We start from the raw sequence: 67,418 nt of genomic DNA on the forward strand, positions 1-67,418 counted from the left end.
GGGACATCTGGAAGAGAAGACCTTGCGGGACCAGGCCTGGGGGGCTGGCACTGACCTGGCGGCATTTGCATGAATTCTCCATAGACCACCCATTCTAATGAAAGTGGTCTGACTCAGACACCAGAAAACCTTGTTGTTCCAATCTTTCACAAAACATTTTCTATTATCACTTTTACAGAAAAAAAAGTTCTGCTGACATGTGAATCAGATTCTACTTATTAGTAAATAACCCATTTGATACTCCAAAGTTTAAAATTTCAACCAGTGACCCAGAAATATGAAGGACGTCCTACCACAGGGCCTTTGCTTCCTGCAGCAGCAAATGTGAGGGGAGCCCAGGTTCCGCAGACAGAGTCCCAGGAATCAGAATTAGCAGACATCTCTGAAATCATCTTTATTCTGCTTGCAAGGATACAGTTACATAGTTACTATTTCACTTGTTCCCATTTCAGTGTTGCAGAGCCTGCCACATTAAACAATGCCTTCACTAGCAAACTGCGATATAAGAACAATATAAAACACAAACGCTAAACTAAGATAGCCCCCTTTACAGCATTCGGATTAGTGCATTAAAACACTGATTTAAAAAGGCAAGTGAGTTTATGGGCAGACATCTGATTCTTATTCTAATGAAGGATGATAAAAAATGGCACTCTAAATAAACTGTAAGTGTCAAAATTAAGCCCCAAACCTGTGACTGTGGGAACGTGACTTTGTGATGATGACCCAAAGATACACATCTAATCAGTATTCTGCAGAACACAAAGCCAGACAGTATGAAGGTTGTTCGGTGCAGTAAAGAAACTGGAATTTTTAGCCTCTACACAGAATAGATATTGGTATGGATTTTTCAGGTACTTCCTCCAAGTTACAGCAAACATTACAGTTACTATGCTTTGCTTAGTACACATCGGATTAAACAGACCACATGTAAAAACAATCTATCCTTACTGTCCTTACGATGCAATCCATAGCAAAGGTATATATACACATTGGGAAATGGTTCACAGACCTTATTCAGAGAAGACAAAAGTAATCCAATAATGAAAGATCAATAACGTTCCCCATGGCTGGGGACCACAGGGGGTAAAACGTCCCACAAACATTTATGTTAAGGTTTTGTTAGGGAGAATAATTGCTGGACAAGTCAGATTTAAACCTGAATTTTTAAAAATAAGATAGCACAAACTGGGTTCATGTTACACAGTGACAAAGGTGTAAGCAGAGTACACCTACCAATCGAGTAATCCCCCAAACTCAGTCAGACAATATAAATAAATTATAACCGAAAGTCATATACAATGTGAGCAAAACCTGACAGCCACTGAACTAAAAAGACGGAACTCATACCAGCGACGGTATTTAGAAAAACCTTCATATTAGAAAACACCAGATCGAATCCAAAAGAAGCTCCTTCCCAGTGAGAATGACAAAGTACGGGACCATCCTTTACACCACAGCCTTAAAATAACAATAGTAATAGAAAGTGATCACGAGGATCGGCCTACACAACCCAGACAACGTCATGCAGCGGTCCGCTCCTTCACGACTCAGCCTTTCAGTCCCCATACGATGAGACAGATGATCACAATTCCGACAACGAGGATAAAAATGATGATGCAAAGCGTTTTCCTGGATTTGCGCTGCAGAAGCAAGAACAAGATTCAGTGACAGACTCAGTGATTCCACAACAGCTGAAGGTAACTCAGTTCACTCTAGTGATAGTTGGGAGCCCTTGTATTCGGGGCTGTGAATTTTCTTCTTAAAACCCTTGACAAAACACATATTGTTTTTCTTTTAAAGAAATATTTTTCTTGAGTGAATGTTATAATTCAAGGAGTAATTTTTTTTTTTTTTTTAATTGAGGTAGTTTTCCTGGTTGAACTTAAGAAAGAAAAAACTGAGCCTGGAGAGATGGCTTAATGGTTGAGAGTACTGACTGCGCTTCCAGAGGACACAGGTTCAATTCCCAGAACCCACATGACAGTGCACAACTATCTAATAACTCACACATGTGGTACACAGGTATATGCAGGCAAAATACCAACACACATTGTCAGGACACTGTCCAGGAATTCTGAGTGCTTGTGAGAAAATGCCAAGAAAACAAGACAAGAGTTGTATGACCTTAGTTTCTTCAAAACACATGGAATTTTTCTTGGAGTGTGTTTTCATGTTCCTCCCAGGTACAGCATATAAGAATGAGTTTCCTTTAGATTATTCATTACAACAGGCTATTGTTATTTATTCAGATGCCTCTATGGAAAAACATGTTTTTTGCCATGTGCAGTTTGTCCTTGTGATTGGACACTTTGCTCAGGCGGTGACTCTTCTTAATCCTCAAGTTTGAACTGTTTGATGCTCTGAATAAGTTGGCTATTGCATGAGACTTTAGTCCATGCCACTTTTAGGCTCCATTCTTTTAGGTTTAATCACCGTTAGAGCAGTAAAACACACATAAAATAAAGAAATAAAATTTACCCCAAAATAAATAATAAGTAAAGAAGTAAATAAACAGAGAGAGAGAGAGAGAGAGAGAGAGAGAGAGAGGGAGAGAGGGAGGGAGGGAGGGAGGGAGGGAGGAAGGAAGGAAGGAAGGAAGGAAGGAAGGAAGGAAGGAGAAACCGTGTCAGGCACACACTGGTACAGTGGCAAAGCATTTGCTTGGTATGCCAGGCCCTGGGTTAGGCCCCCTGTTCTCTCTCAAACCCCAATAACACAAAAGAAGAAAGAAAGAAAGAAAGAAGAGGTACTGGTTTGAGTAGTAGACTGATAATATCCAGGCATGAGGGTAAAGGACAGCCCCCAAAGCAGCAGTGTTATATGGTGTCAGCTACACAGTGGTCTGCCTGGAGAAAAAAACATGGTACTAACTCAGGTTTTCAGGTTAGAGAAGAAAGTAAAAGCAATTGAAAATACCTAAGAAGTCACAATATGATAGTTACAAGGTCCAAGAAAGGGGTAATTATGCAGAACAACAAAAATCGATGTGTTAAGAGGGGATTCAAACGATGTGCTATGATGGTGTTCAGAGGTTCAGAACAGTCTGGCCTCATTCTTACTAAAAAAGGTCTACATACTGTACAATTGTTAATAGTTCACAGCCTTAATATCTGTATAGTATCTGAAACATGATCTGTAGTTCACGGATACATATGGACAATATTAAGGAGATTCTCTTGAGAAATAAATTTATATCTACTGAAAGTCTTTGCTGCATGCTGACACAGTATGTGATGATTGATGACACCCCCAGCTAATATAGTTCCCAGAGACTTTGAAGAGACCTTTCCAGTCCAAGGACCTTTGTCACCTCAGTCTGGAGGACCACTGACAGGAAAGAAAAGTGGTGGGTCGGGCAGTGGTGGCATATGCCTTTCACCCCAGCATTTGGGATGCAGAGGTAGTTGGATCTCTTGAGTTTGAGGTCAGCCTGGTCTACACAGTGAGTTCTAGGACAGCCAGGGCTACACAGAGAGACTGTCTTGAAAAATCAAAAATAAAAAAGTAACAAGGAAGAATGGGAAACAAGGGGGAAGGTGACCCAAGAGGTCGCTCCATGTGTTGGGCTGTCACTGTCACATTAGAGACGATCATGGGAGATAGAGGGCACAGCTTATAGATGGCATGAGAAAAACCAGAATGTTCAATGCATGGATTTTGTTTTTCTTCAGTGGGAGAATTGACACTGTTTGCCATCCAGAAGGATGTGAATGGATATGTTAATACCTGGTGATCTTTGCTATTCTGTAAAGCCAGCCCTCATGGAAACCACCAGAATTCTGGGCATTGTTTGTCAGTCAATAGAACTCATCTTTATGCGTATTACAAACCCCTAATCCCTAGGCCCAGACTCCTGAGCTCTGCTTCTTAGTCAATAGACCTCATTCTGTTTTTGTTTGTTTGTTTGTTTGGTTTGGTTTGCTTTGTTTTGGTTTTTCCAGACAGGGTTTCTCTGTGCAGTTTTGGTGTCTGTCCTGGATCTCGCTCTGTAGACCAGGCTGGCCTCGAACTCACAGAGATCCGCCTGCCTCTGCCTCCCAAACTCTGGGATTAAAGGTGTGCACCACCGCATCCCGGCCTTAGAACTCATTCTTATGTGAAAGTCACAGGTGCTTGGCTAAAGAGATGCACTTTGACATAGCCATGCCTAAAGCTTTGCTGTGGTAATTCTCAGGTGGATACTTTCCCCCAAAGTTTCACTGTGTTTAAGTATGTGAAAAACAAATTGCTTAGCATCAGACTCCAGAAGTTTTTCATGCAGCACCGGCTAAGTTGTGCTGACCCAAGTTCCATTTTGACCTTACCCAGACTGTTTCCCTGCCATCTGTGTCGCTTGCAGGGACCCCCACAATGGGAAGAGCTCGGAGGAGTGGTCTCTTGCAAGCCTCATGATTTCCTATCTCTGCGGATCAATGTGAGAACACGCATGCCCAAACCGACTTTAAATTGATTGGCATAGTTTTGATCCTCCCCTTCCACAGAATTCTACAGGCAGCACAGGCAGCCCCTTCAAGTATAAGTCAAAACTCTAAGTTGTAAGAAAATGCAGTACAGGTAACATTACCTGATAATCCGCTGCTCTTGAGAGCTGCTGGTTTGCCTGTTGGACATGCACCTCTGCACTTTCTACGTTGGCTTCTATGCTGTCTTTAAAATAAAATGCACATACACAGAAGAGAGTCGTTAAACGTGAACTGACGTGCTAACAATAAATCACCAAGATTAATTCAGCAGACATTTAAGGAAAAGGCGTAATCCAATCAATATGCAAATGCATAAACAAATGACCTTAACCATCTTCTCTAGTTCTACTGGACACAATAAAAGTACTGTCATTTTGCAAATACCAGAACAGCACCAGCACAAGCTGCTGTCAGTTTATAGCCTCAATGCTTACACTATCTCTTTTTTGTTGTTGTTGGAGCTGAGGACCGAACCCAGGGCCTTGCGCTTGCTAGGCAAGCACTGTACCACTGAGCTAAATCCCCAACCCCTATACTATCTGAAGACCAATGTATAAAACAGATCAGCCCTCTTCTCCCCAGGCCCAAAGACTTTGGTCATCACATAGGAAAAAGGCTTCCTCAGTTTCTCAAAGAACACTCTCCTCAGGACCAAGGAAGTGCCCAAATACTGGAGTTCAGGCCTTTGTACGCTTATTTCATCGAATTGTCCTGTTAGTTCCTAGTGTTCCTCAGCTTTGTGTTTGTTTCTGCAAATGCAACCCACCTCAAATCATTCACATAAACCCAAGGCTCTGCCTACTTTGCCTGGTACAGTGGCCAACTTCACAGTACAAATCTGATAACTTTAATTTATTCTGTTTTCATTAACCTAACTGCAGTCAAGTGTAGTCCCCACCCAGGACCCACAGGCCTTCAGGGTGGCACCCTCCTTTCCACTCTGTTGTAACCTGGAGGTGGAGCAGACAATGATCTGCAGGACTGGGGACTCTCAGTTTTAAAGGCCACATTGGTGCCACATTCTTCTAGCCCTCCTTGGTAGCAGACGTTCAAAGACCTCATAGCTTCTTCCGTTCTTGAATACCGTGACCCCTGACTTAGTGATGTTTTCAATTCTTCTCTTAGTGTCACAGCTGGTGACTGCGTTATTCAGCGGTAGACTCTTCTGACTAATACCCTGGTCTCTCTACAAATCGACCACTTCCTCTGTGTATGTGTGCACATGTCCAGTGTGGACATACTTGTGCACATGGGTGTGGAGGCCAGAGGTTGACTTCAGGTATCTTCCTCAGATGTCTTTCTCACTACTTTTTGAGACTGAGCCTCTCACTGTATCTAGAGCTCATTAATTCAGCAAGACTAAATGGCCAGTGAGCCCCAGGGATGTTCTTGTTTCTCCCTGTTTAGTTCTAGGATTAGGACAAGGGTAGCCTGTGCCCACACTATGCTCAATCTTTTTATGTAGGTGCTAGGGATCTGAAATAAGGTCCTCACGGCTTGTGTACCCACCTATTTTACTAACTGATCCATCTCTACCACTAGTGTGTGTGTGTGTGTGTGTGTGTGTGTGTGTGTGTGTGTGTGTACACATGCACAAGCTGTATGTGTGCATGTGTATTTGGGTACATGCATCTGTGTATACAGAGGCCAAGAAGGACGTCAGGTGTCCTGCTCTATTGGTCTGCAGCTTACTCCTTTGAGAGAGGACTTCTCAGTGAGCCTGAAGTGTGCAGGGAGCAAACCTCAGAGATCCTGCCTTTGCACTTCAGAGTTCTAGAGCTAGGAACATCTGTCGCCATACCCAGCTTTCTTTTCTGTGGACTCTGATCTCAGATCCCCATGCTGGCACATGAACTCTCCCTCCAGCTCCCACACTTATTTTTAAATGACCTTGTCTATTACCCCACCCACCCGTTTCCATGGTTACATCCCAATCTGAAAGCTTTAATGCCAGGGGTCTCAGTCCCCTAGCATCTAAATGAGCTACATGAATCTATTAAAAAACGATTCGGTAGTTGATAGCACAAGTGACCAGGCAAATAGCTATTTCCCATAAGACAGACAGTACACACAATGACAAACACCAAGAGACCCCCAGTCTCAGTGTGACAGCAGTAGATTTGAGTAAGAATGAAACTGTAACCCTGGAGCAGGCTAGGAGGCCCCACGGGGCCTTACAGCAGCTGGAGGCCCTCGATAAATTCCATCCTTGGGATTGCAAACAGAGGCCAGGGCAGCAAACTGCAGAGATTAAGCCTTTGATTTCAGAGAGCCCAGAGACAGTAAGGAAGTGGTTTCTTGCTTGAGAAGCGGCTGCAGGGGAACTGCAGGTCACTTGCTCCCACTTCGAAGTCCACAGCAGCAGGACTTACCAATCACATCTCCTTGTTCATGAATCATCATCCCCAAGTCTTTAAATATTTCATTAATGTCCATAATATCAGCCTAAGACAAAAAGTGTACATTATTATGCATTATTAGGAATTTGGTCCCCACTCCCACAAATGAGGAAATTCAAAAGAAAAGGAAAGGAATAAATTTACCCGCACTCAGACATATACAAGTATGCATGCAGAAGTAATATATTAATCTTGGGAACATTAGAAAATATACCACTATAAGCAATCCTAACCATCCTCAGGATGCCACTAGTTGTCCAAAGTAAGTCTGTGACACTCACTGCATCAAGTGAGGAGGATGAAAATTGAGGACCTATAACACGGAAGGCCATGGGTTACTAGGTCCAAAACTGGTAAGTTTTCTTGTCACAGGCAATATTTGCTTAGAAGAATATGAGTATTCTTATATTTCAATAAGAAATTCACCCATCAATTTGACAATTTCAATGAATAAAACATTAGTTATAAATGTAAAGCCCTACATTAATAAATTTGAATACCCAACAGACTATAGTGAAATTATAAATGTCATTGGTGGGTAAACAAACTATAAATTTATTGGCTAGAGAAATTATAGCTTTACTTTTCTTCAGTATATACCTATTTATTTTTCCCAATTAAAGATACTCTTTATTTGTGTAAGGAAGTTTGCACACCTATAGTGACTTTAGTTTCTCTTTTTATGAGGACAGAATGTGAAAATTAACAGTTATCACAGTGCCTTGGCACATGGAAGATGCTCAGTGAACTGTAGCCACTGGAAGCCATTATTAGCCCACTTCTTAGGGGCCAGATCACTTCTAACAAGAAGGACAACTTAAGACATCCTTCATCTCTGTGTTACAGTAGACACCCTAAAAGGAAACATAGTTTTTGTTTTAATGTTACTGTAAAAGACTTACTTGTGGAGGGATGGTGGGTATGCTGAAGGGTGTTAGTTCCCCAGATTCCCCAGACAGACGTTTATTTCTAGAATGGTATTTTCTCAACACTAAGGAGAATTGTGAGTGATTTAACAGTGTGGAAGGAATATGGCTTCTCACTCTAGCACCAACAGCATCATTTCTTAAACCGGAGTTATTCCAAATTCTATACTAGAAATTTCACCAAACTGACAGATATTCTTAGAGTTTTCTTCCCCGGCATTATTCAGGTCTGTGAACATGCTCAAAGAACAGAGTAGCAGTGGGGCACAGCTGTAAGGCTTACTTCCAGCTGCCGGATTGAAGACTCTCTCTCATGAATAAGGCGGAGGTCATCCTCTGTAATTTCTTCATCTTGGACCTGGACTTGAGGCTGTATTTGACTATAAAAACAAATACATAAAGAGGACTTATTATCCACTAAATGGGACATTTTGATCCTCAAGACCAGAATATTGTTCACTTAAAAAAGTTTAAAAAGTCAGGCATGGTGGTACATGCCTGTAATCCTGTAAGCTAGACAAGCTGAGACAGAAACATCTAGAATTTAAGGCCAATCCTGGCTACACAATGAATCCCAGGCTAGCCTGGACAACACAGTGAGATCTTGTCTCCAAAGAAATCTCAAAAAATAAATAAAAACTTCTAAGTATAAAAAGATATTTTACCCAAATTTTACCTCATTTTCATTACACTCATGGTTTCATCATATATGTAATACTTAAGTATTACAAAGTATACTTGGTAACTTCACATTAGAATATTTTATTCTTAAAATTAAGTAAATAAGTTTATTTGGGTGATCTAGTTACAAATTACATAATAAATACTTTATAAATATTTAATATTTCCCAAATTTACTATCTATTTATAAATAATAAGCCACTTATGTTTACAATATAATAAAAGCTCTCTTTCTGTTTCATGAACTATAATATATAATACTTGAAAAATTATCTTTTGATTTATAATTTTTTTTAACTTCTTACCTTTCCCAGGAAACAAGATTCTTTTCTTTTGAGCTGTCTTCAGGAAAACCACCCTGAATAATTTAGAAGATAGAAAGAAAGCAAGAATGAGGAAAAGTAAACAACACTCATAGTTCCCTTGAAGATGGCCTAACTGTCTGTATTTTGGGTGAGTTCATGTGTGTGCATACATGTGAGTATGTGCATACATATGGGTGTGTTCATGTGCAATTGGAGCAGGGAAGGATAAATTCTGCTTAAGTAATGACAAAATAATATCTGAAACTGACGAGGAAGGAATTCGCTATTTACAAAGACCACATAATAAGTATAATTTAGCTAATACTTTATGTCATTATGAAACCTCTATATTAAAGAGTGAGACATCAAGTAATGGTGGATCCCGTGAGAATTTAAAACTAGATTAACTCAAAAAGTTTCCAGGCTCATATTCATTCTCCGAATCCCTTGGCACATGCCCTGAGTTCATCATTGTACCCTGGCACACACCCAAGCACCAAGCCGCAAACCAACTTGCCATGAAAAGACCACCCGGACTTGACCTCTAACCTTTGACAAAACAGGTTTTTCTATTTTTATGTAGTGTGTACAATGCTATTTGCTCCATGAGGAGTAACTACAACAATATACAACATTATTCGTCTTAAAACCTGAGGAGACATCCCTGAAAACAGTCACAGATTGAAGAGTGACACAGACATCTACAGCTTCGCACCTCAGGATGATGCAAATGCCATGCCTTGACCACATCACTCTTCATACTCACCGATACCCTGGAGCTGGCTCTCACTCGGGCAACAAACTCTTTCTCCCTCTCAGCAGCTTGCCGCTGGGCCTTCTGAAAGTTTGTCAGCGATGTTGTGAATTCCGCCACTAATCTGTCCTTCTGTATCTTTCTCTGGCGCTAGAGGGAAGGGAGAGAAACAGGGCTGCTGGGTCAAACTGAGAAGCTCCCTGGGATCTGCACCAGTTGCTATGTATTTGATCCTGAAACTGTCACTCAGTCTCCAGTTACAGAGACAGTCTGATGGACTCACAGGCACCCTTCAAATGGGCTCAAACACTTGCACTTTTGTCTTGAGGAGAAAGGCCTGCCTACAGGACTTCTCACTTTAGACTTTCGTAGTGGCTGATAAATGGGTCAAGGCCTTAATTTTAGGTAATTCCCCCTTTTAGGCAAATAAAATCTATACATACATTTATAAAAAATAACTTGCCATAAGTAAGCAAGGAGCTAACTGTGCCCCCAGGTATGCTGGGTGTGTATGGGGGCGGGGGGAGGACAGCCCCGCAAATCCAGGAAGCAATTACACAGGAGGCATTTTCTCAGTATGCACTTAATTATGGGTCAGGCAACTACATGGAAATAATTTCTGCTTTATGAAAGCACATGATACTACCTGAACAACTAAATACAGTTTTGTGTTCTTGTAACTAATCTCAAATACAATTTCTTTGGTCACCTGGACTTCCTTTGTAGCATCACAGTTCAAAGATCCGACCACGCATTTAATTTCTTTTACATTCAGTACATCAAAACACACATCTGACAGCCGGGTTACCTGCTCACTGGGGGTGGTAGGCAGTGATCCAAACTCCTTAATGTACTTATCTGTTTCTTTCGCAAGCTGGTTAGTGTACTGCTGCTTCTGCTGCCTAAAGTGAAAAGAAAAAACAAAAGGAGAAACAGAAGGCAAAACCACATCATAGCCAAAGAACTCCGGCACCTTGTGTCAGCCCTAGTCAAAGGCTGTAGAAGAACTAGTTCTTTTGTCTGGGTATTCATAGTTTCAAACTATCAACTGTGAAAGTACTCATTGATTACTCAACTGGCTGTCAACTTCTTCTGCCAAACCAAGTCTTTAGGTTCTATTTTTTTTATAAATATTAAGAACTATGGCATAGAAAGGACTTCATTCACCCAGAATAAGCACACTTAGAGAAAGAAATATGAATTATTATTACCTACAAGTAAAAATCATTAGCTATCAATGAAATTGACTCCTGTGAGAAGGGCATGGAGTCAGGACAGTGCTGGCTGTCTGGTCCTTTATATCTGAGAGGCTGACAATGTGTACAGCTCTTCTCTGTGTCTCCCCTGGGAGGGCATCTGAGGAAGAAGGACTATTTGTTCTTGTCCAGTTCCCAGGTGTGAGGTACATCTTGTAAGTCTTATTTCTTTATGTGAACACTTATGTTCCACAAACACAAAGATGGAGGAGAGTCGGTGACAGTACAAATTTACCAGTAGTTAAACTTGATGGAGAAGATCTAACAGGCCTTCCTTATTAACAGACCTGAATACAACAAAAGGGGTAAATTACACCTATACCTGCATTTTCCTAGATAACTTATAAAGAAAAAAGTACGAATTGTAATGAAAAATTTGATACCCAACAATACAGTCTTGCATTAAAGGGATGCTTAGGCATGATACCAGGGCCTCTCTTGTACATCCCTTCTGTTACACGTGGACTGCCAGTGAGGTTCACAAGGAAAGGATGCTCAGATGTAGAGGCCGGCATAGAGCTAGTGAGGAAGAATAATGGCCAGCTCCTAGCTCTAGAAACCAAATGCCCATACTTGGACCTGCTTCTCTAAGTCTCTGGAACAGGAGAGTCAAAGTTCTCAAAAGGCAAGCTGCACAATCACATCTATAGATTCAGAATTCCCGCTGTTAACTTCACAACAATAATGTGACTATTTAGTATGTACTTCCATTGCATTGCATTTCAATGAGTGATGGTGTCTTAGCTATGAGTCACCCCCAACGTCCATTCTATTGTAGAAAATAAAACATAAACTACGGAAAACTACAAATACTTCAAATGGTACTTTTTAAAAAACATGAGTTTCTATTATATATCTTTTTATATCGTCTTTGTACTTTTGTTCTAGCTAATTGTTGTATGGAGATAATGCTGTGTGTACATGTCTGTATGTTTGTATGTGTATGTATGTGTCTGTGTATTTGTATATCTGTATGTGTATGTGTGTGTATTACTCTGTGTGTGTGTGTGTGTGTGTGTGTGTGTGTGTGTGTGTGTGTGTGTATCAGTTGTAATCTGTAGCTATTAAAGTACTGAGGACTTAAGAGGTTCTGGCAGATATTGGGCATATCACCAAGGCTCTGAAAGAGAGATTTTCCTTACTAGAAATGGTTCTATATATGAACATCACATTTTACAAAGTTCAGATGAGAAAAGATGAAGAATACTATAAAATCTATAAAACACATAAAGCACTATTATTATTCCTACTGCCATATTTACTGAAACATATGTAACTTCTGTGTGTGTGTGTGTGTGTGTGTGTGTGTGTGTGTGTGTGTGTGTGTGTAAGTTTTGAGACAGAGTCTCACTGTGTAGCCCAGGCTGGTCTGGAACTTACTCTGTAGCCCAGGCTGGTCTAGAACTTACTCTGTAGCCCAGGCTGGTCTAGAACTTACTCTGTAGCCCAGGCTGGTCTAGAACTTACTCTGTAGCCCAGGCTGGTCTAGAACTTACTCTGTAGCCCAGGCTGGTCTGGAACTTACTCTGTAGCCCAGGCTGGTCTAGAACTTACTCTGTAGCCAAGGCTGGTTTTGAATTCTCAGCAATCCTCCTATCTTATTAATTTTCCATCATTTTCTCCAGTAGAAAGCCACCACAAAAGCAGATTCTCTTTTTTCTGTCTTAAAACAAAAAACAAGCAACAACAAAACCAACCTGGACAGTGGGGGGTGCACACCTTTAATCCCAGCACTTTGGAGGCAGAAGCAGGTGGATCTCTGTGAGTTCAAGGTCAGCCTGGTCTACAGAGTGAGTTCCAGGACAACCAGGATAGTTACATAGAGAAACCCTGTCTCATAAGATAAACAAAACAAAACAAAACAAACCCCAAGAAACAAAACTTACAGCTGTTGCCTCAATTCTGGTGAATCTTGAGGGGTTCCAAGTTGATTCAGAGTTTTTTGTATTTCCACGGCTGTCATAATAAGGAATTAATGAATAATTGTTAGAAAAGGTGCAGCCACAGAAAATGTTACATTAGAAGCAATAAGGTAATTAAATGAGGAAAGAAAGAAAAACAAAGGCATAATGGTAGATAATAATAACTGAAAAAGAGAAAAAGTAAATGGATTATTCTGTCTAATCAGTAGCAGCAACAGACTGATTTTCCAAGAGAAAACTGGGTGGGGACATTGACGTGTGAATCTGTGCTCATGACCCAAAATGGTAATCTCTTTCCTGTGCTACAGAGACTGAACCAAGAGTAGTACATGTAAGTTTTACTTGAATCTGCCAGCATAAAAGTTATGGGACAATAACTATGACAATGGCATATTTTACTATAACATAAAGTGAGCATTGCAGCTTTAAATGAGAAGTGTATAACACAATTAGAAATGTGATTTTCAGTCATCTGTGTAACAATCACACAGGTAAGGGTAAACTAAAGAATGCTAAAAAACCACAAGCAGCCTCAGCCATCCCGGAGAGATGATATTTAAGAGATAACCCTTCCACTGATAAATGTATTGTTTCAAACAAAAGCTCAAAGTCAGCATCAACACGGGATGAAAAGGCATTAGGAATCACGTGGGAGGATGTGGTGAGAGAGACACAAGTGTGTATTCACATCCAGAATCTTTATACGAGGATGAAATCGGACCAATTTAGACCATGGGATAATCTACAAGACAGCTGGTTGGTCTGGACTTGTAAAACCATCAATAATTCAGGGATTCTGTGTGTAACAGAAACTATCACAGCCCAGTACTGCGTGACCCAAGGACCTACGTTTCCAGACACTTGTGGTCACCAAACACTGTTCCTTGTCTTACTCCAGAGAAGATTAAAGCTATGGACACTCCTGGGAGTATGCCAGGTAAAAACACATTTTATAAAGGAGAATCCAGAAAAGTAAGAAATTCAGGGAAAGTGAGAGAAAGTTCCAAGACAGGGGAGAGTTTCCAAGAGAGGAAAAGGCCTTTGAACTTCCTTGTCTAGTCTTTACATGGCTATAGCAGCAACTGGACAAAGGCTGAGGTAACTGTTAAGCTTGGTTACTTCTCTAGACTATCAACAGCCAAGACAATAGAGGGCCCACCCACTAAGTTAAGGGATGTTGAAGCCTCATCCTCTGCCCATTTTTGACTTAGGCTTTGTTAGCTGGTGACATTGACTGGCTATAAGCTGTTAGTCCTGGCCAGTGTCACCATTATTAACCTTGCAGGTGTCTTTGATCACACATTTACATAATCAACTTGTAGCTTTACCGTGGCAGAGGCCTAACTCTATCCCAGCCACCAAGATATAGCTTCAGTCCTCCTTGGCTACCTTCTAATAGTTCTTTGTCTATGGATGGCCTGCACTGGTCTCATAGGTAGAAGTCTATTGTTCAAAGCCATCCTTACTCACCATTTTGTCTGCCATATACAGCTGCATTAGGATCAAGGACATGTAAAAGGACAATAGTGCTTTCCATGTGTTCCCCCAAAGTGTTCATGGGGCCAGCTGGCTGCCTTAACTGACCTAGAGCCCTGTTTGGACTATCTGCCTCCTTTCCTATGCATTCTCTCTACCTTTGTATACAAGGTGTGTTGTATACAGGTTACACTTAGACTCTGGTCCACCATCTGAGCAATGCTGTCATTTGATCCACTAGGGACTGCACTGGGCACAGGAACAGAGAGAGAGGGGGTGGAGGATATTGACTCAACCTCATTTTACAAAGACACAGATAGCCACAGAGACTAACTGATGTACAAGAAACTGCTTTTGCTACAGGAGCTGGGATTAAAATAGTGCTTTCCTGGCTTTCACATTATGTTTTTCAGTGTGATAGAAATACTGAAAGGGGTCATTTCCTGGTCTGAGTGTCTGGTCAACACAAAGGAGTCAAAAGTCAACTGTCCCTAACTTGAACAAGCAACGGTAAGAGGCCGAGCTGAGACTGCATGGACCCAGCACCCAACATGAGGTCCATTCACCACCAGGGATGGCAAGGCCCACTCTGGCCTGCTTTTGTTTCCTGTGGTGCCATGAACTAACAGAATGCTAGGGTCATCGTTTTTTGACACCACTATCACTACCTTCCTGTACCAAGGTCATCAAACGCCTTGATAGACTCAGGATCTGGTTTTGTACAGTTTTCCAAGCTAAAATGGCTATTAAATATAAAGAGTAAACACAGACAACAAAATGTATAGGAAATTGCACATTGCCTGCAAAAGTCTAAAATATTTGCTATTTGATGCTTTAATAGAAAAGCTGACATCCCTGTTCTGATTTATTAAATTATTAAATATTAACTAAATTCTGTATTCACAAGCTCCGCTCAGCCCTGAATGCACTAAGAACTAATTATGTTACTAAGTCTATCTGGCATAAATACTTAACAATGTTGCAAACTTTCCACAGAGGATGCTTGGGCATCAAGCTGAACCCCTATAATTTTCAGAAAGTTTGTGTTACTAGTGCTTGGGAGTCACAGGCTTGAGCAGACTATTCTTATCTGTTACATTGTTAATTTAGAAGCTGGATTACAGTTATTCTGCATTGCTGATGGACTTCTTTGTAGAAGACTCTATTACCATGGTGTTATTTTGTGACCCCATGGCTTCCACAGATGTCTTTCTCTTGGAGAGTGATGAGGATAATTGGCTAATAGGATTCCTTTGGCCCAACTCAGCCGATCATGCAACACGAAGATACCTGAGGGAAAATATGCCTTCAGGGAAAAGGCAAGACACTGCTAGGCTGATGGCAAGCAGGCTAGTGATCTGGAAAAAACAATGCTCCTCCCCATCTCTTGATGGTTCCATTTCAGTTTATGGTCTAGGTGGTTTTGGAATTTACAGGACAGTGGTATTTCATTTCAATTGGAATAGACTCAATTAAAGATAAACATGCTGCATAAATATTAAGGAATACTTTTCAAATTACAAAAGGAATTGTAGAAATTCCTAATTTACTACATAAGAGGACAATGTAAATCAAGACTTCTATGAGAATAGAAATACATAAATCACTTTTGCCACTGTCTGCCATTTTGTACTGTTTGTACTATTGCTCACTTCCAGGGAGGGGGCATTATGGAATATACAACATTTTTCAATAACCTAACAGCATCTCCAGCACATCCACCCAAAAGTGCTTTATTATTTCATCAAAAACAAGCAGCTCCCATTGTTGCTTCTTGTTGAGTACATGTGGATGTGCTGCCCTCCAGTGGACAAGGATATAAAAATACTTTATAATAAAGCTCTGAAGAGGTGCAGCCTGGGGGATGTGGAGGTCTTGCAAATATTTGACAAGGGAGTTGGGGACCACAGAGCCTGCTGTAACCCACACAGAGCACCTGCAAATAACCTCCAAACAGCCAAGGGCAGAATGTACCACCACCGTCTTCTAGCACAGAATCCAGAATGACAGAATTGTGACATGTCAGAAACAAAATGGTTGGTGAAACCCTGTGTGACCCTGACGATCTGATTCGGTCTTATACTCCACAGAGGATGGACAAGTCTTCACCTACCAGGAAAGGCCACCAGCAAGGGCACCTGAGTCAGCTTGGCTTGGAAATTTGATTCCACTTCCTGCTGCTGACTCTGGGCATTTACCTCATCACTCCAGCCACAGCTGCTTGGCACCCTCCTGCACTGAAACCACCCAATTGCAAGTTGTCATTAACTAAAAACAACATGGAGAAGCAGCTTGTCCTGGAGACAGTGAGAGCCAGCACATGGACACTAACAGAAGCAAGTGGTTGGTCAGTTTCTCCCATGAGTCAGAAGTGAACAGTAAGAGTATCCTTATTAGCCGTTGTGACTCATACTTTGAGGAGAATTCAGTAGCATTCATGTCTTGGTTAGTTTTAATGTCAACTTGACAAACACTAGAGTCATTTGGGAAGAGGGACTCTTAATTGAGAAACTGCCTCCTTGAGATCAGCCTAAAGGCAAGCATGGAGCACGTTTTTAAAAAGCAGTGTTTAATGTGAGAGGCCCCAGCCCATTGTGGGTGGTGCCATCCCTGGGCCGGTGGTCCTGGGTTCTATACAAAAGCAGTCTGAGCAAGCCATGAGGAGCAAGCCATAAGCAGCACCCCTCCATGGCCTCTGCATCAGCTCCTGCCTCCAAGTTCCTACCTGGTTTGAGTTCCTACCTTGGCTTTTTTTCAATGGACTGTGATTCAGGATATGTAAGTCAAATATATACCCTTTCTTCCCCAGTTGCTTCTGGTCATGGTGTTTCATCATAGTAATAGTCACCTTAACTACAATAATCTACAATATACTGCTGGAATTAGAGGTAATGATAAAGACATCAGCAGGAACACATCTTAGTTAGGAGGGACGAGTTAGCTGGTACCTGACAGTGGCGTGTACCCAGCAGCTGCTACAAGTGACATACAAAATGGAAACAGAACTAGAAAAAGCCTTAAATGTTAAAAGAGTCAAATCTCCCTTCATTACTTTCTACCTGTGTTACAGGGTGGTTTGGAGTATTAGAAGGAAATGTATGGGAAAAATTGGAAATGACCTAGATATCTATAAGAACGCAAGGCAGTAAGTTTGAAGGCTGAAATTCAGGTTCAATGTGGAGCATGCAGTGTGCAGGGAGTCTCACTTGATTGAAAATGTGTAAAACACAAAACGGTTTTATGGGAAAAGTCAAATGAACTTGGCTTATTTAATGTCGAGAAAACTGTGCTCTAATCCCCAAAAAGCAGATCACATGTGGGAAAGTTTCCAAGAGAACACGCACGCGCGCGCGCGCGCGCGCGCGCGCACACACACACACACACACACACACACACACACACACACACACACACACTGGTTGCTAAAAACCTAGTGTCCTCTTTTCAAAGTGTTTTATCTCTTGTCCTGTCCTGTCTTGTGACTCAGCACAGTGGAGTTAATTGTCTGGGTGGGTTCAAGCAAACCATGGAGGCCATTTCCTGGTGGAAAGGAAAGAGAAACCTTTTCCTCCAGAGGCCCAGTCCCTAGCATCCGGCCCTCTGCTGCCCAGCTGAGCTTCCCTGCAGACAGACATACCACCCTTCCTCTGTAAAGCAATCTCAGGTTTAGAACATGTCTAGGTTTCTCATCAGCTCCCCACCCCAGAGAGAAAGACAGGTAACTCAGCAAAGTACAGTTTACTGCTACACTGGATTAATAAAGGGTAATTCTGTGGATCTGGTTCTTAATAACAACTCAAAAGCAAGCCCCCCCTTTTTTTTTTAAACTGGATTTCCAGATGAGCAGACATGACAGGCTGAACCTTTTGGCAAGGATAGTCTGCATTCCTATGTTAACACATGCACTGGTGAGCTGCTCTGCTCTTGGGTAAATTGTTGAGTTGCTTGGTGAGGTCCTGGCTCTTCAGAGTGGAACAGGGTAAGAAGCCAACAGAGAAGGGCCGGGCTATGGGGATGTCCTACACCTTGCAGTGATCCTGCATTCTTGATATCAGATTGCTTCCTCCTCTCACCCACAGGAGACAGCCCAGATATTCTGTCGGAAAGCAGCAGCAGAGGACAAGCTGAGTCACCAGGTCACCTTAAGCACATATGGCAATGATTCCGAACCCTTACCTCTGTCCCAGTGTCTAAGCTGTGCTCACTGGCAAGATGCCATGCAGGTATTTCTAAGTTACTAAGGACAGATGTCTGCTTCCTTTAGGAACTCAGCAGAAGCTTGATTCTGAATCCTTTCCTTCCTATCCCCTACCATCCAGATGCACAGAACAGATGTGAGGGGTAGGGGTAGGAAATCCCTATAAATTTTATTTTCAGAGTAATGAAAATAAACTGAAGATTGGATAAACATAGGCCAAAGGAATAGAAATAAGCAGATACTGGGCAGTTAACCACATGGATGGGCAGAGAACCACATGGATGAACAGGGAACCCCATGGATGAACAGGGAACCCCATGGATGAATAGGGAACCATGTGGATGGACAGGGAACCCCATGGATGGACAGGGAACCATGTGGATGGACAGGGAACCCCATGGATGGACAGGGAACCCCATGGATGCACAGGGAACCCCATAGATGAACAGGGAACCACATGGATGGACAAGGAACCCCATGGATGGACAGGGAACCCCATGGATGGACATGGAACCCCATGGATGGACAGGGAACCATGTGGATGGACAGGGAACCATGTGGATGGACAGGGAACCATGTGGATAGACAGGGAACCCCATGGATGGACAGGGAACCCCATGGATGATAGGGAACCATGTGGATGGACAGGGAACCATGTGGATGGACAGGGAACCCATGTGGATTGACAGGGAACCCCATGAATGGACAGGGAACCCTATGGATGAACAGGGAACCCCATGGATGGACAGGGAACCCCATGGATGGACAGGAAACCACATGGATGGACAGGGAACCATGTGGATGAACAGGGAAACCCCATGGATGGACAGGGAACCCCATGGATGAATAGGGAACCATGTGGATGGACAGGGAACCATGTGGATGGACAGAGAACCATGTGGACGGACAGGGAACCATGTGGATTGACAGGGAACCCCATGAATGGACAGGGAACACTATGGATGAACAGGGAACCCCATGGATGGATAGGGAACCCCATGGATGAATAGGGAACCATGTGGATGGACAGGGAACCCCATGGATGGACAGGGGACCCCATGGATGGACAGGAAACCACATGGATGGACAGGGAACCATGTGGATGAACAGGAAACCCCATGGATGGACAGGGAACCCCATGGATGGACAGGAAACCACATGGATGGACAGGGAACCATGTGGATGAACAGGAAACCCCATGGATGGACAGGGAACCCCATGGATGGACAGGAAACCACATGGATGGACAGGGAACCATGTGGATGAACAGGAAACCCCATGGATGGACAGGGAACCCCATGGATGGACAGGGAACCCCATGGATGAATAGGGAACCATGTGGATGGACAGGGAACCATGTGGATGGACAGGGAACCATGTGGATGGACAGGGAACCATGTGGATTGACAGGGAACCCCATGAATGGACAGGGAACCCCTGGGTGGACAGGGAACCCCATGGATGGACAGGGAACCCCATGGATGGACAGGGAACCATGTGGATGGACAGGGAACCCCATGGATGGACAGGGAACCATGTGGATGGACATGGAACCCCATAGATGGACAGGGAACCCCATGGATGAATAGGGAACCATGTGGATGGACAGGGAACCATGTGGATGGACAGGGAACCACGTGGATTGACAGGGAACCCCATGAATGGACAGGGAACCCCATGGGTGGACAGGGAACCCCATGGGTGGACAGGGAACCATGTGGATGGACAGGGAACCACGTGAATTGATAGGGAACCCCATGGGTGGACAGGGAACCCCATGGGTGGACAGGGAACCCCGTGGATGGACAGGGAACCATGTAGATGGATAGGGAACCCCATGGATGGACAGGGAACCCCGTGGATGGACAGGGAACCCCATGGATGGACAGGGAACCCCATGGGTGGACAGGGAACCCCATGGATGGACAGGGAACCACGTGGATGGACAGGGAACCACACAGATAGACAGGGAACCACAACCAATGCTGAGTGAAGTAAAGGAGGAGGATCTGCTGTCACTCACAGAACCTCACTATGAATGGAGCATCCCCAGTCCAAAATCCAAATCCAAAACTCATTTTGGGCACATACACAATGACACAAGAAGAAAATTGCAAACCATAAAAATTTTCCCACAAAATCACTATAAAAATACTGTACACAATTATCTTTAGACCATGTGTTCAAGGTATATATGCAACATAATTAAGTTCCAACTTGAAAGAGGAAGAGAGAAGAGAGATTCCCCATCCACTGGCTAGTGCTGGGCAGTAAAGAACTGGGCAGCCTGCCAAGGCAGGTGGGTAGAGGCGATCTGAACTTAAATGAAAGGCTAACTGTTCTCTAAAAGGAGAGGAACAGCTTGGAAAGAGGTGGCTGTGTATCTTAGGACACTAATATTAAGGGGTGATCAAGACTTAAGAACAACCCTCCAAAGCCAAGACAATACTGAGAGGCAAAGAAGAAAGTAATTAAGACCGCCCCCCTTCCCTGAGGGGAGCACGGACTGGGAAAGAAGGGTCCTCGAGCAGGAAAAACAGTCATTTTCTTTTCCACACATCAACCTCCTGACCGGAAAATCAAAGTCATCCCATAGGATGACAAACAGGCACTGAAACTGCACAAAAGATGATCCTAAAATGTGGGAAGGAAGACCACAAACGAGCCAGAAGACCTAGTCAAATAATAAGACTAACGACGTTAAAACTAGAGGCCCTCAGGAAAGAAAGAAAAGGCAAATTCGGGACTCAAGTCTGAGTGAGCACCAGAGGAACTGATGTGCAGAAAGTGCCCAAACCCATCTCCTCTGTCCAGGATAGTCTTAGGCATTCTGCTTCCTTGGCCACACTTGCCTCCTTTGATAGCTGTAGCTCCTCGGCTAACTCTTATCTCGCTCACCCAGACTCCTGTCTTCATTCCTGATGATTTCAATACACAAGTGGTTGATCCCTTCCACTGCTCACCAAATGATTCTACCCTTGGGCCATGACTCCTAGGGTATGTCACATGCTGTGTGCCTCCTCCACAATTCCAGTGTCATGCCAGGCACATCACTTATAATCACCACCTCCTAGGCATCCAGCTTCTTCCCTCTGGCATGCTGGTTCCATAAGCCTGCTATCTATCAGCCTCCTCTCACCTTCCTTTTTACTGACCTTTTGATAAAACACACACGCTATAGTCTATCTACTCTATCTGCTCCCTGGCACACATCCTCTAGCCTAACCACTTTGCCACATCTAAAAGCATGCCCCGTCTGCCTCTGCACTAGGACTGGGAAGCCTCTGCCCAAACCCTCGTTCTAGCCATAGTAAAAGGCTTTATAACGGCCCGTGAAACTGACCTAACCGGGCACTGGCTCCTCCTCACCTCAATACCTCAAGTGAGCTGCCGTATGAATAGCCCTCTCCATGTCTTTCCCCATTTAAAACATCCTCAGATACTGCAAGGTGCATTCTGCAAATTGCTTCAATGATGAGTTCAAGTATCAGCTCAACTTTTAACTCCTCGGCAAGCCTACCTGGTTCCCAAGTACTCGCCTCATAGATACAGTCCCCCTCCAGCATAAAGTATGTTTTTGTTATTGCTATTGTTCAAACCACTTAATCTTTCCTTCTTTTCTCACTAAACATTCACTCTACAGATGCAAACATCTGTTTTACTCGCTGACCGACCTCTAGCATCCAGACTGTTAGCACACAATAGATGTTTCATATATAGGGACAAATTATACAGACATACACATTACACTCAGATACAATACGACATGATCTAAGCACATAGTGTTATATGCATCAGAAGTTTCCTGAGATCCAACACAAATCTCCCATAACTGTATGAACTTGAGAAAGGGTCTTAAGCATTCCAAAACTAAGTTTTCTCATCTGATAGACTTGATGGTAAAGTGTGATAACAACATTTTAAAAGCACAATGATACTTAACACGAGGCACAGAATTTAAAGTGCCTTAAATCTCTAGGTTAAGGTTGGGGAGATGGCTCAGTGGGTAAAATGTTTGCCATGCAAGCATGAGTCCCTGAATTCAAATCCCTAGAATACAGGTAGAGCATGCACAGTCGTACTTGTCTATATACCCACTGCTCCCATGGCAAGATGGAAGGCTGAGACAGGACAATCCCCAGAAGCTCACTGGCCAGCTAGCCTGGCATCTGCAACAGAGCAAAAACACCCTGTCCAGGTGAGCCCCTGAGGTTGTCCTTTGACCTCTACACTATGGGACATATGCCTGTACTTCTATACTTAAATATGAACACATACACACACGCCATATACATGTCATACACACACAAAATAAAAAACTAAAAATAAGTGATATACTAGATTAAAACAACAGATGTGGTTGGACATGCTATCATCTCAGCACTTTGGAGGCAGATGTCCAATAGGAGCCACATAGCAAGAATCACTTACTCTCAAACAAATGAACAAACAAACACAAAAAGAGTTTAGATACCTTCCAGAAAGACAATATAACTAAAATCAGCAAATGTTTCCTGACCAGCCTGCTTTAAATCCATGCCCAGCAGCAAGGCAATATACTGAGTTTTCCCAGTGAGCAGGCCTCAGTGGGCCTTTATTAAAGGCAAAGGCTTCTACATTCCCAAGGAGAACAATGGTCCATGGCTACCAGCAGATCTTGGATATGCCTTTGGGCATTCTCTTTGACTTCATAGGGGATGAAAACAAATCCATCTATAAAAATAAATGGTCATAACTCACATCACTAATTCATTACTACAGCCATGGTCTCTTCAATGATTATGATAACTATACCATAGAAGGAAATCTAGGAACAATATCTATTCATGTCTTGTGTGGGTTCTTCCAAAGTAACTAACATTATCAACTACTTTAAGCAAAACCCTGTTCGGTAAACACATAAAAGGCAATTATTCTCTATAATGAAAAATACTTCTCAGGCACTTGTAAAGAGAAAACAAGCAAACAGTTTTATTAAGAAAGCAAAGAAACAAGGATAAAAATTGTCACACTAATTCCAGGAAACAAATACTAGTCAAACCTAAAGAATAACAAGTCAGCTTCCAGCCAACCAAATGCACATGAGGCCATTGCACAAGTAACCACAAACTGTAATTTCATAAAAGGGAAGCAACACTGTAATTCCATCAGTCCCTGGACATAGATTATATTCATGGTGAATAAAGCTAATAATAACTGTAATTGTTTAAGTAAATGTAGCATCATATGGGTAACATTGCGCTTTATCTATGTAGATCTCCAAGTATGCATTCCTATAGACAGCATACATGTCAAGGTCCCCAACTTGTACACATACATGTAATCTTAAGTTAAAAATTCCATGAATAAAGGATTGTTAAAAGAGAGATGAAATACCCAATAATGAAACACATGAAGCTAGCAGATGCAGGAGAAAAAGTAAATAGTGAAGAAGATACCCTTTGCATATTATAACCTCATTTTCTTAAAAAAAATTCATGTAAATACTTTGGTGGATGAGACATTAAAACTTTTGTCTGAAAGACTAACATTTTAATGAGGATCACAGAGAAAATAAATAGTAATTATTCTTTGATTTTTCTGATAAAAGGCATTATAAAACCAAAACAAGCTGATGAGGAAATGATTAGAGAACAGATCAAATAAGACATCACCAAGGATGTACCGAGGCCACCTGAATGTCCCCAAAGGAGCCACCGGAAAGACAGCAAGCACAAAGGCCCTGAAGTGACAAAGGGTCACTCCAAGAAGGTGCAGAAAGAACCTGAGGTAGGTGATGAGTGGGCACAGGGGGCATAGTAGGATGTGAGCAGTATAGGGGTTCACACTTGATTACAGAGCCAAGAAAATCATAGATGAGTTTTAGAATGGGGTGGGGGAGGAGCATGGGTTGATCTATAGTTTTAAAAGTCTGCCTTGTCATGAGTGAGAAGACTAGGCAGGCAAGAAAGGAAGCAGAGAGAACAATTTGGAGGATGCTCTCATCTGAAGTAGTAGGAACAATGTGGACCTGGGTGGTGACAGAAGAAATGAAGAGAAATAAACAAGGTGACACACAGAACCAGTGGGCTGGATCCAACCAGGGAAGTCTAACAAATCAGAATGTAGGAGAGGTACCAAAGGGAAGAGAGTTCATGCTCAGGGCATTAGCCCAGAGATGATTCACATACAGGGAAGTGAGAAACTTCCAGGAAGCACCTTAAAGCCACTGATTAAGAGTTTAGTGCATGAAACAAATACAAGTGTATTCATGCTTCAAATAGCAGCCCCACTCAACCTGTAGGACAAGTCACTAGAGAGGAAAACAGGTGTCTTTCTCTTTAAGTCTCCTACCTACCTCTTCTGTCCTGTAACAACAATTCAGGCAGGACAAAATCATGAAAACACCAGAGCTATTGGTGTGCAAGGAGGGAAGTAATCTCAACCACATATTTCCAAGTGCTGTGGCAGGAGAAACAGGTAGATTGGACTGCAGAGGAGGAGGGAAGAGGTGAGTTTTCAACTCCATTTCCTCCACTAACTGCCTTCTCGTTCCACCAAAAGACCCTGGAGAAAAATCACTTCCTGTTTCCAAGTAAACATGATTCCAACAAATCTGCTCACTTCTTAAGACTGGAGTCCTTGTGACAGGAAAGCTTGCTTCGGCTCCAAAAAGAACAGTCAAGATACTGGCTTCCCTTTTGTACAGTCATATGTTAAGGGTAAAAAAACAGCATCTCTCCACTAGACCGGAACATATTTCCACCCAGACCAACAAAATGACCTAGACTTAGAAAAATACTTTTCTTAATTCTTAAAGAATTTCAGACAATGGATGTGGACTAAACTCATTCCAAACTCCTCCCTGAATCCTCCCAGATCCACTCCCATTTAAGAATCCATCCTCATTTAAAAGAGTCATCCTACTTCATTTCAAAGTCCTAAGAACCTTATGGCATCAAGTGCTAAGCAGTGGTTCTTCATAATAAACAAGAACAGTATGTGTGCAGTAAGAATAGTTACTGTGGAGACACTGTGGTTCTTTTAAAATTCTAATCAAGATTATGTCTGATGAAATAGTTGAGTCTATAGGAGACATATGACTAAAAAAATGAAACAAATGATTTAACACAAAACATGTTTCTGTTTATCCTTTAACATTTATTGCAAAGGCTCAAGTTCTGTACTCAAATTCTGCTGGGAAGGCTTTTGTCATTTTTTTTTAGAGTTGTTCACTTTCTATTTTATGCACATGAGTGTTTGCCTCTATGTACGTATGTGCTTCATGTGCCTGCAGTGCCCAGGGGAGTCAGAAGAGGATGTGACATCCCCTTAAACTGGAGTTACAGATGTTTGTGAGTCACCGTGTGTCTGCTGGGGACTGAACCTCAGTCCTCTGCAAGAGAAGCAAGTATTCTTAACTACTGAGCAATCTCTCCAGAACCCCCGACGGGAAGATTTTGCTACCGATGGATTTCATTAGTTTGTTTTCTGAAAGTTTTTAGCCACCTACGATTCTCCTTGAAAAAAAAAAAAATCCTTTCTCAAATGCCAGAATTCTATTTTTTATTGATAAATTTTATTGACAATTTCACACATGTCTATAATACATTCTGCTTACTCTCTCTTCGACCTCTCATCTCCCTTCTGTTCTTGCCAGCCATACTTCTTTATGGATCTCCTTCCCATACCCATTATGCTTTTGTTTTGTCCCACAGAATGGAGCAGGGTCGTCTGAGTGACCCTGGGTTTGGAACTATCCCTTAATGCACAGACTTAACTATAACAACTGTGTACGGAAAATTCTTTCCTCAAATACTGTTCCATAGTTAGCTATTTTCGATTCTATTTATCAACTTCCTTCAATTCTTATTTTAATTCATTCTGGCAGGACTCACTCTAGAAACATTTATGCCCATAACTCCCACCTTCAAATATCATAAAATACAATATAATCCTGGTGATACTCCAGCCCAGCAGTTCTCAACCTGTGGGTCGTGACCCCTTTGAGGTCTCATATTTACATTACGATCCATAACAGTAGTAAAATGACAGTTATGAAGTACCAATGACATAATGTTATGGTTGGGGTCACCACACCATGAGGAACTGTATTAAAGTGTCACAGCATCAGGAAGGTTGAGAACAGCTGCTCCAGTCACTTATGAATGGCTGCTTCCATCATGGGGTCTTGTAAATATGCTCTGTACATCTCATGACAAATGGCCTCTTGGCAGAAAAGCATAACCTTGCACATGTAAGAAGAGGTTTCAAAAGTCCCCGAGACTCCGGTGGTGATGCTTCACAAAGTTGAAAGAGACCATAATCCACCCATCAAACCCAAGAAAACCACATGCTAGAAAGCAAAAGAGCTAGCTCCCACTCATTGTCTCTGATCTCAGGAAAAGCACACAAACACACACACACGGCTTGCTGGATTACAGAATGCTCTATGTCCTCCAAGTTTCCTAACAGCTACATTCTCAAACATCCTGATTCGACTTTTGAGAAATGCAAATTAAGCCACAACAAGATAAGAACAGTGCTGAAATGGGTAAAATTTTAGGCTGTCCATGTTAGCAAGAAATTGAAACTATGAACTCTGACACACCAGCTGGAGGAAACAAGCACTTTAGGAAGCTATTGTTGTCTCTGCTAACACCAATCACGTACAGATCCTAAGAGCAACCAACCCAGTAACAGAAGCAGCATCACTTATAACAGTAAAGGGCAAGACCAAAGCAACAACAACAAGCCATAAAGACCTCAAATGTTTGTGGTAGTAGAGAAGGGAAACTGTGGTATAAATATTTTAAGAAGGAATACTGCAAATGAAAACAAATGACCCATAGCCACATAGATGAATCCCACAGACCCAAAAGAGAGTGAAGCCCAACCCAAAATAAAACACACTAATTAACTCTATCAGATGAACCTTAAATTAATCAGTGATGTGTAAATCTCAGGGTCCTGCTTATCTTTGATGGACATGGAGGAAGTGTAAGCATGAAAAGTGCTTTGGGGGCTCAGAATGGACTCCCCATTCTGCAGGACATGGTGGTGGAGAGTGACTGGACTGCATACTCATCAGTCATATACACTATTTAATAATAAATGTATGCCAACTACTTAAAGAAAAAAATGTTATGCTGAAGATTTCAATATATTTCTTCTGCTCTTCAAAAATATAAGTTCTCTTTTTGTGTTCTAAAGACACAAATGAGGTCTTTGAGGAAGCATGAGTGGTCCATATAAAAATATCATTCTCTGGTCAGCCCACAAAGGTTTCTTGACCTCCTACATCACAGATAGGAGTTGTCTCAAGGAAAATACCAAGGACGAGAGAAGGTAATGAGTGGATATCCCAATTCCAGATATTTTAACAAAAATGCTACTCTTGAACGTGAACTCAAGCTTTGCAAAACTAACTCTATCATTTCTGTGATGCATGCTGAGCTTCTAGACCTAGGAGACTCATTTGCATAGCAACTCTGGCCTGCTAGGAACACCTCTCAGAAGCCTTGAACTAAGAAGGGCTGGATGCCATATCAAGCCTGGAACAGAAAGCTCTGTCTATGGCACACAGGCACCGGAGGGAGGCCTGGCAGTACAAATGTCTTACCAACTCTGTTAAAGATCAACAGCCTACAGCAAGGAATCAAAACATCTGCTACATCATTTTAATCTTCTATATTGGAGTTCACAGAGAAATCCATAAAGTTCTAGTTTGTTCCATCTATTCAACTTGTCATTGAAAGGTCAGATTGTTTCAAAGTAAGTAACCATCTACACTATGTGGCATATACCTGTGATGTATATGTGCAGAGACTTCTCATGTCTAAATATCTTGTTTACTATAAACTATATTACTGCCATAGTATAAATGTTTGCTATTGAAGCAGATTTATAGCAGTACAGATCCCCCTTCAAAAAGAAGTGATTGAATAGCAAAAAATGACAAGTTTAAAATACTGTTTGGAGCTAAGGATTCTGGAGACACAGCTCAGTGGTAGAACACTTGCTTCTCATGTATGAGGCCTTCAACTTAACACCTACTACCTCAAAACAAAAACAAAAACAAAAACCTCATCTATCCTATGCTTTGCAAAACAGAACTGCCAGGATACTGTTAAATAAAACAAAATTATATTCTTGCTGTTATTTGTGGGTTCTAATAATAATAATAATAATAATAATAATAATAATAATAAAGATTGTTTTCTTTTTGACATAAAATAAGATACAAGACTCACTATTTGTATAAGTCTTTATTTATCTGATCGAAACTAGCAGAAACATAAACTTTTCCCACTGCAGGCCCAGGAAGCCTTGGGTTCTGTTTGAGCAGATGCCCACTTCCTAGCTATCTTACTCACAATACCTTCCCTAGACTCATTTACAAAAGCAGGTAATCCGGAAGGACACACATTCAATGATGCAAATGTTAGTGTCAAAGAAGAACCTACCATGGTGAAGAGAACCCTGATCCCATCGTGCCTATCTGTATTAATAGCGTGGTGAGACCAGGGGAAAGAGAACTGAAATTTCACGCTTCTGCCTTTCACTTCCACATGTTTCTGCACAGCTCTTACCAGAATGGTAGGCTGGATGTAGACCAGTCACGTAGTTTCACTCTGAGCTTGCTTTCATTCAGACACTGAACTTCAGAATTAGAAACATGCACAGCAGTGCTGGTCACTAAAGACATGCCAAAGTCTCAAGTTTGCGTTCAACCAACCAATCCCCTCCTTCTCTAGCTCCTGCTGGACTGTACGTTCACTCTCTGTTGTTCAAGCCATATAAACCCATCTCTTCCTTCCCTTTCCTTACCTGATGCCTTTATTTCATATTTCACTTGAAGACAAACGTACTCTGAAACAGACTACACTTCCATCGGTATCACATCTGGCTTCAGTTTGCAGAGTAGATGAAAGGCAAGCCACCTTCTAGAGCCCTGGTTCTCAACCTTTCTAATGCTGTGGCCCTTTAATACAGCCCTTCATGTTGTGGCGATGACCTCCCTGCCACAACCATATAATTATTTTCACTGCTACTTCATAACTGTAGCTGCTGTTACGAATCATAATGTCAATATCTGTGTTTCCCGATGGTCTTAGGCAAGGGGTAAGGGTATCTCCTAAGGGTAAGGGCCATTTGGCCCCCCAAAGGGTCGTGACCCGCAGGTTGAGGATTCGTGTTCCAGTGCTATTCGCAATCCCCTCTGACCTTGAAAGACTTTTCTTTTACAATTACACTGTAAAGTTCTAGTGTTTTCCTTTTCTAGTGGAGAAACGCAACCCCTGCTCTGACCATCACTGATTTCCAAGGCAGGGTCAGTTAGTTGTCTACAAAATAGTGATTGATCCTTTCTTTCTTAAACAGGAAAATCCCCAGATCAAATACATTCCTGGCAGATAGGTTACCACATCCAAGGCATAAGCATGGGTGAGCAAAATTCTGTGATATCTTTTTAAGCAATGCATTTTTTTTTTTTAAATCCCACACTTGGAATACAGACATGAGATTACTCTTCAGTGCCATTTGCCAAACAAAATTCTCTGCTCCTTCCCTCTAGGTATCACAGCAGCAGTAGACATAGATGAGGCCTCAACATCCTTTTTAAAAAAAAAATCTTTATTTTGTTCTTAGTTCTCTGGTCACTCAAATTCTTTATGCTACTTTCTACCTGACTTCCACAGTTCTTAACACCCCAGTCATTTTCTCTGACTCCTTTTGGGCTCAATTCAGATCTAAGGTTGTAACTACTACTTATGCTGTGATCCCATATTACAAATGAAAAACTGTGATATGGTTCTCAATTTCCAAATTCATGTATTTCAGCCGTCTGACATCTCCACTTGGATGTCCAAAAGACATTTCAATATTTACTTGACCAAGGGTGAAGTGATCCAATGGTAGCATACTTCCCTAGGACTGTAGTAAAAATAGAAAAAGAAATTACTAGAAGGAGACATGATCCTCCATAACTAGTCCCGGATGGTAGCCTTTGTTATCTCATTCACACATGTCACCGCCTACTTGTGTGCTCTGTACAAAAAGTATGACTCTTCTCCTTGCCTCCCAGGCCCACACACACGCACCTGCAAGTCCTCGTGGCTCTGTGTCTACACACACTCTTCACCTCTCTCCATCCTCATTGATAAAACCCTGACACACAACAAAAATCTCTTTCAATAGACTCTATAAACACCAAAACATGCCCCCTTGTTCTCCTCACACTTGTGCTCAGTAGCAACCCCAGTGACCCTTTCAACGTGCAGATCTGATTGTGTCTCTTCTCCTCTTAAGCTTTCAGTAATGTCTACTGCCGTGTACAGTGAAATCTAAACTCTCTATGGAGCAAAGTACTCGGTAACTCACCCGGCCACCTCTGATTTCCCCTCCAGCAACTCTAGCCTCAAGTGCTGTGCTTTGGACATGGAGGTTTGCTCTTTCTCCTTGTGTTCTGAGCAACTCAGCTCTTGACTGCTGTGGGATGGTGATTTGCTACTGACCTCCTTCATGCGACCTGCTCCTGTAGCCCTCTCTGCCAGGCCTTCCTCCTACATCCAGGGTGTATCTAAGCAACGAAGCACCCAGCTGCCTGCTTCCTCATCACTCTCACTCTAGTTGCCTCGTAGGAGATTGTGTGGCTTATTAACTTTGATGCCATATGTTACCTCCAATTCCACAGTACACCATGAAGACAGGACCTTATAGATTTGTTTACAGCTACATTCACATTCTCTGAAACAGTGTCTAATGTGTAATAGACACTCAAAGAACTACTGTTGAATGTCCCAAACGGAACATCACAACTAAAAGTCACTTAGTCTGAAACATCATTTCAATATTTACATTTCTGAAGAAATGACTTGGAAATTAACTGAACACTATTTCTAGTCTCTTGGTCACAGCACTCACTCTTGAGGGGCAAAGCCATCCTTTAGTAATGTAGACTATGCAAAAGTTCTTCTCCTTCTCAGCTTAGTGTCTAATTCCCAGTAGCTGGGGACTTGTGTAGCAACCTGTACACAGTACATGTGTCTTCACTTTCATGTTTGACAGACAGTACTTTGCATATCTGAAGATAGTCATTGGACCTTTTCTTGACTTAATAATCTCAGTCTTCATTAAAAAATTATTTTAATTATTGAACTGAATCTACAGCCATGCACATGTTAGCTAAGGACCCTATCCCTGAACTAAATCTCTAGCCCTCTTTTTACTTTTTGAGACAAGGGTCTTGCTCAATTGCACAGGCTTTGAACTTTCTCTGTAGCCCAGGCAAACCTTGAAAATGTCATCTTCTTGCTTCAGACTCCTGAATATCTGGAATTATAGGCCTGGACAATGAGGCTCAGCTTGGTCCTGTTTTAAGGGTTGTGAACAGTTGGGGGAAGCCTTCGGCATGATCCAAGATTGCTATGGATTATAATTAGCTGTCATCCACACTGTAGTAGTAGTCAACTCTGGCTCAGATCATCATGTCTCATCTGGCTGGAGCAATTGATCTCTTTCTTAGCAAGCATGGTCTGGTTTAAACTAGCCCTTTCCTTTTCCAGTTCAAACTTCCACAGGCTCCAGTTCAGGTACTTCCTGTACTATCTAGTGCTTAACATTTCTCTAATCTCCCAGTGGTACAGTCACTCCTCAGCCTCTTGAATTCCTGGCACCATTCAATGAGCCAAGATGACCTATTCTACTTTGGCATCCTTTCTTGAAAAAGGTCTGGATTTTCCATATGTGTAAACTGAACTATCAGCTTGCTTAAATGTCACACAGATGATTACATTCACCTGAGGCCAATCAGTGTTTTGTACAATAAGCAGCAAGGAAGCCAAGGAGCAATCTGAAACCAGAGGAGCAAGAAGCTGGAATAGTCTTGATGAAGTGCTCTTAACTGCCTGTCATGAATAACACGATGTACAATGCTACTCCTTCCTGGCTCCCCTGATAGTAGCCAAAGAAAACACTAACTACTCTAAATCAGAGTAGACATCAGTACCTTCTAAAGCCATCTATATTGTAACTTTATTCCCTTGACCTCCAAAGTGCATTGGCATCTCATCTAAATCACTTGTGTAGAACAATATCAAGAGGTTAATGATTAACTAAAAAAAAAAAAAAGAAGAAAAAAACAATAGTGAGATCATTTGAAAACATCCCATATTTTAGTAGTACATTAGCATGTTGGTAAGGTGGAAGAATAAAAGTGTATTATGCAGTCGAGGAGCCCTGGTGTCATATGTGGTGGCACACACCTTTAATCCCACCACTCCAGAGGCAAAGATACATGAAGCTCTGTGAGTTCAAGGCCAGCCTGGTCTGTAGTATAGCAAGTTCTGATCTAGTGAGACTCTGTCTCAAAAAAAAAAAAAAAAAAAAAAAAAATTCTGGCAATGTCCCAAAGCACTGAGTGAAAGATGCCTAGAATAATCTACATTGTGTGATTAGCTGTGATTCAGGAATTACGTTGAAAGCATGCCTATGAATATGCGTATGCACACACATGTACATGTGCTGGTGGGTAAAGTGGGTCTATTGACTTGCTGTCTCCGTAGCAAAGGAAGTTTGCAGGGGAATCCATACCATCTTTCATAATATCTCTCTCCACAGATTAAAACATCTCGTCTTGCCATAGTTTGAATATCACGTTGAGACTTGTTCCCCAAAGTCATAGTGTTGGGAGGAGCCACTGAGAGGTGATTAATATATTAGTATATTTCTCGGTCTTTCTACGCTAGATTGGTCCTCATGATGTGATGGTCATACAGGGAGTGTGCCTCACCTCACTCCCCTACTTCCCTTCCTGCCAGGTGACATCATGAGTCGAGAGGTCCTCACCAGAAGTCAGAAGATGCTGGTGTTGTGTTCTCTGTCCTCCAAAACTGGGACTAAATAATTTATTCCTTTATAACCTGTCCATCTTGTATATTTTGTTACAGCAACACACAAAGGAACCACAATAGCTGTGTTTACTTCTTTCCAGCCTCTTTTCATTTATACCACATATTTGCAGGCACAAAATTAGCCTAAGCCTACCTGTTCAGATCTTATTCTTAATAAATATAAATCTTTTGACCTCTTGCTAATACTCATTAGATTTTAACCTATGAGACTAAGCCAGCAGATCTCAACTTCAAGAACCAGGTGGTCTCAGGGTAAACACAAACATCAACTTGTAAATCTTTATGTTATTAATGACACAGTGCGGCCTGGGCCTATGCTGGCACTCCGTTCTTCTATTAAATTATCTCCATACTTACTCTAAAGAGCTATAGCCTCTTCAAATGTGTTCTTAGAAGAATGCTCCTTCCTCCCTCCTCCCTTAATCACTAGAGATTTATCACATTTACCACCAAGTTCAAGAATTGAAAACAAGAGTGGAGTGGATTTGAAACTGAACTCACAGCATTGTGTGATCTTTTGGATGTTAGAAGAGATGCGCTGTGCCAGCTGGGCAGGGTCCCCACCAATCCCTGGAGTGTAAGACATGGCTGGTTGGCTGACTGACTGATTTCATCAGATGCAAGTAGGCTATATGGATTTCTAGGAGTCACCTAAAAAATACAAAAGTTGTACAATTATATTTTGAAATTATTGGTGTACGTTTCGCAAATTACCCACCTGGGAGATTAGAGGGTCAAGGAAGGAAAAAGACTACTGCTATTTTCTAGAAAGCATTTATAAAGCCTCAACATATAAGGTGTATACTTAGGTATGATTAATAAAGAGAACAAAGGCTTAGATATGAGGACCAGTTGGAGAAGATCAATGATATTTGTCAAAGGAAAAGGGAGCTCGTGGCCAGCCCTGGACCAAATGATTCCTGGCTGATATGAGTGGGAGGCAACCCAGAGAGGGAAAGAGGAGTGACCTAACAGTAACTACATATCCATGGGAGGAAAACAGAAACACTGGCCGTCTAACGTCACTCCACAACCTCCCCTTTAAAGTCCTCCTTGACTGTTCTTTTGAGCACACTGTGGCATATAACAATTAAGTAACTGGTCCAAAGTAGCAAGAACCCCCATTGATTAAGGTGAGATTTAAGCCCAGGGTTCAGGTTCCAAAGTTACCCATGTTGACTAACATTGGGAGTAATTATCTCAGAAGAACGAGTCTTGGTTTCTAGGTTTTGTTTGACCATAATCCAGTATCAAACCACTGGAATTTCCAACAGATGAGAGTACAGGGATACTAAAATCTGGTTATGCTCAGGTCTCTTTGGCTTTGTACATAGTTGTTACAATGTACTGTTTAGGGAATAAATTTCAAAAGAGGAACCTGTATATATTATGTTCTATACTGATATAACTAAATGATATTTTTGATACACGGTGGGTTGAATCTACACACAAGGAGCATGATGGTAGGGAAGACACAAAGTGACAGTGCTGGGAGGAAATATAACAGCTGAGCTGATACGACTGGTTAAACCAACTGGGTCTGTGCACTGTGGAATGTGCCTGGTCATCAGATAGTCTTGAGAGCTTTAGTATATTCTCTACTCTCCTTCCCTGTTCCACGTGAACCAGGTCCTAAATATAGACTCAAAAACAATGTCATTAAAAGCAAACTCCAACCTTAACAAACAGCTGACCCACAGCAACAAGGTAGCAGGAGTAAATTCCCTTCCCGGAACTACTGAATTAGGACTATAGCCACGTAAAGAGCTGGGAACCAGGCTGAGTGAGACTAGATCTGAAAAGGTAGGCGTGATGTTGGACACTTGTAGCCCCAGCACTGGAGTCCCTAATTTGTAAGGACCTTGAGTTCAAGGTCAGCTTAGGCCTGAAAGTCAATGACTCAAACACCATTTCAAGCATTCCGTGAATCAATCAGATCCTCTATTTCATCTTTAAAGTTTTAAACATGTGTGTGTGTGTGTGTGTGTGTGTGTGTGTGTGTGTGTATGTGTGTATGTGTGCATGCATGTGAGTGTTCTACTATGAGTGTGTGGAGATCCAAGGACAACTTTCAAGATCTGGTTCTCCTCTCTCACCATGTGAGTCTTGGGGATCAAACTCAGGTCATCAGACTTGGTAACAAGTATCTTTACCTGCTGAGCCAGCTTGTTAACCCCATCCTTTAAAAAATCAGATCTTTATTAAGATATAATTCATATACCATACAATCCAGTCACTGAAATCATATAATCCAGTGGTTTTTAATATGTTAATAGAGCTGTGTGGTAATCACCATGTAACTTTTAAAACGCACATTACTCTGAGAAGCAAGTCCCTACCCATCCTTTTTCATCTGCTGTTTGTCCCCAACCTTCTCAGCCATAAAAATCATTAATCCACTTTGTATGCTTTTCTATTCCAGGTGTTTCACATGAGTGGAATCATACAATATATGTTCTTTGTGACTGATCTGTTCCTCTTCCTTGTGTTTTCCAGGAACAGCTCCCTGTAGCATCTCTCAATACCTCAATCCTTTTAATTGACAAATAGTATCGTAATAAATGGAGAAAGACCATTTTCTTTTGGTTCAGTGGCATCTTTCTCTGTCAGTCAGGCTTCCAAAAGCACCTGTGGTTTACAGTCAACACCAACACACTGTGAATGATTCCTCCTTTAACCATGGGCACAAATAAGTCTCACGTTGACATCTACAAGCTACACCCTTAACACACTCTCTCTGGTGTCTATATGTCTTTAAAATTACTAGAATTCACCAACTGCCTGTTCTGCTGCCAGTATAACCAGCAACCAGAAGTCTCTACCTTGGGCGAAGACACTTAGCAGCTGGGCCTCCTGCCTGGATCAAAGTAAGGTAAGGAACGTCCAGGGGCCAAGTGCTTTTCCACTGCACACAGAGGACAAATCTGATGTGGCACCTGCAGGGCCCTCATCAGAGGTACACAGCCACACACTCCCCTGAAACCTGGTCTCCCTCCCCCAAAGGGACTAATATCAGAGTCCTGCTAATTCATGCAAAGGATTTTGGTTTTCTCTGAGCTCTCAAAATCCATGTACATACAACAGTCCAAACTTCAGTGTTTTGTTTTGTTTTTTCCACAAAAAGTTAAGTCACTGAGTCAGTCACAATCACAGCCTGTTGCTCTCATCCTTGGACACAAGCAAGCTAACTGGAAAATGTCCCTGTTGGTGACACAAATGGGCTTCATTCATTCTAAGAGCTATCCTCTTCATCTGTTCAGAATTTGTCAGAGGAAGGGTATAGAGGTGATCACCTCAGTGCAGTCTTGAATGATGAAGGAGCAGCAATCTGAGAAAGAGTTGAATATTTCCAGCACATGGTGCCTTTAATGATTTTATTTTTAAAATTAATTATTATTTTATTATAATTATAATAAATTAATGATTCTCAAAAGCCTATGTGATAGGTATAATTACCACTGTAGTTTTTCACAAAGAAACTGGGGCATCACTGAGAACAAATAACTTGTATATGATTAGCAAAGGACCTAAAATGAGGAAGTAAATCTGGGCGCTCACAATTTCTCAAACACTAGACTAAATCCTATTGCCTTCTATACAACAACTTAGGACAGGTAGAGCAATTCAACTACACAGCCAAAACTTGCCACCTTTCTGCTGGCCCAGAGGTACCTTGCTATCCTGACTTCTTCAACGCAGAAATGTAAATGGATGGAGGTACTAATACTGAGCAGCACCCTCCCTTTTGGTACTGTTCAGCTAAAGAATGATGACATTTCAAAGACAACAAGAGTTGGCTCTTCTAATTAAATACAATGTAAGTGGGACAATGGTTATCTTTGCTGCAAAAAAAAAATACACATACAAGTACATAGTTAGCGATAAAAAATTTATGACTTTTACAAGTAAGCTAATTAATGCTATGTTTATAAAATGTTTGTGCTCTATAACCATCCCCAGTACCTAGCTTAAGCTGCAAGGAACTAAGCCCATTTTAAATTCCTAGTGCCTTTGCTCAAAATAATCATATAAATCATCGTGTGCGCCTGCACTGCCTACAGAGTAGCTGCTATTGACGTGGACTATTAAAATGAATTAAGTTAAATGGAAGCCACCCAAGCCACCTTTCAAGTGCTCAGAAATTATATGTGGCCAGTAGCCAGAAGCTTGGACAGCTCACATGACCATTTCTATCACCACAGAAAGTTCTATTGGACAGTGTTCAACTCAACATCTTACTAATTATCTTTTTATGAAGACATATAAATACTATAAGGTGAAAGAGAAGGGAGTTCAAAGGGCAACACCCAAAATGAGAGCTGTCTCAAGACTGTGAACCAAAGAGAAGTTCAGAGAAATCTTTGAGACAGATGGTTGAATGTAAAATACTGCCCTGCAGTTACCACTGGACATACTGTTGAATCCTTAAGACTTCCACTAAGCACAAACCGGTTTAAAATTTAGCCTGCTCAAAACAGACGGTCAGTTTCACTTTCTTAGTCATGAACACCAGTGAAACATACTGGACTTTCTTCTCATCTGTCCCCCAGGGTTTTTATTTGTGTGTGTGTGGTGTGAGGTGGGGTGGAACCTGGTTCTATTCTCTAGTACTTGGCTACAAAATAGGTCAGGAATCAATGTTTGTAGTGTTAACGAACATGCGTACCAATTTCCTAAGAACACAGACCCAGTCTGCGAGTAAATATTAACATTTCTAAAACACTAAATTCCAGGCATATTGCTGCCTTGGCTTTTCCAGGTGCCATTTTCCTATCTCTGGAAGGCTTTCCCCATGGTCCTCACGTGACTACTAGCTCCTTTTCTCAGCAAGCTGTTATCACATGCTAAAGATGCCAGATCTGAAATGAGAAGTCACTACTGTTGCTCTCTGTCAATGTAACCTCTGCTTCAAACCATTTGCAGTACTTAAAAGATCCAAAGACGAACACTGTGTTTTCAGTCCCCAAGACAAACGAGAGAGGAATCAATCCTAAGAGATAATCAATGGATATGAGGGTGCTCAGTCTTCCATCAGGGTGTTCATTCCACAAACTACCCAAGTGCATTTCAGCCCAGCTCCTTCATCAATTAAACTAGAATGCTACATTATTTGGTTTTAGTTTAGTTCACCAAGGATTTTCCCCCTCATGGTTTTACACATTAATGTTTCAAATTACACTGAACCATAATAAAATCCACTGTAGGTGGATTATTAAAAATTAACTGTAGGTGTTTTATCTAATAGTAATAGTATACATAGCAATAATATTTTTGTAGTGCTGAGGACTGAACCAGGGCCTTGTGCATACTAAGCAAGCACTCCACCCTTGAGCTACATGCAGCTCAGGTCATTATTAATAAATTTCAACCAGCAGCACTTGGATGAACTAACTTGGGATCATAATCAAAGTTAGAAAGGACTGTTAATGGGGAGCAAGCAATATAAGAAGTGAACTAGCTGAAGAAAAATGAGGCTGGTGAGTTAATACAGTGTCACATTAACTTCCCCAGACACTGGGAAACGCTGTCTAATTCTTAACTAGTCACAAGCCTGGGGCCAACTTCAGACGCGGCAAAGCCAAAGGCTTTCACATCGCGAGACACAATTTAACAGTTTTATCAGTCTCTGGCCAGTGCAGCTCAGAGTAGACGAAAAAGAAATGCCCACCTCCAACAGGACCAAACCCAACCGTGGCTCACGGTTACTTCCTTTCTCCTCCTCCCCACCCCCACTCCCCGCCTCCCCGCCCCCATTATAGACCATTTGTAAATGATAATTATTGCCAGAATACAAGATCTGAAGCGATCAAAAATGAGATATGTATATAAAATCCAAGCATAATAAAAAATTAGAAGGGAAAATTAGCATTTGAGTAGAAGGCTATCTTCCTCTCCCTCCACCCTACCTACACCTTTTTTTTTTTTTAAACCTGACTTTAACCTAGAAAACACAGATGCGAATTCTTAAAATACTTTTGTTAAGGGTCTTGGGGGTCAATCAATTAAAGGCGTGCACACAAGGTAGGTCAAAGAAAGTTAGCCTGTGTTAAGCCAAGGCCAACAGCCCAGCAAACTCAAGGGGGCGGCGGAAAAGAACCTGTGGCCAGACGATCAGGGCCCAACGCTTTTGCTTTTCTGTACTGGAAGGGAAGTGGACAGAGAATGCGGAATAAGGCAGTCGCCTGGCGGGAGCTGGCGATGGGGTCCGGCCCCCAAAGCTGACAGGCAGCCCGTGTCCCCTGCCGCGCGCCCCGGAGTGCACGCGGGTCGAGTCCCCGGCGGGGCGTGGGAGCCGGAGAGGCGCCGGCCCTGCGTCCCTGGGGAGCCCGACACTGTGTACCCAAAAACAGCCACCGCGGGATGCGCTTCTGGGGTGCCCTTCCCGGACCCTCCGGCTCTGCAGCCGCCTCTTACCCTAACCTCATCGGCTTCCTTCTCCTCCGGGGCCAGACGCTGTCACCCCGGGGTCCACCGCCCTCCGCTGCCAGTCTCAGCTGATGGGCGGTGACGCGAGCAAGCCCACTGCGCATGCTCTGGGCACAGCCCGGGAAGGAGGGGGCGGAGCTCGCTTCTCTCCCATTGGCCAATAACAGCTAAAGCTTGAAGGGACGAGGAAAATTGCTAGGGAGCTGTGCTTTGAAGCCTGACAAACTGATGGTGGAAGTCTACGTGCATGGGATTGAGGAGAGCCGTCTGCTTTATTTACGGTGGCGCCATCCTCCCTGGTCTCAGGCACCATCAGCTCCTGCGGGTCCTGTTTTCTACCCCTCAACTCTGCAGTAGATATTATTTACAACCCCACTTTAAAATGTCACGGCAGAAAAAAAAAATGTCAAGGCATTGAAGACTGAACATTGAAAAATGTCTAGCTGAACCCAAGAAAGAATAAATGAAGAATCACCTCTGGGTGCCCACTTGGTAAAGTTGTTTTCTTAGTTCATGATCGTTCTCGCATCCTTGAAATACTGGATGTAGTTTTCCAGGGCTTTAAGAGCACAGAATGTTCCAATAATGAGAGGCATCAGTTGCTCAAATGAAAGAAATTCTTTTGAGCCAAATTAATTAGAATATAGACTGCCTTGACCTTTGCCTATAATGAAGAGGGCGTTATTTTAAGAAAAGGGCGTGAAAACATGTGATATCAAAAGCTCAGAAGAATTTCACTGTGCCTGTGTGTGGTAAGGGAAATCCAGAATATTGTGAGCTGGAACCACAGAGCAAACTGTACGTTGGTTGTTATTACACAAGCAAGCATCTGTAGATGATTTAGGTCAGGCCGAAGCACTGCCTCTTCCAGGTAGGATCCGCACAGTGGAGTGAGCAGATTGAGCAAAGGACATGCACCCATTTAAATCGATGTGATTCAGCTAGGGTCATCGTGAACTTTTGAGTTCTGTTTAGTTTTTCAGGTACTGGAGATTGAACCAAGGGCCTTGCACATGGGAAACAAGTGCCAAAGCTGTGTCCTGTATCTCCAGCCCTTCGTTTTTGAAACAGGGTCTTCCTAGGTCGCCCAAACTAACCTGGATCTCACTCTATAGCACAGTCAGACCATGAACTTGAAATCCTCCTGCCTTGTCCTTCTGAGAAGCTAGAACTACAGACCTGTGTCACCCTCCCAGGTGGTTTGAGGTTTTGTTTTGAGGTGCTGGAGATCAAACCCAAGGCCTCACACTTTGGGAAGATGATCCACCACTGAGCTATACCCATAGTTCCCAATGCAAACTTTTAGAAATATTAGCTCAATATATGTTTTAGCATTATACGTTTTTCAAAATACTGAGGAAATTCCAGTTTCTGTTTGAAGCCTCTCCTTTTTTTCAAAATTGTCATAATTTTAAAAACCATCCTTCGACAAGGCAGCAACCTCTGTAATAAAAATTCTTGTAACTGTTAAAGCCACAGAGTCCCTTTCAGACAATCTGGTTCTGCTTCCTCATTACACAGGCTAAGGAACCTGGAACACCAAACAATTCAAGTCACACAGATCATTAGGAACAGCACAGGCTTGAGTCCTAAGCCCGACTCTAGAGTTCTTCCTGCTGCCTCACTCAATCAGCAAATGTCTGCTGCAAGTCTGCCCTGCTCTAGCTATGGGGCCTTGCCCTACAGATAGCAAAATGAGCAGAGTATTGCATTTTCCTATGGGGTAGTGGTGCCCTTCACTTGACACCACAAGCTGTTCTGTGTTGGCGATTTGTACAGAGCACAGTGGAGAGCCCAAGACAGGTGGCCTAACTGTAGAGTCAGTGATGAGTTTTGAAGTGGAAACAGGAGCAGAATTCTTGAAAGTTAAATAAAAGTTTCACTGGAAGATGTGATAGAAGAGGACATTGTGGCAAAAGAAGGCACATGCAATGTGTGTGAATGCTTGGTTTATTTGGTGAAAACATGGTGCATGGATTCAAAGGATTAGACAGTGGAAGTGCAAGTGTGCTTTTTAAAAGCCTCTGTCTCATGTTGTCACTGATGAGAGTTGAGCTACTACAAGATTTTAAGGAAAGGTACAAAGTGTTCGTAATTCCACACCACAGAGGAAACTCTGGGAGAAGTTAGGAAAATTAGAAAGGAAATATGGCAGAGAAGAAAGGCACTTAGGAGATGTTTGTAATAACCACATGCCTTGGTAAAGAATTTCATCGGTTTTGGAGATCTTGAAGGAGTGTCCTGAGGTTAATATGATGGAGAAGGAGGGAGGTTAATGGGACAAATATTTAGTAAGGCTTGCACATGGACTAGCTATGGAGAATGAAAGAGAGGATTTGTAAAATGGAGCTAATATCTAGTGTGCTTTCTATATGCCCTTCCAAGTTCTTTTTACTAGAACCCAGGGCTGGGTGGAGGGGAGAGCATGGGGCCCTAGAGAAGGCCCCGAGGCTCAGAGAACTTTTTAGGTTGCCCTACCAGTCACCGACGATGCTGGCACCAAAGGTGGTGGTTCCAAATCAAACTTTGGGCTTGATCCAAGTTGTCATTTAAAAAAAATATTTTAGTATTAGATTCCTTCCTAGTCATTTGAATTCAAAGATAAAAATTAAGTGTAATAATTCTCTGTTAAACTTAGAGGTCTAGAGAGTAAATGGATTCTGAAGGAGTTCCTGACAACCGTGGTACTACATTTTATTATTTAGTCACTATTTAGTGAGGTTCAGACAGATGTCCTAAACCCAGTGAGGCCCAGTACTACTCAGCTAGTGAGTTAATCAATAAGGCCTTAACCAGAAATCATTTTACCTCCTACAAAGTAAATGCTTCTATATTTCTAGGAGTCTGCCTTAGTTATACTTCTGTTTCTTTAAAGAGACACCACAACCAAGGCAACTTATAAAAGAAAGTGTTTAATTGGGGGCTCACTTACAGTTTCAGAGTGAGTTCATGACCATTGCAGCAAGGAATATGGCAGCCAATAGGCAGGCATGGCACTGTAGAAGTAGCTGAGATCCTATATCTGATCCATAAGAACAAGCCAGAGAGAGAACTAACAGCATGGTATGGGCTTTTGAAACCTCAAAGTCCACCCCCAGTGATACAGCTCCTCCAACAAGGCCACGCCTCCTAATCCTTCCCAAACAGTGCCACTAACTGGGGACAGAGCATTCAAACATAACAGCCTATGGGGACCGTTTTCATTCAAATCGCCACAGAATCCATTACCTATGTAAAAAAAAATGCAATTTGGGTTTTTCAGAGAGAGTTATTAGGAAAGTGCTTTTTTGGAAAGAGTTTGAGAGGCAATCAGAGCAAGCCATTGGATAGTTGTCTGCACCCTCCTTTCCCTATGCAAATATCACCTGTATAAGCTCCCTTTGCAGGATAGGGAGCCACTCACTACTCTTTTCAACTGCCTCTGAATAGCATTCTAGTGTATGGAAATAGATAATAAATAATAATTCCTTTTTATTTACTAACCACTAAACTAAAAAAAAGTTTGAAAATTATTATTTTCCAAAGGGGAAATGTGATGATATGTATATGATATAACAAATAAAACTTGCCTGAAGATCAGAGGGCAAAGCCAGTCACTAGTTAGCCATAGAGGCCAGGCGATGGTGGCACACACCTTTAATACCTAGCACTTGGAATCCCATGTCTTTGCTCCCAGTACTTGGGAGGCACACACACCTTTAATCCCAGCACTAGGAAGGTTGAGACAAGAAGTGATATGGCTGTGCGGGAGGAGAAAGGAGCTTAGCTCCCTTTCAGGCTAAGGATATTTTTGGGGTAAGAAGTCTTTCTAGTGACTGGCTTCTCTGCTTCTCTGATCTTTCAGCTTTCACCCTGGTATCTGACTGTGGGTTTTTATTAATAAGGTCAATTAGGATTCATGCTACAGTGTAATTTTGTGGCAAATCTAGAGAAATAGAAGATACAAAAAGACAACTATAGATAGCAAGTCAAAGAATATGTTGGTAAATAAGACAGTTTGACTTAAGAAAACTTGTGATTTATAATATAACCCGAAAACCATGACTATTTTCTGAAGTCTGTGCTAGAACAAAAGGTTCTTAATATTTAGCAAGTGAGAGTTAATTTGGGATAGCATAATTGAAAGTACCTGGCAGCCTGCTGGGGCCGACTTGTTTTCTACATCACACAAGTACCAGCACAGGTTTTTCTCTGATGTTGAAACACTTGGATTATAACTGAGCATCCAAACAGACACTTAAATTGGGATAATCTTTATATTTACATCAGTCCACTTTTTGTTATGGTAAAAAATATGAGACTGGGTGACTTGTAAGGAGTAGAAGTTCATTCGAATTTATGATTCTGGAGGCCACCAAGCCTCACACCATGCTGCTTTTCTTTCCTTCTGGTGACAGCCACGAGCTGTATCATTAGCCTGCACATTCATACTTCAGAGGCCCCAAGAAGTGGCTCCGTAAAGAAATGGTCATTGCTTTATTTGATCTCACAATTCTGAATGTATCTCACTATTTTCATAGTTAATATGCAACATATGAAGACATTTGAAGATTAAGGAAGCACAAGTCATGGCAGAAATCTTCATACAAAGCTATTAGTTCTCTCATGATCTTTTCTGATCACAGTTATCCCCCAAAGACTTCTTTAAGCAGCATTAACATATTGTCTGAATTACTTTCCCTTTGGCTGTATAAATTCTGTGGCAAAAGCAACTTTAAAAGAAAAAGGGGCCGGGCGGTGGTGGTGCACACCTGTAATCCCAGCACTCGGGAGGCAGAGGCAGGTGGATCTCTGTGAGTTAGAAGCCAGCCTGGTCTACAGAGCTAGTCCAGGACAGGCTCCAAAGCTACAGAGAAACCCTGTCACCCTGTCTCGAAAAACAAAACAAACAAACAAACAAAAAAACAAAAAACAAAAAAAAAAAGGAAGGGTTATTGGGAGGTGGTGGAACACACCTTTAATCCCAGCACTTGGGAGGCAGAGCCAGGCAGATCTCTGTGAGTTCAAGGCCAGCCTGGGCTACAGAGTGAGTTCCAGGAAAGGTTCAAAGCTACACAGAGAAACCTGTCTCAAAAAAACAAACAAAAAACAAAAAACACAAAAAAAGAAAGAAAAGGAAAGAAAGAAAAAATAAAGAAAGTGTTTCTCTTGGCCTACACTTTATAGTTACAGTCTACAATGACAAAGTTACAGCAGCAACAGGAACATCAGGCAGCTGGTCACATTACACCAACAGTCAAGTAGCAGAGAGTGATGAATGCCTGTGTTCAGCTCACTTTCTCCTTTCCAGCCCAGGATTTAAACTAAGGGAATGGTGCCACCCACAGTGGATGTGTCTTCCCACCTCTGTTATCAAATCATGACAATCTCCCACAGGCGTGTTCTAAGGCCTGTTACAAAGGTGATTCTAAATTTCACTAGCAGAAGTTATTCACGACTTGTATGAACTGGGGACTCCATGTTTTGACACATAAACCTTAACCATAGCCACTTGTTTTTTTTATCATTACTTTTCAAGCACTGTTCCCATGAGCCTTCTTCTTTTTGTCCATCACTGTCCGTCCACTGTCCACCACAGAAGCAGTGAAAGTGCCCAGTCCAGTTCCACTCCACTTTATTATTACCATAGCAACCACTCACCTCCTGTAAGCCTGGTCCAGAAACCAGCACTCCACGATTGCACTAAGCTCCTAAGTGGACTGTTTTGAGATGGAAGGGCTTGGCAGGGTGAGGGTGGAGCTTCAGGTTGGGTGAAGGAAGCTGAGAGTTGGCCTACAGAGAAATGCTTGAGCAACAAATGACATTTAGAAAATGAAAGAGGGCATTGCACATTCATAAATTAGGGGCCATGGGAAGTGGCTCAGTAAAAAAACTGGCATGACTTTATGTGACCCGACATTTCTGAATATATTTCACTATGAATATTTTCATACTTATTATTTGAGAAGAATTTTGTGCTGGCTAGTTTTATGTCAACTTTAGACAAGCCGGAGTCATTTGGCAAGAGGAAGCATCAATTGAGAAAATGCTGCCACTAGATTGAATTGTGGGCAATCCTATGGGCAAGCATTTTCGTGACTGATGATTGATGGAGGGAAGGCTGAGTTCACTGTGGGTGGTGCCATCCCTGGGCCAGTGGTATTGGGTTCTATTAGGACTCATTATGAGTAAGTTGTGAAGAACAAGCCAGTACACAACATTGCTCTATAGCCTCTGCATCAGTTTCTGCCTCCAAGTTCCTGCCTTGAGTCCTTGCCCTGACTTCCCTGGGTGAAGGAGTACAAGCTACGAGATGAAATAAACCCTTATCTCTCCAACCCACTTTCAGTCATAGTGTTTTATTACAGAAACAGAAACTCTTAAGACAACTTTCAAGTATGTATTATAGAAAATACCACTCTCAAAGTTAAATTCAAAGCTCTTTATATGGCAAACATTCAAAATTATGCCCAAGCTTCTTATGGTAACAAAACATAGTGATCACATCTACTTTGCATTGGACAGTCCCACTTTACCATTTTGGTCTCAGTATCCTGCCTGCTGAGCAACCCATTCATTCTTAAAGGTGTACCTGTTCAGACCATACATTGTTGAGTCACCTTACTTCTAAGGACCACATACTTTGGATCCTGACTTTACATGCATGGGACATTGCTTTAAGGAACTTCTCTGTCTACTCCTACCTTCCTCCTGGCAACAGCATAACCACACACTGGGGGTTTTCTTATTAGTGTACTTGGCTCACAGTTATCTTTAACTATCATCTGCTGTTCCCACTTCCTCATTTTAAAGTGTTTTTTTTTTTAATTTTAGAATAATTCTAGACACAGGAGATCGCAAGCTGAGCATGGTAGCTCATGCCTGAAATCCCAGAATTCTGGAGGTTATGGCAAGAAGACTGTTGTGAATTTGAGACCAACTTGACCTACAGAGAAACCTAGTGGCCAGACTGAGCTATAGAGTGAGACCTTGCAAATAAATAAATAAATAAATAAATAAATAAATAAATAAATAAATAAGAACAGGGGAAGGGAGAAAGCTTTATAGGTAAAGGTGTTTGCCATTAAGCTTGGCAACAGGCGTTCAATCCCCAGTACTCATGTGGGGGAAGAAGAGAAGTGACTCCCACACATGGTCTTTTGAGCATCACATGTGTGTATGATGCACACACACATTCAATCAATCAATTAATCAATCAATAAATGTAGAAAGGAGTTTAGAAGAGTCCCAAAGATCCTTCAGAATTTGTATATGAAGCTCATTCAGATGTTTTAAGATAAGCAACTTATACAACATTTATCAAAACAACAACAACAATGACTCTGTGCACAGTAGTATTAATTAAGCTACCCACTTCAGCTAAACAGCTCCACTAATATCCATTTGTTCTGGGAGCCAATCCAGGAATTTACACTGTATTGATACGGTGTTTTCTTTGCCTCCTCGCATCAATGACTATTTCGAGTTTTCTTTGTTATGACCTTGACACTTTTTAAGCCAAGTGTTCTGTATAGTATGACTCAGTTTAGCTTTCTCTGATGAGTTCCATGATTGGGCAGGATCAGTGGTGTTTGGAAAACAAACTGAAGAGAAAGTGGCCCTTCCCTCACATTATGTCACCTCCTATAGAATGGGACACGGGCATGACCTGTTGTTGGTAATGACAGTTTCAAGTCTCTTGGTTAAGGTGGTGTCTGAGGTTCCTCCATGAGCAAAGAAAGGTTTCCATTTCTATAATACATGACAAAAGCATTCCATGCCTGCTTTATAATCAAAGGATGAAGGCTAGTACCTCATGTTTAGAGGGGAGGAACGTTAAGTTCATAGGCTGGGCATACACCTAGAGTCTCAGTACTTGAGAAGCTAAGACAGAAGGATTGCTGTCAGTTTGAGGCCAGCCTGGGGTACATAGTGAAGCAATGTCCCAACCACTACTGGAAACAAGAGTAAAAACAAAAGTGTATGGAAATATACTGAAACCTCAACACGGGTTAATCAATCTTTGAAGAGAAATGGTTTGAGATGGTGCACATATTTCACATTTTCCTTAAAGTCTTAGAAATCCATTGAAAATTCATCAATCTGTTTTGAACAGCATTCATCAGACCTCTTGTGATTGTTTTTCCAGCATTGACTTTGTATTTATTTCTATGCTTATCGAAGAAGGATTGTCGATTCTCCCAGATTTATTTTGTAAACATCCATTTTTATCAGCATGGGTTTGTAGATCTTTATTTTAGACTTTATCCTTTAATTCAGTTGTCTCTCAGTTATTCCATCAGTTTGGATTTGTGTGAGTGTGTGCATGTTCATGAGGGAGGGGTACGTGTGCATGCACATATGTGTGTATTTGTGTGGAGGGAGAGATCATTGTTGGGTATCTTTCTTGATTGCTCTGTACCTAATTTTTTGAGACAAGATCTCTTGTTGATCCTAGAGCACTTTGATTCAGCTAGGCTGGTTACTAGCAAGCTCCAGGGATCCTCCCCAGTGCTGAGATTACAAACACAAGTTGCTGTGGCACCTGGCTTTTTGTGTAGATGCTCAAGATTTGAACTCAGGTCCTCCTGTTTGTATGACAAGCACTTTATTGCCTGAGCCAGATATTTCTCCTGCCCATTGAGAATTTTCTTCATCTGGCTACCATGTCCATTTGGCAGGCCTTTTAATTTTACTTTGTATTTGTTGGTGTAAGATGTTCCAGGCTTCCCTTCAGCTATTAAATCCATTCCAAGTCTACATTCATTAATTTTATTACAAATATCTGTTCTTTTTTATTGTAAATAGTATTTAAATACCAAGATCAGAGAGCTTACTGTTATTGGAGTGTATTCTCTTGGAGATAGATAAAGCTAGAAAACAAATATATTCTATACACATGTGAGAAAAATAAAGTCCAGAACATATTGCTTGCAGACAATTCTTTTTGGTCTTAGAGAATTAAGTCAAACCAATGTTTTCAAAATGTATCAAGGTCAGCTCTTTGTCCCTACTTGCTTCAGTGCAATGTGGCACATTTGTTTTGCAGATAGATTTGTTTGTTGTGGGTCTGTATTCCTCTCCAAGGCACTCAAGCACATTGGTTGATTTTTTTTTTTTTTTTTTTTTTGTGTGTGTGTGTGTGTGTGTGTATGATTAAATGGATTTTTTACAAACACCTAATGTATCTACCTCCTCAGTCTGGTTCAGAACATTTGTATTCTCCTGAACATTTCCTTCTACACCCTTTAATATAATATGCCTTCTCCTCTGACCTGGACACTGCGGTGTCTTCTGTACCTAATGAAGCAGGATAGAAAGACAATGAACCTTATGGGGACTTGAGAGGGGAAGAGACCAGGTTGAACTTACCAGCAATGAAGCAAGAATGCAATGCAATTCACAACTGGTCAAGCCCTTCTCCCCTCCCAGCAGTCAGTGTGCTGTCTTCTAAGAGTCTCACCAGAAACACTGTTTGCAGGAAGATGACATTACTAACCCCTTGTGCAATCCTAGTGGCTTCTGGTTCTAGTGTATCAGATTGTAATTCCATTCCTGGTGTCTCTGGAGTCACCTCACTTATCTCACTTCTTGAAAGAGAGAAAGGTTGGGAGGGGGCAGGTTCTTAGCAACCTTTTCAGAAGTAACTTGAAAACTACCAACAACAACAACAAAAAAAAATTAGTAATATACGAAGACAGTGAATGGGCTCCCTCAGGAGCCCATACCCTCATTGGGTGTGTCTTCCTATCTGGGACTGTTATTACACAAGTCTACACCTGTGTTCTCAGGTGTGTTTTACTTCTCCCCTGAGCTCCTTTCTTTATATCCGCACTAAAAATCTCCAGCTCTGCTTCAAACTAGCTAGCCAGAAATGCTTTTCTCTAGTGAAGCCACAAATCCTAGGTTGGCTTGATTCAAGGTCCCTAAGAGATTCAAGCAACTCCTTAGATTGCTCCAGCTGAGACAGCAGAGTTGTGGCTCTGTCCTATCACCACTGACGCCAATACAAAAATTAATTGTACAAAATATCACCCTTTGAGACTCTTGTTTCACTTAGCATAGTGTGTTTGAAATGCTTCCACATTGTTGTACAATACTTAGTACTTTTTTGGCTGAAGGTTCTGATATGATATAGAGTATTATTATTACCAGGTGGCTACTTCTAGTTTGGGGTTATTATGGGTGCAGCAGTTTTTTGTTTGTTTGTTTGTTTGTTTGTTTGTTTTTTGAAACAGAGTTTCTCTGTGTAGTTTTGGTGCCTGTCCTGGATCTTACTCTGTAGACCAGGCTGGCCTTTAACTCACAGAAATCCACCTGCCTCTGCCTCCTGAGTGCTGGGATTAAACGTGTGCACCACCACCGTCCCAGCTAGTTTGGGGTTAATATGAAGAAAATGTCTATAAATATCAGAATACAGTGTTTAAGTAACAAAAAATATATTTTTTTCATTTGGCTAAATATCTACAAATGGGATTGAGGGATTGAATAGCACACACACACACAAATAAAATAAAATAAAAATTTTAAAATAAAAAAGAATAAAGCTACTATCAGAAGGCGTGGTTCACAACCATCAGTGAGTTCAAGGTGGTTCAAGTATGAAAGGGATTTGCTGATTTTCCTTGCTTTCTCTTCTCACCGACTACTAAAAACAAGGGTCAAAGTCTCCAATCAATTATGACTTGTCTCCTTTTCTTCCTATGCCAGTCAGGATTTACTTCACATGTTTCAAAGAAAAAATTCTGTGTGTATGCCCTCATAGAGTGGCTGTGTCTTCTAGCAATTGATCTTTTATCATTATTCAATGCCCCCCCTTTTTCTGTTATGGCCATCCAGGGTTCCCTTTACATTTATTTTAGATGCTTTAGCTTTCATTTGCTTGAGATTTGCAAGGCCTGTCTTCATCTGTCTATTTAATTTTACCATCTTCACATCTAAAGTGAGTGGTCTGTAGAGAGTCCACAGTCTTTTCTTGATTTCTTTCTTTAAGTTCTCACCTTTGGGTTAGAACACACAGACCATCCACATGTAAAGCCGTTGGTGTGTTTGAATCACAACATCTTTCCAGTTATTGCTGGTCTGTTTCACTCATTCTTCGTTTATTTTTTCTTCCTGAGTTTCATTAAGAACTTGTTAAAAAATACTATGTTATCTCTTCTAGTAAATTACTATATGTGCCTACTAAAGACATAACTTAGGACTTCAAAACAATTTACTCTCCATTTCCCTACAATCAAGTGCTTTAAGCCCCTTACGAAGGTTCCTTCTTAATTCTTGGTCCTCATTCTTTGAGTTATTGTCATATATTGACTTTAAAAACCTAATGTGTTTGTTAATGCTTTAAAACCATTAACCTTTTTTGAGTTATTTAGAACCATTAACCTTTTTGAGTTCTTTAAGGGAAAATGGGTTTGCTGTACCTGTATGCAATCCATTTTTTACTTTCTTCCATTCTACATGTAGAACCAAGTTCATAACCCTGTTCAGATTTCTTTATGCGCACTGTGTTGTCTCCTTGAGGTGAAAAGGATGGAAATGTCACAGATGTGCAGACACAACACATAATGAACAATTTCTCATTAAAGTGAGCATCTGCACGTCTAAGACAAATGCTTTATGTTCTCTTACAAATATTAAATTTAAATATTTAAGAGACACACTTCACACACATTGCTACTAATGATGCAACAACCAGATTCCCTTTAATTACCATGCTAACTGATCCTTAATGACTGTAGGTAGTGCTAAGTTGAAGTCAATTTGGCTTAAAGTTGCTTCTGTATATTAAAGTTTGTCTTAAAGTTTTCTTGAAACCAGAATTTGTTGTGATCTTTTCTTCTAATTAAGGAGTTGATCAAAAACAAACCAAAAAAAGGTGTGTTGGGGGTCTAGAGAGATGGCTCAGTGGTTAAGATCACTTGCTGCTCTTACAGAGGGCCTGGGCTCTGATCTCAGTCCTCATGTGGCAGCTTAGAATCAGATGTAACTCAGTTCCAAGGGATCTTATGCCATGTCCAGAGTCAGTATCTCCTGATCCCACTTCCTGCTCTACTTTGGCCTTGGTTGATATCATTTGGGGGATTTAACTGATTTTCTGACTACTTGTTTCTTCAGTTACCAAGTGAAGAGTGATGAAGTTTCCAGCCATAAGTGAACCTGTTTACTTCCTTTCTTGATCTACTTTGAGTGTTTTGAAACTTCTTTATTAAGTGAATACACACTTGGACTTGTTACATCTTCTAGTGAGTTATTTCCTTTATCTGAACTGGTTGATGTCAGATCCTGGGCTTACGGTGGAACTAAATTTGTGGTTCCACTTACTCTCCAGAGCTTCACTCTGGGTGTTTACCAAAGCTAGTCTCCTTCTGTATCTGGTGTGTGTGTGGGAGGGGGGCAGTGGGTACATATTTTGTGGTGTATCTACCCATGAAGGCATGTGTAGTGATTAGAGGCTGACATCTAAATGTCCTCTTCATCTTATTTTTTGAGACACTGTCTCTCACTGAACCCAGAACCCAGAACTCAATCAACAGTTGAGCTACCAGTTATATTGGCTGGCAAGTTAATCCCGGGGAAGGGGTGTCATAAAGTTTCTACTTCCCCCAAGTTGGGATTAAAGGGCACGCCACTGCTGTGATCAGTTTTTTATGTAGGTACGGTAGTTCTGGACTAAGATCCTCATGCATGTGCAACAAGCACTTTACCTGCTTGGCCCTCTGTTCAGGCCCTAAGAACACATCCTTAGCTTCTTCTTTTTAAAAAAAAAAAAATCCAACGTTGCCTGGCCCCTGTATCCTGTGAGCATCCTTCCCATATTCTTGTATCACTTCAGTCTACTTCCATCTAAATCCAATTTAAGTGCTACACTGGAAAATCTGTCAAAATCTGACAACAGACAACCCATAGAAGTCTTAGTGCAATTTTGTTCAACATAAGGGCCGAAGCCAAACTGGCATGCTAAGATTTTTCAGTGCTCCCAGGGTAGCAGGAACGGTGTGAGGGGACATTAGACCAGAAAAGAGGAAAAGGACACAAAGTGGCAAAGCCCCAAGAATCCTGTGCTCAGTCATCCAGGTGGAGGTTATTAAATAACCAGGCTTGAGGCAAAATCCAGAATGATGTGAGGGAGAGGTGGGGGGCAGGATAGTGAGGTGTTTGCTGCTGCCCTCTGGAAGTTGGTGGGTAATAAGGCATCTGTAAATAAATCCAAAAAATCAAACAAACAAATAAATAAATAAATCCTTACACATTTTTCTTCTTCTCTGAATCTCTATTTCCAGTGCTGGAGCTGCCTGCTCACTTCTCAAGCTCCAGATTTTGATGGGTTATATTAACCCATGATTTTTACAAAGTCAGACCCAAATGAGAGATCTAACTCGCCGATGCAGTAGAAACCAGGAGAGAATTCACAGCCTCTTGTGGATGAGACAGGTTTGAAACTGTAGCTGAGCTGCTAAGACCCATGACAGTGACTTTGTGGAACCACTCAGTACAGAGGACGTTATGAGGTCCAGAACAGTTAGGGTAATTAATGTCCCTGATGACTATAATTTCAGGGTAACAAAGGGGTGAAATCCTGGAGGCTCCTGAGAATGAGCACATCTGCTGGAATTTTATAGACTATATGGGGAAAAAAAATAAAGCAGCCACTTTATTTGAACTGCATTTGAATAGTGAAAAAGAGCACTGGAAAAAGTGCAAAACAAAACAAAAGGGTTCTTTTTATATAATAAATAATATAGCAAACCTGAGCTTAGTAAAGCAATCAACCCCAAAGTTATCGCAGTGGAGGAAGGGACTACGGCATGTAGAAAGATCTTTGGATTGTGAAATCTACAGGTGGCTCCTGAGTTCACACAAAGGAGTTTCCTTGTAGAGAAACAGGACCAGAATAGACTGGGTGTGGAGAAGTAGACCAAATGGGAGTGACAGGATCAGATACTGCTTTCCCCGGGGGCCTTCCTGTTCTCCAGAAGGGCTAAGAGGGCCTGACTGTTAGCTGGCTCAGGCCACTAGACAGACTGTTAGGATTTGGAGAAGGAAGTCTCAACTGAAGGTTCATTAATATCAGTTTTGTTCTTGGTCATTAGTGGAGAACAGAAGTTGAAGTTGAGCTAGTTGGGAATGGAGTGTATGTGTGTCTATGTGTGAGAAGGTTCCTCTGTATCTGGCCTTATCGAGAGGACAGATAGGGGACATTGTCTCAGTCCTATGGGGACTGTCTTTTCCAAAACACAAAACACAGGGGGAGGGAGGGTCAGAGGTTCATAATTATTACTGCTTTTGAGGATCATGGGCCCCAGGTGAAATTTAGTACTGTTGGACCCCAGAAATAGACATATGACAAAGAATGAACTTTGTATTGATAAAGGGTGAGTGCAGGGGTACTGGCCATCTTACAATGCTGCAGCTCTGTGATGAGAAGAACCTTTCTGCAAATGTATAAAAGTTACAGATGTAGCTGATTAAGTCTTTATCCCATCCACTCTACAATTGGATTGTATTCTGAGTGTCTGCTGGGAAAAGCATGCTGAAATGATACATCGCTGCTGTGTTTTTAAATGCTCAACAGGGTGGTGAGTTGGCTTAGTGGGTAGGGAGGGCTTTCTACCAAGCATAACTATTTAAATTTGATTCCCAGAACTCACACCATAGGAGAGAACGGAGCCCATAAAGTTGTCCTCTGACTTCCACAGAAATACCGTGGTGCACACACCCCAAAAATACATAAAAGTAATAAAAGAAAATAAAACCCATAATGTTTGCAAATAACATAAAAAACCTGAAGGTGGGGCATTTAAAGGGCATTTCCACATGTTTAAGAGCAGAATTGCAAGTGGCCACTGGTGCAGACAACAGCGCAGTGTTAAGATGAACTCGACGTTCTCTGACCCAGTGTGCCAGGTTCAAACAGCAGCTCTGGGATTCACAAACATGTGATTTGGCTAATTCCTTTAATCTCTCAATGCTTTTGTTCCCTCACATGGGAAATAGAAACAAATATATTTTACAGGTTCACTGTGAGGGTTACTTGAGTGAGTACATGACACACTCCAATATATCAGAGAGAAAGAGGAGAGAGACAGGGGAGGGAGGGAGGGAGGAAGGGAGGGAGGGAGGAAGGGAGGGAGGGAGGGAGGGAGGGAGAGAGAATGTGGAAGAACATACTTGTAAACATTCACTTTGTACATTTTGCTTTATGTGCCTCTGAACTTCCATTTTTTTCTTTAAATGAGATACATGAGGAAAATTAAATTCTTCTATTTGAAAGTAATGAGTCATGTAGACTCTTGCAGTGTGGACTGGTATTCTTTAGCTGGAGACTGGGTAGGAAATGCTTTGGCTAGGGATGTAGTTGAGCCTGAGAAGATAACTCTCTGGTCACAGCAATTCAAGGGAGAACCATTTGAAGTACACTGAAATTATTCTATTGGTACTTTAAAATGTTATTTTTATTTATGCATGGGAGTGTCTTTTCTGCATGCTTGTATCACCTGTGTGCAATGCTTGCTTGCTGAGGCCGGAAGAAGGCATCAGATCTGGAACTGGACTTACAGATGATTGTGACCCATTGTGGAGGTCATGGGAACCCACTCTGGGTCTGCTGAGAGCAACAAGTGCTCTTAATGGCTGGAACATCTTTCCAGCTCCCTTGAGTTTATTATTTAAATTTTAACATTTTTAATCAAAAGACTACCTATGATAATAAGGTAATCCACAATTTAAAGGCCAGGAGATAACCAATTGAAACTTGGGCTGAGATATTCCTGCTCATGACCAGCTGGCTCCAATTTTTTCTCAAAGTTTCCTGACTATGAGAGTCATGGGCAAATATCAGCACCTTGCGTGGGTGATAGTATTGCTTCAGGAAGGACAGAGAAAGTATTTTGCTAGGCTACAGTGGCGGCAGCAGGATCACCAAAAATGTGTAACTCACAACGCAGGGAAACAATTCCTCTGGCTCCTTGTGGCCCTTTCTTTGTCTTTTGTATTTCCCTTTCCTTTTCTTCTTAAATAATCTATTTCTCTCTGTGGATCTCATATCTCCACATATTATCACACATAATTTTCCACTTGGACTCATATGTTTCATGCTTACTGGCAAAAAGTGTGTGGCTTGCGTTATGGAGTCAGCTCTGTCCCCTGTCACGCACCCAGTGAAAACTGTGAGCAACCACCAAGCAACAGTGAAAATCCCTACCAACAAACAAGCAAGGACAAATTCACCTTTAGCCCTGTAAGCGTGACAAAGACATGCTCAGAGACTCTTAGGGTGTGTGCAGGGTCACAGATTAGAAAATGAATGCCATTTGTCATAGATCAATGTAGAGTACATTTGATGGGACACACTTTGACAAAGAACGTCTTCAGCCAGGCTCTCCCCAAGCCAGCCTCTCCTCCTCCCAGGGTACCCTGCTGCTGTCTTTGCTGAACAGTTGATTGTTTACTGGGCCCCTCCCTAATTGGACTATGACCTTGCTCAGGCTGTTCCCTGCATTCTTAGCACCTGCACAGATGCCTGGACTGGAAGGTGCTTGGCAAGCCTGCCTGAGAAGGACAAATGTTACCTTGACGTTTCTAACTCCTACTTTAGACTTCTCCTTTATAACCAGGCTAAGATCCTGTGGAAAAGTTGTTTGGAAAAGCCTATTCAGGTCCCAGTTTAGACTCAAGAGGAGGATGTAGGCAGAACACCAGAAGATTTGAAAGAGGCTCTTTGATGAAGAGTAGTAATGTGATTCTGATGAAGTTAATAGTTTTAAACCCTCGGGTGATTTTTATAGAGGGGTAGGTTGAAAGGGAGAGAATCTTGGAAGCATGGACTGGTATTCTTTAGCTGGAGACTGGGTAGGAAATGCTTTGACTAGGCATGATGTTGAGCCTGAGAAGATAACTCTCTGGTCACAGCAATTGAAGGGAGAATCATCTGATGTGCAGTGAAATTATTCTATAGTTCATTAATATTTTTAAATGCTATTTGTTTTTATTTTATGCATATGGGTATTATGTCTGCATGTATGTCTGGTACACTATGTAAGTATTTGGTTGCAGGTTAGGGGTGGGAGAGAAGTCTTATTTTTTTAAAAAAAAGATGGTTTTTAATGGGACCCAGAGCTATGGTTACAATTACTGTAGTCTGACAAACAAATCCATGAGCAATCAGGAATTGTTACTTAACAAGAGTAACACAGGAAGGGGAGAAAAACTGTTCTGGGAATCCAGGACCCAATATGGCCTCTCCCTGAGATCCTGTCTTGTCTCAGCCCTGGAGTCCATCTTGCCAGAGTCAAAGTCATCCCTGTCCCAGACACGTACGATCCCTGGGCAAAGAGATCTCATTCAAAAGAAATAGCCCAAGTTTCTCGTGCATTAGTTTTCTCTTTTGGTGTATCTGGAGTTATTCAAGTTGACCACTGAGGGGCAGCAAATTACAGCAAAATTAGAGAGCCTTAAACTGTAATACGCTTGAAACAGACCGGTGACAAACACAGGTATTCCAACTTGGTTCCTACTTTTAGCTATTGTTCTCAAATACAGTTTATATTGTTGTTACATACATTACTTCTGTTGTGAGCAAATTCCCCTCAGAAGCAAGAAAATAGTGCCTAGAAACATAATTCTGTTTTATTGTCTTTAAAAAACATTGTATAATAATAGTAGATGATGGGTAATCTGAAGAAAACCTATTCCTCTTTACTAGGTCTGGGAGGGAAACGCAAGCACATTCCAAAAACAACCCATGTTATGGAGGTACAGCGGTCACAGGACTTTCATCTTCTTTTCTTTGAGTTTTCTCACACGCTCTCAGAATTCTCCTCACCTAACTTCGTTCAGAGACCATGTTTCAACACATATGTGTTCTTAGGTTGTTCTTTTCTCTGAGTCTGTGGAATATGATATTGAAATGTTGATTATGTGTTGCATTAAATTGATGCATTAACTTTGTTACTATATCCATTTTCACACTATTAATTCTGCCAGTCTAGAAGCACGGAAGCTATCTGTATCGTCCACTACCTTCTTTGACACCCTTTTCCAAAGCCTTGAAGTTTTTGTCGTACATGTGTATATTTTTCTGTAACACTCTGAACGGGATATTTTTCTTAATATCAATAAAAAAAGAGAGCAGGTGTTGTTCTCTCTTTCCAGATCTTAGAGGACATCTTCTTATTGTCTTTGTTTCATACAAGATTGCTATCTTAGTTATTATTCTGTTAGTGTGAGGAGACACTATGGCCAAGGCAACTTATAAAAGGTTGTATTCGACTGGGGGCTTGTTTACAGTTTCAGAGGGTAGTCCATGAACATCATGACAGGAAGTGTGGTGGCAGGCAGGCAGATACAGTGCTGGAACAGTAGCTAAGAGCTTACATCTGATCCATAAGTTGCAGACAGAGAAAGAAAGACTGGGTATAGTGTGGACTTTTGAAACCTCAAAGAATACATCTAGTGATACACCTACTACAACAAGACCACACCTCCTAATCCTTCTCAAACAGTTCCACCAACTGAGGACCAAGCTTTCAAATACATGAGCCTATGGGGGTCATTCTCATTAAAACTACCACAGCTGCTATTGTTTTATTATTTTGAGATATTCTCCACTTATTTTAATGTACCCAGGACTTTTAACATGAAGGCATGTTAAACTTAGCCAATTGGCTTTTGGCATCAATAGAAATGGGTTATGTAATTTCTATACTGATGTTCCTTTATATGTTGTCTTGCATTTATTGATTTAAGCATTTTGAAACAAACTTTTCTTTCTAGGAAGAAGTGTACTTAGTCAAAATGTTTGATCTTTATGTGTTCCTGAATTTAATTTGCAAGTATTTTGGGAATTTTCATGTCGGTGTTCATCAGGAAAATTGGCCTCTAGTATTCTTTGTTGTTGTTGCTGCTGTGTCTTTACCTGGGTTTTGTATCAGAATAATATGCTTTTGTATATTGAATTTGATAGTGTTCCTTCACTTTCTATTTTGAGAAACAAGAAGAATTGATACCAGTTCTCCCTTGAAAGTTTGATAGAATTTAGCAGTGAATCCATATGCTCTTGAGCTTTTCTTTGAGGGGAGACTTTTGTCTATAGCTTCAACCTTATTACTTGTAATGGCTCTGTTTGATTCACTGTGACTTCTGGCTTTTCATTTTGCAAAATGATATGCATCTAGAATTTACCTGTTTCTTCTTTACTTTTTCTAACTTTTGGGAGTATAAGTTTTCAAAGTACTCCTTAACGTTTGATATTTTACTATAGTTTGTTGTAATAATCCATTTTTTAGCTCTGATTTTGTTAATTTGTGTTTTTTTCTCTTTCTTTTTGTTAGATTGTTGAAAAGTTGGTCAGTCTAACTAACTTTTTTCAAAGAAGCAATTCTTTGGTTGGTTGTGAATTATTATTTTAGTCTCTATTCCATTCATTTCTTTTTTAGTTTTTATTAGTCTTTGCTGTTTACTGGGTTTTTGAATGGCTGCTTATTGTTTTTCAGGAGTCTTAGGTTCATCATTAGGTCATTTTTCCAGGATTTCTCAGATTTATGAATGGGGCACTTACTTCTGTAAAGTTCCCTCTTAGGACTGCCTTGGTTATGTCCCAGAAGTTCTTGTAGATTGTCTTCTTGTTTTTATTGTCGCTAAGAATTTTCAGATTTTTTTCTATAATTTCTTTTGGATGAACCACTGTTTGTTAAAAAATGTATTGTTTAGTCTCCAAAGCATTTTGCAGTTTCTCTTGTTATTTTCTATTTTTATTTCATTTTAATCTTATAGGACACAAAAAATTATCTCCATTTCTTTTGTATTTGTTGAGACTTGATTTGTACCTATGATATGATCAGTTATGGAGAAGGTTCCATGGGATGCTAAGAAAATGTATATTCCATATCTGTTGGGAATTTTTATCCATATTTGATAAGTCTAGTTGATCTATAGTGTATTTTAGCTCTGAAGTTTCTTTGCTTATTTTTAGTTTGGAAGGCTTATCCAAATATGAGAGTGGGGTATTGAAATACCATTCCTAATATTGTGTCAAGACCTACATGGCCTTTTAGTATTTGTTTTATGAAATTAGGAACTCTGGTTTTCAGTGAGTCCATGTTTAAAATTTTATGCCATCTTGATGAATTACTCCATTTATAATATGAACTATCCCCTTTTATCTCCTCTAATTAGCTTCAGCTTGGTGTCTACTTTATCTGATATAAGGAATCGCATGCCTGTTTATTTATGGTTTCCATTTGCTTGATAGTTTATTTTCTATCCTTTAATATTGAACTTTGAAAATAATTATTTGCTAAATGCATTCTTGGAATAGCCTCCTGTTTCTATTGGACCAGAAAATACTGAGTAACCAGACCTCTGGCTTCAGTGGGATGAGGAGGCACTGAAGGCCAAGGCCTTCAGCTCCATCAGGGTAAGACAACACTGTGGTTAGACCTCTGATTTCTATACAGCCATGCCTATAGCCCCAGTAACCCTAAAGTCTGTGCAAGGTGTGAGCTTCAGCTCCAGTTGCCCAGGATTCCATGAGAGTCTAGGAATTTGGCTTCAGCAGTCTCAAAGTATAGGTCTGGAGTTTTTATTTTGGGGGTCTACATGATTGGTGCAAGTCTGGAAGTCTGTACTCCTGTGGTCTGAGAGGTTAGTTCAGACCTGTGTTTTTAAGTACAACCACCAAACAGAAGACACACATTAGTGGATTTGATAGTTAGTATCATGCCCCCAGCAGGTTCACAGAATGGTCAGGGATTTACTCCATCTGGTGCTTTGTGGATATGCTCAACCATTGGCCTCATTGACAGATAGCCAAGACAGGAACACCTCAGCAACCCTACCCAACAATCAGCACCAAGTTTTATCAGTACCCAAAGCTAATATCATACAGATATCTCCCTAAAAAGGGACACCCAGAACAAAACAACTAAATAGACTTAGAAGAGGGAGAAGTTAAAACTAAAATACAAACCCACTCCAGATGTGAAAAACAAGACAAAAACCATAAAGAATATGACATGACCACCACCTGTGAACCACCCTTGATCAATAAACTCTCCTATAATGGAGTCCAAAAACTATAGATATAGCTAAAATGTCTGAGAAAAATGTAGTCTTCCTTTTAAAAATAATTAACAATCATATAGAAGAGTCAAGTAAACAGACATAACGCAAAATTTATCACAGGAACAAGCAGTCCTCCCAAATACTGCTTCCAACTCCAAATCTATGCCTTCTGGATGGTGCCTATTCCTCTCCTATTTCTGTTAAAGTCTCCTATGAATAGTCAATAACCCATGGCTAAAATATACAACTAAACAACACTTATGAATCTAATAGTCCATCATACTATTGAGAAGATGAGCTGCTTCTGCATTCCTAGATGTATAGATGCAATCCTATAGCACATCAGCATACTATTTCATTTCTTTAAACATAAATCTGCCTTGAACATGTGTCCTGTGATGTATGTGAGATATGTCATAGGTAACAGGTGGTGGGGTTAACAGAACAAGGCAAAGGGAGAAACTAGATTTAGGTTTACATAAGTATTTTTACTACAGTGACAAATTCTGCCTTTCCTAAGATAGGTAACACTCTTTCTAACTTGTTTCCTGGTCTGTGGCTGTTCTGCTTTTGTGTTGAAAAGTAAGGAGGAGCTGGGCAGTGGGTGGCACTTTAATCCCAGCACTCGGGAGGCAGAGTCAGGTGGATCTCTGTGAGTTCAAGACCAGCCTGGTCTACAGAGCGAGATCCAAGACAGGCACTAAAACTACACAGAGAAACCAAAAAATGAACAAAGAAAGTAAGAAGGGATGCCCGCCATGTTACAAACCTTCTTAGCCTCTATGTCTGCTGCTATGACCATTAGTTCATAAAACTATTGACCAAGAAGCATTTTCGTTGAGAACTGAGATTAGCTAGCATCTCTAAGTGGACTACCTCCATTCCAACTTGTTAATAGTTTTCTCTTTATGTGTGCCATTTGATAGGTGTTCACATGGAATATAATTCTTTCCTTTTGGAGCCCATGTGAAGAGGTCTATTCATCATTTCGTTTGCTTAAATCTCCTCGCTATCAATCCTTTCATACTGATTCTTCCAAGGTTCTGATCATCCAGGTAAATCAATACAGGTTATCCATGTAATTCAATATCTGAAGACAATCTCTTGTTCTAAATTAAGTGTGCATTGAAATGTACCATGGTACAAAAAATTCTGTTCACTGAATTTGTCCTAGCCATGATCCATAAAGGTTATCTCCAGCATGACTATAATGAAATAGTTTTTGTGATACAAGAGGTATGTGCGTATTTTATGTGCATAAAAACTAGGCTTGATTTCATTTTTTTAAAAATCAAGTCATTATGGACATCCAAAAAGGTTGTCAATGTAAGTGCCAATATATGAGGGTGATGGTTTGAATAGGAATGGCCCCCATAGAATCATGTGTTTGAATACGTGGTCCATAGGGAGTGGCACTATTAGGAGGTATGGCCTTGTTGTACTAGATGTGGCTTTGTTAGAGGAAGTGTGTCACTAGGGGAGGGCTTTATGGTCTCAGAAGCTCAAGCCAGTCACATCCTGCTGCGTGTGGGTCCAGATGGAGAACTCTCAGATACCTCTCTAGCACCATGTCTGCCTGCATGCTGCCATGCTTCCCACCATGATGATAAATGAACTAAATTTCTGAACTGTAAGCCAGCCCCAATTAAATGTTTTCCTTTATAAGAGTTGCAGTGGTCAAGATATCTCTTTACTACAATACAACCCTCACTAAGACAATGAGAGAGAAAGCAGGCACAAATTGAAGGACCTTGCCTTTAGAATTAAGAGGTATGGTTTGTTTGTCTCTGTTTTGTTTTTTTCAAGATGGGGTTTCTGTGTAACTGCTCTCACTGTCCTGAAACTCACTCTGCAGACCAGGCTGGACAGAGATCCTCCTGCCTCTGCCTCCTGAGGGCTGGGAGTAAAGGTACATGCCACCACTGTATGGCAAGAGGTGTGTTTTGATATGCCCCAGACTTGTACAACTCCTGAGACATTGTTTAAATGGCACATTCATGTACTATGACACGTTTAGCTACCAAAGGTACCTGCTACTTCTTGATAACTATGTTGTTTTTTGCTTATATCCACAATAGGATTTTTCCCCCAGCATAATACCTTTAAAATAATATCAAAATTATTTCTGGAAACTTACAATACATCAAGTTCTCAATTAAATGATTAATTTACATATACCAATGTACTATTAACATCAGCCATGGCCACATAATATTGAATACCAGGCATTGTTTTCTTCATTGTCTTTATTTAAAAACACACTTACATAGTTAGTATGAATCAGATAGCAAAGTCAGAACTTAGCCTCAGCTCATCTAACCCCATCTAGCCCTACAGAGTATTAAATTCAAGTTTGCATTGCCCCACATAGGATAATTCTGGAAGAGTGCAAGCTTAGAGTCATTGTAGGCCTTTACTTTTCTGATCCTAGCAAAGAATGGTTTAGAAGAAGGGAGATATTTTCTCCTGAAAAGGTCTCATCAATTTTCTGCATCTTAGACAGAAGTTGTCTTGACACAGTTTACAAAGTATTTACTGGAAATCTACTTCCAATACTGGCTATAGATGTTGAACAAGCTTTGGCATCTTACATTTAAGCACACAGTTTCTTTTTAATTGCAGTAAATTTACTGCTCGCAAATAATTTTGTAAGAAGCAGCATGATTTTTAAATGCTTTATTTTCCAATAAATTTTGTGTTTCAATTCTTACTTTGTCAGATATTGAGAAATGTTGATTTACATGATCTCACTAAAACATAGTCATGATATAAATTGAGAATCCTGAATCCACTTGGTCCAATTGCCTATTTGCAAAATTTAGCTATTGCTCTGGTCTGAATATACATGATCCTCTAATATTCCTATGTTGACACCTCCTCCCTAACAAGATGGTATTAAGAGGCAAGGTTTTGACGTGACTATGTCATGCATGGTAAGAGAAGATTGAAGGAGTTTCGTGTTCCTTCCACCATGAAAGGATACAGAAACCTGCATCTGTGAGAATAGCTCTGATCCTGACCAATCCCTTCTCCAGAACAAAGCATGAAATTCTGTTACCTGTAAATCACACAACCAGTTTTGGTAGAAAAGGCATGCTTGATGTAATTGAGTTTCCATTTCCTTCATTGTCAGCCTGGAGTCTAGTGGAGTCAGCATGGCACTTGGGTTGACAATAGGAAATTTGTAAAAACCCAAAGTCATTTCATTACAGAGAACCAGAAAATTAAACTCAAGATAATTATACTCATTGGAGAGAGTTAGGAGACTCTTCATAAAGAAAAAAGCATATTGGGAGTCCCTAATTTCTGTTTGTCTACCCCTCTGACATCTAAGCCCACTCTGACTGCTACAACAAAAATTTTAAGCTGTCTTTTTTGTGTGTGAAGCCATTTTTCAATAGAAATATATTTTTTCATGGAACTAAGGGCTGAAAATCTCAAGCTTGAGGTGTCAGCAGATTCAAGGTCTACTGAAGCCCCACTGTGCTTCACCAATGGATCTTCTTGCTGCGTCTTCCCTTGAAATCCAGGGAAGCAACTTTCTTGTAAGGTCCTTTAATTCCCTCCTGAAGGCTCCACCTGTTCACACTGTAATGCTGGATGTTAATTTTCAATGTAGAAATTTGAGGGAATGCCTTCAGACTTGGAAATACCTGAGCGACAACTCAAGCCCAGGACGACAGCTCTGAGTTAAGAGCTACCACGCCAGAAAGCAGAATCTAGCATAATCATCATCAAGAGAAACAGCAGAATTCAGTCTTCTATTCGTAATGCTTCAATGTACCTCACAAACTAAGTCAGAAAACAAGACCCATCCTGAAGAAAAAAGAAAGTCAATTGAGCCCAACTCAGATGACACAGATGTTGCAGTTTGCACAGCAGGATTTTAAAAGCAGTTGCTATCATGACCTTTTATGAGAGAAAAGAAAATGTGCTACCAGCATGGGAAACCTCAGTAGAGAAATAAAAACAATAAAACACTAGACAGAATTGTAGATCTGCAGCTGGGCATGGTGGTGCTTGCCTGTAATTCTAACACTCAGGAGGTTCAGAATGATGCCAACCTGGGCTAACAAAATAAAGCTAGAAATGAAAGTTTATAATCTCTGATATTAAATATTGTTGATGACTAAGTCAAACGGAAGCTGCAGAGGAAATAATAAGTGAACTTAAGCATAGCCATTAGAAGCAAGAGAGAGAGGGGGAATTGAAAACTAACTTCAGGTGACTTTTAGATGATCTATAATCATTTCGTATAGTATCATTGCAGCTTTATAAACCAAGGAGGGAAATAATGGGCAGAAGAATAATGACCAAATATCTTGCCTATGCAGCGCCAAGGATTTCTAGAAATTTAGGCTTTAGGTAATTATGTTATGTTGGCTACATTTTAGGATTTGAGTATGATTCTGTATTCCTCTTTATTCTGTTACAGTATCTTAATAATAGATATGTATTAAATGAAAAGTAAAAAAAATAAAAATAAAAATGAAAACAAGGCTTCAGGTACAACAGCAAAGTTTTACTAGACCAAATCACTAAAGCTAATTCTTGAAACGAGTCAAAATGTTGTGATAGTGCTATTATTTTTTTTTCAGTCTCTTGGTGCATTGGCCTTATCTAATATATCAGCATCGTGATAATATGGCTGTTTAACTTCAATTAAATTAAAATTCTGCTCTCTCATCCAGACTTAACCACAAATAGGGCAGAATTGTACACCTTTTTTTCATCATAGGAATATTTAGTTGTACTTCTTAAAAACTTGGGATTCAGATCTCTTCTTCAAGAGTATCAGATCAACAAGAATACTAAATGGTATTTTCTCTGCTCCAAGTTTGTTCAAGAATATTGTAGGGAATGACTGAAGATTGTTGAGCACATGTTAAAAAGAAGTTTAACAACATCGGCTTGAGAGTCTTCCGCAGGGGTGAGCCCCTTAACAGGTGCCAGTCCTGAAATATACATACAAGCAATACAAAATGGACTCACCATTTCATATTTACGTATATATATATATATGCATATGTGACAATAATAACTAAAGAGACCATGAACTGAGAGGGAGCAAGGGGATGCATGGAAGGGGCTGGAAGGAAAAGAGGGAGGAGGGTATGATGTAATTACATTTTAATTAGAAAAAAGAAGGTTTATAAATAGAGATAAAGCAAGATGGACTTGAAACGTGGCCAACAGCTGCTCTTGGCAACCCTCCTATTCAACACTGTCGTGTGGTGTGGATGTCTGACTGCTCCAGTTCAGCCCCTTCATTCTGCAGCTGCTTTCTTCTGAATTGTCTTTTCAGAGTGACACCACATCTACGAATGAAAACAGAGACTTCTTGGAGTAGGTGGACCGAGAACCAAGGCCAATTTGAAATCACCAATTCTCTCCCTGGGTCTTCTGTCTGTTGTGGTTGTGTTCTGTGGCTTGTTTGTGTTGCCTGTCTGTCGGGTATGTCTGATCTGTTCCTGCGGCATGTCTGTTATGTATATCTGTTGGGCCAATGTCCTGTTTCTGTGCCTTGCTTAACAAAGAACTTTTCTCTGTATCTATTGAACAGCACATAACATACAGAATGGGAAAGGAATAAGGAATTCTTTGCAGAGATAATTAACAGTTTTAAGAGAGGAGTTACTTTACCAAAGACACTAGCTGACCAAGACTAGTACTCAAAGCCACAAACAGATCTTGTCACCCTATAGCCATGTGTTGCTTCTAACATTTATGCGATATTGTTTTATTGATTGGCAGCTTATTTAAACCTCTTGGCTGTTTTGAACAAATGGTTATCACAATACACACATCTACACATACTTTACTCTGTGTCAGAGTACATAAGTACATACAGAGTACATAAGATTAACACTACAAATTTAGCTTCAGTTGCAAAAATCTGATTGCAGAGGAAATCTAAGGGTTAATAAGGTTGCTTTCATTGTTCCCTTAAAGATGAATTAAACTTAAACAGGCTGAGTATACAGTAGGATATCAGGTTAAGTGCACTGTCTTATATGATCTCAAGGCAAATTATTAACTAAACTGCAAGCTTTAGTAAATATTCAGTCTCTGCAAGCAAGAGATATTTTCAGAAAATACATCACCATACTGTACAAAATTCATACCCATTCTAGTGTTCTATGATAGACAAGTTGATTGTATATGGATATAATGTGCTATTACATGCAATGCACATGAAAAATATTCTACATTTTACTTTCCAGGTGGCACATTTTTAAAATTAAATTTTTATGTTTGCATATGGAGCACTTCAGCAATAACTATTTACTCTTAGAATTATGAAAAGTAGTAAAAGAAGTTAAGGCAGTTGTTGATTATTAGATATTGCTACTAAGGGATGTAGTATTACTATTCTGTTCTCTTCCTAATAAACACACTTCTATCTGTAGAAAACATTCTCCATTATTACTGTGACATTTGAGATTTGTATGCTAGGTGCCTATTCATGTTAGCAGCAGTGCCCTTATGAAATGAATTAACATTAAAAAAAATCTGCTTAGTTTCTGGCAGGTCTGGTTATCTCTTTACTTCCTTCCCATCCCATTGTTGGGATGAACATTTATTTAAGAAATCCCAATCTCTCTTATTGATGAAAAGCATCATTAAACAACCATGTGGATCTTGGAGGTGTTTCTTATTGCTCTGGTATCTTTGA

The 67,418-nt window shown here is 41.0% G+C and overlaps 1 protein-coding gene across 2 annotated transcripts; it reads right to left on the bottom strand.

The window, feature by feature from the left end:
• Window positions 1-369: 369 nt before the first annotated feature.
• Window positions 370-39,796, bottom strand: Stx7 (syntaxin 7). Of its 2 annotated transcripts, none has more exons than XM_036169094.1 (10): window positions 39,695-39,796; window positions 33,776-33,925; window positions 12,674-12,743; window positions 10,340-10,433; window positions 9,544-9,681; window positions 8,778-8,830; window positions 8,075-8,171; window positions 6,839-6,911; window positions 4,568-4,650; window positions 370-1,643 (listed from the first exon to the last, which is right to left on the bottom strand). In XM_036169094.1, the coding sequence occupies exons 2-10, from the start codon at window positions 33,858-33,860 to the stop codon at window positions 1,551-1,553; spliced, it is 786 nt and encodes a 261-aa protein (XP_036024987.1). In that variant the 5' UTR covers window positions 33,861-33,925; window positions 39,695-39,796; the 3' UTR covers window positions 370-1,550. The 2 variants fall into 2 exon arrangements, with proteins under 2 accessions (XP_036024987.1, XP_036024986.1); XM_036169093.1 differs by having other exon boundaries at window positions 39,689-39,796.
• Between the last annotated feature and the right edge of the window lie 27,622 nt (window positions 39,797-67,418).

This window comes from Onychomys torridus, chromosome 19, assembly GCF_903995425.1.
Source record: "Onychomys torridus chromosome 19, mOncTor1.1, whole genome shotgun sequence".
NCBI lineage: Eukaryota > Metazoa > Chordata > Mammalia > Rodentia > Cricetidae > Onychomys > Onychomys torridus.

Coding starts and splice junctions, on each gene's coding strand:
- Stx7 (XM_036169094.1), bottom strand. CDS start 33,860: ATGTCTTACACTCCAGGGATTGGTGGGGACCCTGCCCAGCTGGCACAG. Junction 12,744..33,775: donor CCAAAAGATCACACAATGCT/GTGAGTTCAGTT, acceptor TTATTATGACAG/CCGTGGAAATACAAAAAACT. Junction 8,831..9,543: donor GAGCCAGCTCCAGGGTATCG/GTGAGTATGAAG, acceptor TAAATTATTCAG/GGTGGTTTTCCTGAAGACAG.